Genomic DNA, 72,089 nt, shown 5'->3' with positions numbered 1-72,089 from the left:
CGCTTTATGAGCAGACAGCTGAGCTAATCTGTCTCCCTCTTCCCACCTCTGTCTCCCTCTTTCTTTCTTTCTCCTCAGGTCTTGGCTCGTCACTTCTCTTGGCTCCTTTGGGCCTGTGTTTGTAGTCTAGTTCGCTCTCATGCCTTTCAAACACTGACACTGCTGTTTCTGTTTCCTCAGTACACACAAACACACACACACAAACGCATACATTCACCTAAAAAAATCTCTTATATGTGTCTTTACTACAGTAGCGCTCGTGAAGAGAGGAATCACTGCAGAAGATATCATGTCAGTACTGGTCTCGGGCTTAAACATGGTTCTAGCACTTTAGATGGGGACTTGAACCCAAGTTGCTCTTAAACTACATCTTCATCCACTTTGACATGTGACCTGAATTAATCTTTATTAACAAACGATGTTTGTTCAATGTGTATCGCCCACTGGCTGATGCGGGGGGATGGTATGTTTAGTTTTTGCTCAATGTCAGATACATATACAGAAACGGACGTGGCTTTCTGTCTGCACTTTGCGTTCATTTCATCCGTTTTGGTGCACGTCTTCTGAAAGTTTACGGATATGGACGAAACAGATGAAACGGAGCACTACCACCGGAAATCGTGGGGAGGCACTGTAGCCAATAGTTGAAGAGATACGACCAGACAAGAGGAAGAAATATCAACAACTTTTTGAGGAGAGACTTTGCGAGTTGGTAAGTTACCACATGAGGTTACTTCACCCAGGCACATGGACAAACAGCCACTTTTGCCTCTGAGGTACACTATCACAGCCCACTCCACCATGGATATATTTGTTGTTCTCAGAAACTCTCGACTCTGTGCTGCCCTCTAGCGGATGTATTGCATAATGACCATGTCAATGTAAAGAACGCATGGAAGTATGTATGTGCGCAGTCTTACTTTATTGTGAAACTCTTTTTGTTCTTAAAGGCAGCTTCCATTAGAACCAACCAATAAGTGACTAATACCTAGAACTAAACATAATAAATTCAAGGTGCAGTGTTAAACACATTCAGCTTCATGTAAATTTGAAAAAACACCTAGACGGGTCAGTGTCATAGAGTTTAAGAATGATGTAGGTGGCCTGGTAACTTTGTTTAAACATCTGATGTTTGCTTAAACCATTAACGTGTCTCCATGGCAACACAAAGTGCTTTCCTTGACAGATATTTGCAAAGTCATGAGGCCGGTTATGAGAGGTTTTCTCAGTCTGTATTGCTGCTTCTGTTTATTAGCTGTTGAAAACATTGAGTCATGTCCTATTTTTAGATTATTTGCAACAATAATCAATCTGCATTCAAATGTTGCTGTTAAACCTGAACTTGACTTATTTTTTTTGGCCTCTGGGAAATGATTGCTGATTTCTTGTAGTATTTTGGGACTTTTAAAATAAATACATTCAAACACCTAGTCACTGAATCTGCAGCCCTACACTCAAGACTCGAGTCATTTACAAAGACTGACGTCAAAGCACTAAAACAGCTTTGCTCCAGTACTTTTACCTCATCACTTCCCTTCTTCAATCCCTTTCTTTTCTTTTACACATATCTCATTCTGCATTCTTTCCATCTTCCTCTTGCTTTCAATTATCCTCTACCCTTCATCATCCCCTCTTCCTCATACCACCTTTCCCTGCTCACCCTCCCTCTGTTCTCCGTCTTCCCCTCGTCCTCCTCCTCTGCCTGCCTTCCCTCCTCCTCCTTTTCGCTGTCCTCTTCAGCCGTCCGGCTAAACTTAGAAGTGACAACAGTTGCAGGGTGACACCAAAGGCTAAATAAGACCAGAACAATAGCTTCTCCCCCCTCCTCCTCTCCTACTCTCACCCCCTTATCTGCCCCTTTAATAGACTGCCATTGTTCTCTCCTTCCACTGTTGCTCTTTCAGGGAGTTTGTTAGCTATGCTAATGAAGGCTGGGCTTGTGTGGGTTTAGCGAGTGGGGATTTGATGCTCTTTAACTGGGCACTTTTAGAAAGGAGAAGCCATCATAAGGGTGGACCGGGCAGCTATTTACCACCAGTCAAATGTCACAGGCGCGATGCAGCAGCACTTTCTTCTATTTAGTATCTTGCACATTGAAACTGTCACAACCAGCAAAGAAAGAAGGAATCGTCCAAGATACTGTACCACTGGTCCTCGAATGCACCACGTACTATATGTGTCAGCACGTCAGAGTCCTTGTAGAAAAAAAGAGTCGAGTAAGACAAGATGTGGAGACTACAGTAGAGCAGTCAGTCATCCAATCAGTCAGTAAGTCTGTAAATAGCCTGGCTCCTTTGAGCTTTCCTCTAAGAGGAATTCTCTTTCTCCTTAGTGTATTAATAGTGCCTGTGCATTGTTTCCTACAGCAGCACTACTGCAATCAAAGGAAGTTGGCCTGCCAAGTATACAAATATTTTCCTTTGTCCCTATGTTTAGCAGGCATGTAAGAGTCAGAAGTGTGTTCATGGAGGTGGGTGCACGTGTGTGTGTCTCAGCCAACAAGTATGTGCATGCTCGTGGGCATTATGTCAGGTTGTATGTTTATTTATATGTGTAATCTAATATGTACAGTGATGCATCCTTTAATTGTTTGTGTGTGAGTGTGTCTGAAAGCCACTCGTGACCTGCGTGACCCTGTATCTGAGAGGTCATGTGCTTGGCTGGTTATTGTTGTGTTGGTATGCTGTCTGATGAAATACATGCTAATCTACTTCACATGGGCAAGTGTTGTGTTCACAGGTATGTAGGCAGGTGATGTAGTGTCTGAATCTCTCGCTGCTTTCAGACGTGCACTGAACTTCCAGAGGGGCTGTACGTGAGAACACAAATTTTTGAGTCAGTTGCTCTGGACATTTTCTGGAACTTTTCCTGCCAGGCCTCTAGTATAATGTTTGGAAAATGTCCGAGTGCGCCCATGTGAGAATACCACAGGAAAATGTCAAAGCGAGCAGGTGGGTGTGTTGATGACGTTTCTAACAAGTTAGAGACAAAAAAACAAAAATTGTATTTACAATAAATCTATCAGAATGAAAAAGGTGCCATACACGTTAAAAAGGCTGTAGAAGATGTCAACTTGTAAAATAAATAATAAATAAAGCTTTTGATCAGGGCCGATGCTTGTGTCCATTTGCTCTAAACTGAAACGTGAATTTCCCTGCAGAAATTAAACATCATGTCCTGCCTCCTGCTGCTCTACCCAGATGCCACTGCTTGTATGAATGTTCTGGACATTTTGCTGCTGTTGTGAACGTGTCTGACCTGGACAATCCCCTGCTGCGTTCATATGTGAAAGACAAACTGTAGAGTTGCTCTTGATGTAAAAAGTAACCTTGCATTGTGCAGACAATCCTTTTTTCCACAATTAATTTTTCCATTGAAAACATCACCTCAATGTGTTTTATTAAACAGAGACATCATGAGATTTGTCTGATTGCTTTTTAAATGCTTTTGTAGAAAATTAGTTATTGGAGCGCACCTTTTCAAGTAATTAGCTCAATTAGAATGGAAACCATCACATGTTAATGCTCCCTGGGGCCCTATATTTTCACTGTAATTGATGGTGTCCAGCCAAAATATGATTGCCTGACATTTGAAATGTTACAAGGACTGATTCAGTAGTTTTAGAAATACATCCAAAGCCTTGACCTTTGGTTCAGTCATTACTGCTGTGCTTCAAATTCTCCTAAACGTGGTGAGACCTTGTATACTGTATTCGGAGATCTCTCTCGTGCTTTAACACTCTCTCACACGCACACACACACACACACACACATCGTGAAGCATCGCCGAGTTGAAACATGGTTGCATTGCTATTATACACTCCAGCGTGAACTTGCATACTCCTACATAAAAGCACACAGGTTAGTCATATGTAACTCACACACATGAACACACAGCATACATGTGTGTGTTGCGCCCTCAGGGAAGCAGGTTGCTTGTCTGGTGGCCAAGTGGTAGCGTCGAGGCATCATCGGTCACTTCGAGTCTGCCAGTGACTCACCAAGGGCACAATGGAATTAGTGAGATTCTCTGCAATGTGACAGCTTGCTCTGGCTAAATGGTGTAATAATCTACCCCCTCCTCTCACAAACCTCCAGTAGCACACACACACACACACACACACACACACACACACACACACACACACACACACACACACACACTTGTTCACTCCCCTCCCTTTCACCCACCCCATACCAACTGGCACAGATAACATTGTCTTAAGCTATAAAAAAGATTTTTTTCCCTCCCTCCATTGCGGTAATTATTGAATTAATGCAGATGGAGAGAGACATCTGCATGTTAAAGTGTTGGCCTCTCTCTTATGCACAGCAGATGTTCCCCTGTCATTTACTCAAATTACGCTGCTTAGATACATGGAGGGAAAACGAGAGAGAGCGAGCGAGAGAGAGAAAGTCACTCGCCAAGGCGACATTGTCTTACAGGGATCTCAGTGACAGCCTCCAAATTCAGCATCTGTCCTTCAAGCAAACCCCAACTTTTCTCCCTGGAGGTGTCCCTCAATCGGTTATATCATGATTATCAAATTGTGTTATTATAAAAGCACTTGTACCTTTTCATATGAGGAGAAAATCTAAAGTCCAAACCACATTTAAAAGCATAATATAGAACTAAAATTACTTCCCTGCAGTTGTATGCTAGCCAGTGCAGTCATTCTGACCTTTATCTTTGACTATTGATTGATTGACTGACTGATTTAATCAAATGACATTTGGCTAAAGGCAGACTTGAGATATCAAGTTAAAGAGGCCACTGTGACAATGACCTTTGACCAGCCACATCTAATCAGTTAATAAATGAGTCTAAATGAACATATTTGCCAAATTTGAAAAGATTCTCTTTAGGCACTTTTTCAAAACTTGTTCACACCTTGACCTTTGACCTAATCAGTTCATCAGTGAATCCAGGTGAATGTTTACAGCAAATTTAAATAGTTCCCTGGAGGAGTTACTTAGATACTTGAACACCAAAATCTAGTTCATCTTTTAGTCAAACTGTACATTTTTACCACATTTGAAGAAATTCCCTCAAAGCCTTTTATTGTGTTAATGAGAATGTGACAGATGGAACCTGGACCTGCAAACCTAATGCCCCTGCGACCACTGGCTGACTCCAGGCATTCGAATAAGACCAGCTGAAGAAAAAAATACAATAAAGTAGCACTAATAGATAAATGCTGTTTCAACACAACAATAAGTTGCCACGAATGTACAGAGTAGGTCAATAAATTAATCAATCAAAAGGAAAATAGAAGATTTTTTCATTTGGAATCAAAAGTGGATCAACTTTGGGTCTTTGTGCAGCTTAATGCTGCTTCACTGTGTTTGCTTTGATTTAATAATTAAGATGATACAAGATTATTCATGAGGATAAATCCCTTAAGATGATAAATCTCGTATTCAAGGGGGTCCTTAAAGATGACTTCCACCTAAACATCAAACGGGATATACTAAGTGACTTATTTCCTGCTTTGGCTTATTCTTATATTACAAAGCACTGAATGGGTCAAAGGTCAGCTGTAATCAAATATAGGATTTTGTCCAACAAATAACATTTTAAGTATCCAAATAATTGTACTGTATGATGTCAAAAAAGTCATCTTAATGTAAATATGAACAAGCTGACCTCCAATTGATAGCTTAACCCAGCAGCTGACCTTGTGACCCTTAATGCTAGTGGAGATGTTGCAGAAAAGATAAGACTGAAGGGACAACATCCCATTGAAGATTATCGGTCGATGATTTGAAGCGAGGGCGAGACATGAAAAAAAGTGTGTAGGAGTTTGTCTCTGCAAGTGTGTGTGTTTGTGTCTGTGTGTGTGTGTGTGTGTGTGTGTGTGCCTGATAACCAGGGGACCCTCTCCTTGGGATTACACTCCAGGTTGGTTCGGCCTCATCTCTCCGGATTATGTTGATAAAAACATTCTTGTATTATATTTTCTGTGCTTATTGTATTAATACTCTCAGGCAGTTCCCAGAAAAAGCTCCGTCCCACGCCTGCTTTGAGGTAATCTTCTTCCACTTGAGCTTTTAAAATGTTTTTTGGGGGGGGTTGGCTGTCTTTGTAATACCTATTCTCTCCCACACTTGAGGTTATATTTGCCCTCTTGTCTTTGAGTTCCTCTATGATATCATTTTACACAGTAACTCTACATCTTTACTAAATATGTGGATCTGGGTATAGTGCCTGAGCTTGTTCAGCACGAAGTGATTCAACTAACACTCAACCAAAGGTTTTATTTGGTGTATAGGGCTGAAAACAACAATTTTCTTCATTATTGAAAAATCTGCAGACAAATTTTTCAATTATATGAATCGTTTTTTTCCCTACAATGTTAGGACTTAGTGACAAAAACACATGACAATCACAAGATGACCAGTGAAATGTTTATTTCAGTCTATATCGGTAATTATCACGATAAATGTCACATTATTTCTGGTAGGTTTAAAGAATTTTTGCTCCTGAGTGAAGGTTTTGGTTTTAAACTCTTTTTTTATGATCAGAGAATAACAAATACCTGATAAACAACAAAACAATTTACAAATCTGAGGTAAATCAATTATGTGCTAGATGTTCTCCCTGGGTTTGCAGTGACGATAAGCATTTTATTGATATCTATATTGGACTTATGTTATTGATGACAATTATATTGTAATAATTATTGATATAGTTTTATTACTCTTTCACGATCTTTATTTTATCCAATCCATTCTGTAAAACCCAAAAATGTCACTTTATCATCATTAGACCCAAAAAAAGAACAGGTTGAATATTGCATATTGAATTTCAACTCCTTTTAAACATGCTGTAGAAAACTCACTCCATGCCAAAGTTTAGCTTATCAACATCTCACAAACATTGCAGCATTTAGGAAAACTTAAACTGTGTAAACAATAATCCTAATTTGACCAAAAATGCAATAAAATCTCATACCACCTTTAAAGATCAGTGTTTATTTGGACCAATCTTCTCTCAGTAGTCATCACATTACATATCTTGCTGTGTGATGCATGAAAATAAGGGTGTGAAGGTTGAAAGAGTCGATGTATCAGCCCATCGGCAGAAAATGAATACGCAGCTATTTTGATAATTGATTAATCATTAAAGCTAATTAACGGTGTGAAACGTTTGCTTGTCTTTGATTCTCAGATGTGAGGATTTACTGACTTCTATCTCTTTAAAATCATTGTAAATAAACCGCCTGTTTGGGTTTTTTAGACAAAAATACATTTTGAAGATGTCATTGTGGGCCTTGGGTTATTTTTCACTATTTTCTGAAAATGTATTTGATAAAACAACAACAACACCACCTGACTAATCGATAGTGAATGTAATCTTAGAAGCCGTCCTGGAGGGTTTGTTTTGCAGGTCAGTCTTGGTCATATTTGTCTTTTTTGATAAAGAGGTGATTGTGCTCGCTCTCACACGTCCTGATGCATCTTGTACTCCTTTTTCCAAAGACGCACTCTATGAATCAGCCCATCCACTCACACATTTACTCGCACACACACAAACCTCCCCTGCCTCTCGACTAAACCAGACAATCCAATGGTATCTGTGCAACTTCCGTCTGTTCTCAAACCAAAAGCCTTAAAGCCAACAGATGCTTTTACGTTATCATTGCCAGTTATCACTCTTAGCTCCCTCTGATAAGACTTTACTTTCTGACCCAGATGTTAAGGAGTTCAATTTATCAGATGCACCAGAAGAGCGGACTGGGAGGCAAAGGGATGAGTGAGCATTGAAAATACCCGCAGGCTTGAGAGATGAGATGTAATATGCCTTTTTTTTTTGGCCTAGTGATGTTTCTGAAGCGGCGTTAGTGCAGTAAGGAGCTCAGCGTCTAAAGAGGCTTTGGTATAGGGGGAAAGATGGGCCATATTACAGTGAGGCCAGAAGCCTGCTTGATTAATGGGCCGGGATAATCACCTCATCAAATCACTCTCACTTATTAAATCTTGTTTAATATCGTAATGAGGGCCCTCCTGAGCCGCTTTGGTAAATTCTGCCTCTCTCTCGAGCTCTCAATGGCTCTCGCTTTCCCTCTTATGCCTTTTCCGCTTTAACAGGAAGACCAATGATGCCAAGTCTGTCCTCGTCTGTCTCCCTTCGTCTTGCTGTCTCCTCTGTCCTCTTTCAATTTACTGTCTCTTGCCTTTGCCCCATACCTTAACTTTCAGCAAGAAAGTGAGGGATGTGTTTCTTCTCTATCCTAAACAATCATGGAATTTATGTCTACACAGAGGCTCAAGAGTATACATAATTTCTGGGGGTGGAATTGCAATATCCACAGCCTCAGTCTATTCATTTACTCTCTCTTATTTATGATGGATGATGTGCTAGATTGCATCATCATAAATCACTATGCGTGTGGGTCATGACCTGCTGGAGGAGTGATACCACTTCCCAAGGCTTTGGTACACTGGAGTTTATGGAAACACTTCAGGTGAGGTAATATCTCTCCTGTCTCCTTCTGCATGATTTGTGATCTCTATCTGTAGCACCACAGCATACCCAGTGTTACTTCGGTGTGTGTGTGTGTGTGTGTGTGTGTGTGTGTGTGTGTGTGTGTGTGTGTGTGTGTGGCTTCTGGGATGGGCTTGCATCTCCTTCACTTGACCTTCAGGCTCCTGCACAATGTACCGCAGAAGAAAACAACATGCCATTGCCTTATTTATGGTCCTCCATGTGTCACTCTGTACCATCTTGGTAGCACAGCCGTCGCTGCGTGCTTCTTCCAAGGAAGGAAAAATATTTCTCCTGCCCTCTCTTGCCCTCCGCCTCTCTCTCTCCATTTATCTATTGTGAATTATAGGTGTCTTTCAGCAGCCACCCCCTTCCACCACCCTCATCCCAAAGCTGGACCCAATCCTTTGTCATCTCCAAAGGCAGGCAGGGGACAACTGGCCCAAGGTGACCAGTTCAGGCTTGAGAGGGAGGTTAGCTCTGCATCTTCCCCCTGAGTGCCTCCCATGTTTGCCTTTATTGTTGGGGAGCAGCTGCTGTGTACCTGGACCCCATGAGTGGCGCCTATGTTGGATATCTTGGCAGCCAGGCTCCCTGGGCTTTGGATACCAGAGTGAATCAATTCTTAAAGATGACTGTCTGCATGCCATGTCACATGTACAGGCCCAAAGTGAAGGGCTTAGGGGGCTCTGGAGCTGGAATGCTCTTTGATGGAGGGGCTGGAGAATGAGGAGGGAGGGGAGGAAAGGAAAATACTGGGAGAGGAGATGGTCCTATTGTTGTGCCAAGGAATGCCCTTGACGGAGATAGAGGGCTATTGTTTTTATGCCCATGAACTCTGTTGGACTTAGGGAATTATGGATCATGGGTGTTATGGTGATGAGCATCTTAGCATCTTTACCCTTTTCATAATGCCACAAGAAACATGGCTATGTGTTGTCAGTTCCTCCTTTTTTTGGCCTGTAATTACTTGACGAAAGTTGCTCTAAGATGCGGCACGTGCAAGCAGCTTAGTGTCGAGCAGCCATGTGAACATGTAAAAAGTGGCCAATTATGAGGTGGCTGTTATAGCCCTTCTCTCATGATGCCTGCTGTCATTCTCAACAGCTGAGCAGGACGTTGATGACCTACCTGACTCACAGGCCTAATCTGCCTAATGTCCACTGAGAAACCTGAGAAAGTGAAGATCACAAAGGATGACGAGAACAGATTGGCACGTAAGCTAACCTCAGTCCCTCCCACAACCTTACTCCTTCTTTCTTCTTACAGCCCTCCAGAAAACAATACCCTTCAGACCAGCCCCTCCCTACCCCTCTCTTTACCTTGGAAAAAACAGTTTATTAATAGTTTAGAGCAGGGTGCTTGGGGCAAAGCTGCACAAGAAGGTTAAGGATGAAGGGAGTTAGCAGGCTGGGCTCAGCAGCAGCCGCAGCAGCAGCAGTAGTAGTGTCTTTTTTTGAGAAAGTGCCTCATGGTCGTCCCATGTCCATATCCATTTCATGACAAATGAAATACCATAGGCCCTGGCCAGAAACAATGGCTTGTTTGGCTGGCTAGAGGCAGTGCGGGGTGGTGGTGGTGGTGGTGGAAAGGGGTGGTTAAGACTGGCTCTCAGCCCCTGCAGCTGTCCCGGTTGTCACTCCTTGTCTTAAGGCTCACTCCTGGCTCAACGCTCCAGCCCATGGATCAAGGGGATGCATGTCGGTGCATGTGTGTGTGCGTGTCTGTGCATCCTGAGCCCAGAGAGATACTGCGAGGCGATCCACAGTACTCAGCAGCATCCGAAAAACGGCCCCAGACACAAAATGCAAGTTGAACGGTGTTAAGACCCCTTCTGTATGGAGCAGACCCCAGGCATGAGGTCATCAGCCTTGGTTTAGCAGCCTTTGTCCTACAGCGTGATTGACAGGAGGGGTGGTTATCAAAGACAATCGAGGGATCAGTTGCAGCCATAGATGGCATTCAAGATGTAGCAATTAAAAAGATTTAAGAACCATAATACATGTTTTTAAAAGCCAGAACATGGTGTACATGGAATAAAAGCAAGTCTGATGCCAATGTAAATTACAAACCAATACAAAGCAACATCTCAGCTTGGTAATCGTTTTGCACTGCCACTGTGTGGGCCTCACCTTAATATGAAAAGTAGAGTCTGTGAATCTTTTAATCTGTGTTGATAACAGGTGATGAACTTTAATACACTGCTAATATTCAACGAGTAAGCCTGTGTGCGTGTAGCAAAGGAAAAACACAAATCTCTTCCATCCTCTCTCTCTCTCTCTCCGTCCCTGTGTCTCTCTCTGTCTCTCGCCCTTATGTCTCAGAGATTAGCCCTTGCTCAAACACCTCCTGTTCATCTAAGTAATTAAAACATTAGAATTATGGGATTATAAACTGCTCTCGATTTAATCCAGCACTCGATGCTCCCACCATCTTGCCAAATGGGTCAATAGGAAATATAATGGGCCTCTGTGATTTCTGATTCAGGGATCTGGAAGAGGCAAAGGATGCCAATAATGGCTATTAAAAGAGATGTGTGTTAGAGAGAGAGAGAAAAAAGAGAGAGAGAAAAAAGAGAGAGAGAGATAGATAGAAAGAGAGACAGAGAGCCCAGACCAGCTTTGCCCTGAGTGCCATCTGTCTTGGACCCACTAGACCCAGTTTAGACTGGAAGAAGCCAAACCAGTTCAGTCTCTAGCTCTACCCCCAATGTGAGGTTATGTGCAAACACTCACCCACACACACGTTAACACACAGAGACACACCCCCTATGACCTCTTCTCTCTTGAAGTCAGTATAAAGTGTATTTTTGGGTCAGAACATGAGAGGCCCCTCCAGTTCTTTGATCGTTCTTTGAGAAATTTACCAAGTACAGGCTGCTCTACTCCTGTGTGTGTTTGCATCATAACACCATACATCAGGTAAAGGCTGCTTCCAACTCATGTTTTCTACAAGCCCTCACTCACATTTACTTATAAGTAAATTTCCTTCCACCTCACTTTGCAGCATGTGCTTGGCATAATTGTGTATGTGGGTTTACACACTCTTGGATTTCTTTATTTTGCAGGTATTGCGTGTATGAGGGTTGTCCTCTGCAGCTTGTTTCTGCCTGTGTGTGTTCATTACGGTTTGTGCTCCTTGCAACAAGCGTTCCAAGTTGACACAGTGACAGTTCCTCGCAGTGCAACAGAGGGGCCCTGCCATCCAACAACAGAGGCTTTGTCGCCCTGCTCCTCTTGGCTTGTTATGGACTTCCTTCTCTCTCTCTTTCTCTCGCTTTTGCTCCCTTTTTTTAGTGAGCCCATTTTCTTGTCTGAAGTCTTAATTTGGGGCGCTGGCCAGTGGGGAGAGGGAAGAGAGGCGAGGGGACCAAGGGAGGGAATAACAAGGGGGGGAGAGAGAGGAGAGGAGGTGCAGAGTGGTGATGGCTGCAGATGGACGGCCCTTTGTTCCTCCTTTCCCAGGCTCCTCTCTTGAGCCTCCGAGGCTCCAGTTGCGTTGAAGCCATCCAGAGAGAGAGAGAGAGAGAGAGAGAGGAAGAGAGAGGGAGCTAGGGATGTGTGTGTGTGTGTTTGTGTTTGTGTGTGTGTGTGCGTGGTGGTGGTGGTGGGGGGGTCACAATGATCTGTCCAACTGGAATCTTCTAGTTCCACACAACAAATGCACGTACACACTTCCACACGCATGAGATGTGGGGATGCAAAGAGACAAGGGGGAAGAAAAAGAAAGAGCAACCGATGAATGAATAAAGAAAGAATAAAGAACAAATTGCACAAAAACAATAAGGCCAAAGAAAAGGATGAGGTCGGGATGAGGAAGACATCAAAAACACAGCTCAGTCAGTGGAAGCAGCACATACTGACCACTAGGTGTCCCCATCACTGATGCCAAATGTGGGCAACCCTGAGTAAATCCCAGGCTGTGCCAGAGGCTCTGGAGCATGCAGTGTGCTGCTCCATCCACAATAGATGAAATCCAGTATTTAATTACGAACACATGCAGAATGAATCCATCAATCTGTGCAATGCAGAAATCTGTTTTCATGGTTTTCGATTCAAACTGGAATCGTTTTTTTGGGGAGTAAAGTTTAATTGTAGGTTCAGTTATGAAATAAATGCACTCTTAAGCAAAATAAAAGATGCATAGATGAATACAGAATGCCAGATTGTTTTAGTTTGAAGCCCACGGTCATTTTGGAGGAGTAGGTGTCAAACGGTGCATTGCTCATTTCGGTCATTGGTAGGAGGATTGCACGGAGAAGAAATCGAAATCAGGCCCTGAGTCCTTGTGTTTCTTTGTCACAAAGGTTTCCCAGCATGTGGAGTTACATCAATGCTTGTGTGTGGTGATATTTGCCGAAATATTTATTTTTGTTGTCAGGTCGGCGTGCTGTAAATCCCCCACTGCCAACACGTTGTAAAATACATTTTACCTTTGCAAATGGAAAGAAAGAACTCTTAACACCAAATGGAAAATGTTCTTGAACCTGAGCGTGTGATAACAAGCGACCACGAAGGGAGGAGGGACTTGGTGAGAGACCTTGGGGACCGTGTCAACGTTTTCTGTGCCGGACCAGGGACAAACATTGGGCAAACATTGGGAAAGGCTGGCAGCCTTTGAGATAGTGGGCCGTTGATCTAAGACTGAGGAGCTAAAGTCCACAATCTCCCGTCTGATACAGCAGCCAAGGTCTTGCTGACACACAGAGCCACAGAGCAAACATGGATACCTGAAGACAATGACCTTTGAACCCCAGTGGGAGAGGTGGACAAAAACAGGAAGTGGTGAAAGTGACTCCAGTGACTTCCTCTGTGCAGGCCAAGAATGAATCAGGTGGAATGATGTAAGTACACGGGTCATTGTACATAAAAGTCACACACATACACACACATTGTTCAGGAGTGGAAAGCACAGATGTGGTGTGTGTGTGTGCATGCGTGTGCCTAAGTGTGTGTGTGTGTGATGGAGGAAGCGAGAGAGTGAGTCTTCAGATGTAGCGACAGATGGTATTTGATTACAGAGCAGACGGTCGGTGTTGTACAAAGATGCTGTCTCAGCCCAACCTAAGGAGCTGTAGCCTCCGGTTAAGGCAAGCGAGGGGAGGAAGGCGGAGGACGAGAGGGAAAAGGAACACGGGAGAGAGGAGAAAAAAAAAAAGAATAAAAGCAAGCAAGCAAGAAAGACACAAAAGAAGCAACTCCAAAACTGAGCATCAAAGCAAAAAAGTGAAAAGCAGACAGACAAGAACAAAAGAAAGAGAAGGGAACGGTGCAACGGGCAGGCGTGGTGGAAAACACAACAGAGGTCATGATAACAAAACAGCAAAATGACGCAGAGAGAACACACACAGCCTTTTTTAAAAAGTGTATTTTTCTTTAAAGACTTCTGTACTCATCAGCAAATATAATCCACACTCATGAAGCATAAAAGGTATGTGGGGAAGTGTTAAAAAATATGTAGGGAATCAAAATCTGTTCTAAAAATGATTTTCCGTGGAATTGCAGTCATTTGTGCCTTATTTTCTTTTATAACATTTCACGGCATACACATGCCATACAAAATGTATTATATTAATAATTTTTTTATAAGAATTGGTGATTTGCTTTGGTAATTTTTCAAATAAAAATGCCAAACATTTGCTGGTTTCAGCTTCTCAAAAAAGTTTATAACATTTCATATTTAAAGATCAAATGATTATCTGAGAAAGTAATTAGCAGATTAACTCATAATTATGATTACAGTTACAGCTCTAGAACAAACCTAACATCCAACTTTGTCTTTCCGCTCTTTTCTGAACTTTTCTCAAGGCGTTTATTTACTTGGCTTTTTCTCCAAAATCTTTCATCATGTTCTCAATTTCTAACAATGTTTTTAAATGATTTCTTAAATCAGTTCCAATGTTGTAGGTGGAGGTAATGATTTAACTGTGTGTGTGTGTGTGTGTGTGTGTGTGTGTGTGTGTGTGTGTGTGTGTGTGTGTGTGTGTGTGTGTGTGTGTGTGTGTGTGTGTGTGTGTGTGTGTGTGTGTTCCTGGATATGGCGACCATTGCATTTAGCATGATGAGGGGGCATCTGCAGTTGGCTGTGGAGCCTGAGGAGAAAACGATCCTCGGAAGTTGGCGATCTGTAGCCAAACCATTAATAAAATATCTGTACAAGGGTAATATCATATCGATATATAACGTAAATCTCTTTTCTGTTAATATCTGTCCAACCATTATCCACCGTCCTCACTCACACACACATTTTTTAATAGAAATGAACCACACACAACACCTGTTCTGTTTTTCATTTTTATTTCCATTTTTAATCCATTTTGCACAAGCTTGCATATATACTGCACATACATTCAGTTCATAGAGGGTGAAGGCACGAAAGGCAATTTGACTACTGGTTGTTTTTTGGGCTGGGCCAAAGTAATAGAGGGGGAACAAAATCTCAAGAGAAAATACAAAACTGCTTCAAACTAGTTTCAGCTTTCTAGCCCACCCTCGGCCCCTGTCCAGGAACAAAACACAGCAATCTGTCGTTTTGTCGTTTAAAAAAAAAAACTCCAGTTCCATTTAGCTGCCATGATCTCCATTTAATAATTTCTGTCAATTGAATGTGCACACTAGAGTACAATTTTTCTGACTTCAAATTCAGGTGTCTAAGGATCATAATCTTTTTAAGTTGGTTCTACTTAATGAAATGCAGTACAGCCTTCCCTGTTTGAAAAACAAAAGAAAACAACATCAAATAAATTAGGATAAATTAAACCAATAAATTACACAAAATCTGCAAGACAAAAAGACACCAATAAAAGAAAAAAAGCAGCCATATCGTGAGTTTTATTTTACAACCTGTGTGTAATTATTCAGACTGTATTTCAAACATGGCTGTTCCAGTTGGAATTACTGCACTAAAATCGAATAATAATGTTATACAAAAAGCATCAACAAAACACTATGTACATAACATATTGCTAAGTTATACAAAGGCAGTATGTATCACTGTAAGTCCAAGTTTGGATATTTACAAAAAAAGAGGAGCAATGTAATAATAATAAAAAATTACTACTGAAAGCATAGAGAAACAAAACCCCTTTCAAACAGGTCAGAAAACAAATCAGAGGAAATTATCATGACACACATCCACACACACACACACACCCACACACATACCAAACACACGTTGCCAACGCTTAATGAGAATCATTTACATGTCAGGATGGTACTCCCAGGGGTGGGGGTGGGGCCACAGTGTTGAGAATTGTGTCACTCACTGGTTCACAGGTTCTCATAATCGGTCTTTTCTCTCACACAGACACACGCTCACACAAACACAAGCACAATGCAAAGCGTACAGAAATTCCACAAAGTCCAAACTTTTCCCAACTGTTTGAACCCAGTAAAAAAGGGTATAAATCACATTTTTTCTCCTGTCTGCAGTCTCTCTCTCTTCTTAATTTTTTTTTACACGGTTACTGTACAACATGTGCCCCCTCCATGACACTCGTCTTCTGATGACAATGAGTTCCTGTCCCTCTCCCGGGTCAAATCTAGAGCTACGTTGGTGGCAGTCTGCCCTTGTTTTTGGACATAAGCTGGTCCACAGACTGCCAACGGGAACGCTCTGTGACATCATCATTACCCGACCACTAGCCTAATGCAGCGTTCTGTCAGCAAATATTAAAGAAACGGATGCTGGTGCAACTTCAAGGGCACTGCCGACGGGAAACAGAGCCCCATTAAAGGCATGGCAAGGGGGAAAAAAACTAAACAAAAAAAATGTCTCCTCTGTGGGTTTTAGGAGGAGTGGTTATGAGTTCAGTTGGAGAGAATGGGTCATTTCTTATTTTTTTTCCACCCTCTTTTTTTTAACCACTCTTACCCTTCCCTAGCACTCTGAGTGATAATAGAAAAAACTGTACAGCTATTCTTTGTTTCATCCTGACAGTATTTACAGCATCGACGACAATATTTCATACTCTGAAAATGGATTCCAAGTTTATTTTCTGATCTCAAGAAGACAGCCATTCAGCACAATACAAAAAGGTAAAGAAACCAAAAAGGAAAACTGGTCACAAAACCTGCAAAAAACCTACAACTATTGCTCCTAATCTACCATCAACTCACTTATTCAGAATACAGATTGAAACAAAGCCGTCACAAAAAATATCCTCAAGATTTCTTTTATGAAACAATTGCTAACAGTGCCTTTCAAAGAACTTCCACTACAGTATATATTTTTTTCATAGATTCATATTTTACATTTCTTAAAAAAGGCTATAATGTATATGTATTTAAATAACGATGTCCTAAAAATCAAATGACGCCAGAAAAGGAAAACTTGACAAAAATATTTTTAGCGCGGTATTAAGGTCTTGCTAATCCTTTTTTTGCACATAAGTCTTCATTATCCTGAAGTAATCTTTTTAGGCGCAGGAACTCTTTAACTTCAGGGCGGGGTTGCAGGAAGGGGGAGGATGGGGCGCGATAATAATCTGCGCATCAGATAAAAGTGTCCTTTCCCTTCTCCTTTGTTTGTGGCGCTTTAGAGCCCTTGGCTGGTGCTTTGAGACTCCGAGACATGAAGGGCCGAGCCCATCCTTCAGTGAGAAAAGTGTCCGGCCCGGTCTCTCAGGGCTCCGGATCTTAAGAAGAACACTGTCTGGGGAGGAGGCGGAGAAGGTGCCACATAATGATGGGAGTAGCTCTCTGTCTTTCTCTGCCTCCTTTTGTCAGGTGCTTTGTCTCACTTAGACAAGTCCGCAGGTTAAGCAACCTGCCCCCTTTTGATCTTTTGATCACAGACACACTATAAGCCAACGTTGCCGGCGTGAGATCAACGGTGAGCTCACAAAGTATTCAAGTCCTCTCGTTGCTTCAAACTTACCTCATCAAAAGGCCAGCTAACACTAACTACTTCTTAGAAATCTTAAAAGCCTGAGAGGGTTGATGAAAGTCATAAAACACTAGGTTTACATTGTACAAATCAAGTGGAAAATCTGGGATTAGCATCTCAGGTAAAAGTGAAAGGAATGGTGTTTAACAACCAGGGCACACATTGGCATCAACAGAATCATACTTTGGGTGTTAAAAGCTGCCAGCGTGGGATGGTGGGACAAGAGCTGAGAGTTTCAGGTGTGTATCGCTCTACGTCTTTGTCCGCTCTCTTTGTAGTGATGAGAGCTTCTCCATCTACCCCTGGGGTGAGTGCTTACCTTTGACCTACCATTGTTGTATTGAGAGTAGAGCTAGATAACTCAAAGGCAGGTGAACATGGAGGGAAGGAGCGGTGTGTGTGTGTTGTTTGCTAAATTAATGAACACCTGGGTTTCCATGAATTATCTTCCTTATAGTTATATATTGTTTGAGTAATTCTACTGTAGATTATCACAGTATTCTGATTTATTCAAGTATCAACTGCTATTGCCATTAAAAGCTGGCTGACTTCATCTCACGCATGAGCTAATTACTGAGTTCTTTAAAAAGCAAAACAGTAAGCAGTCAGTATGTTCAGCAATCCTGACCAGAAAACCAGATGAGTATACGATTTAGTTGAGAGCTGAACAGATGGCTTGATGAGTGGCAGCATTGTAGTTATCAAAGCTGGATACCCTACGGAAAAACTTTTGAATTGTGCACCAAATGGTCACGCTTCTTCATACCTCTGTACTTCTGCACCGTTTACTTCATTTGTATCTGCCGCTTAGCTCCCTTTGCAGCTTTGTTCCCAGACTAGTTGTGTGCAGGATAGGCTTGGTGCTATAAAACCCCAGTGCACCACTTCTAGGCAAGTGAACCCTGACCACCAAAAATGAAATAAAAACCAAAGTCCACGTTAGGAATGGACAGACTAAAAGAAGAGTAAGGAGAAGGATGGGAAATGGGGCGCAGAAACATTTCAGAATCTAAACTCTTGTGGAATAAAATTAATAGCAATAATTTATTTTTTTCTGCAGCGGCATCAAAGGACAAACAAATTGTGAAGTGCCAATCTTCAGCAAGCAATGATGACAAATAATAATAATAATAAACAACAATAATAATAATCAAAATAATAATGTACACCCAATAAACACAATGCCCTACTTGCCTGGAAAACACACTTCAAAACATGGTAGAGCTCAGTAGCTATTTAAAAACAGTCCCAAGTCCCACAGACCAGTACAGACCAGTACCTCGAGTCCAGTCTTAATCCAGTAATAAACTCACTAGGCCTTGTTTTTGTGTGAATGTGTGTATGACGGTCCTATGAGGGACGTCCATAGTAGCACAGTCTTTGCGGGGAAAGTTCATGTGGACACCCACTGGATTTTGGAGGAAAAGTGCTGGGTGCCATAATTGAATAAAGTCTTTAAGGAACCCAGCCTATGTTCTTAGTAGTGTAAATGGGAACTCAAGATCTCCTTTCACAGACTGAGGACTTAGTTAGTGTTGATCATATAACAAGCCTAAACGGATTAGGGATCACACAGTCCAGAAAACACCCAGTAAGATTAGAGTCTCTTCAGTTCATCAGAATCTTAAAAAAAACAAAACAAATAATAACCATCATGATAATTATCATATAAGAAGAACAACAACACAATAGCTAGGTCATTTAGGAACTGCCACAGAGGCTCCAGATTGGGAATGCTACTTCATAACTTTCATACATTCAAAAAATAAAAAATAAACTGGAAATCAAATGTAGGGTCAGTGAAAAGGAAATGAAAACAAAAGAGAAAATCATTCTGAAATTCTACGAAATCAGAGAAAATTTAAAAAGCGCAAAGCGTCGAGCGAGGAGGAGGACGAGGAGGGGAAATTTACTCATGTAGAAGCTCTTGGAGACAGTTGGGGGACTTGAAGATCTCGGGGACCTCGCTGTCCAGTTTGCAGATGACCTTGTAGATGGCCTTCTTCCAGGATGGGTCTACGTCTTTGCCCGCCACGATGGCGTTGAAGAACTCTCTCAGTGTGATTTCTGCCACCTCCAGGAAGCGATCAGGGACCTGAACAGACACAAGGAGAATATAAGTGGTTAATCATTTGTTTCATCAATTGACCTTACTATTCCTGAAAATACCATGAACCCTTGAACACCTGACAGAATTCCTTCTCACAGCTCAGTTACATTTTGCAGCCTGCAGTAGTTTCTTTGCATTATCCTCAACACTGTCAACTCCTCAGCTGTAGAAAAGGCTCATATTTTCCACAGTGGATGTAAAACCATAAATCTTTGATATCTTCAGTATCTACTTCCTTAAAAGCCAGTTGAGGCGTCGGCCTGAGAAAAGTCACTTCTTGTGAATTCTCAGGTTTCTCACAACCCACACTTCCCTCCCCGCAACACGGTGAGCATGACATCTTTATGAGTCCCACTGTAAATCTGTGACCAAACGAGAGCGGAGCTGAGCGACGAGCAGTAGAGAGGTGCTGGCGAAAGAGGAAGTACTAAATGCTTTGGGAACGGGGAGACACGCCGCCTCTTTAGAGTCCCTGACAGCAGCACTCACCGACACCATGGAGATGATTAGTCTGGCAAAGATCTGTGACACCTTCCCCCAAGCCAACACTCTGTCACACACACATACGCACACACGCTCATGCAGGCGTGAGCACACACACCAGCGCACACACCTCCTTGTGCCAAGGAGATGACACATCCTGCAGTGTGACAGAGCTCTACATAATGCTCGCTATACACACACACACTAGCTACCCTGGTGTGTTTGGCTGAGTGTCTTTCCTTGATTCAAAGCTCCAGGGCGACGCAGCCTTCAGGGGTCACCTGCTTGGATAATGCTGACTGTCTCCCTGCCCACCTCCCTTGATGCTCACACACAGTCGCACACACACATATACAGCAGCAGCAGCAGCTTGCCCAAATGCCTGACAGTGCGCACTCCATGCCGCTCCTCTCCTCCAGTGTCCTGCAGATACTCATCAGGAGTGTCAGGACACAGCAAGGTTAGTGGCCACTGGTACACACACACACACGCATAGATGGACATGTGCACACACAATCAAACACGCAGACCGGCCTTTTTACACACACTCTTATACACACATGGGACAGCCACCAGCCCCCCCTTGGGGTGATGAATGGAGGCTAAGGTGTGTGTGTGTGTGTGTGTGTGTGTGTGTGTGTGTGTGTGTGTGTGTGTGTGTGTGTGTGTGTGTATCCACTACTCAAGTGAAAAGGTGAGACTTGAATTAGGAGCTTGCACGCTCTGCGTATGTGTGTGTTTGACACAGAGAGAGAGAGAGAAAACACAAGCTAACCCAATTCCCCAAATATTGAATTCCCCTCTGGAGGGAGAAAAGTGGATATAATTCATTGTTTGGGCTCCTGTCGTCTCTGAAATACTGGCACAATGACCCTGGTTTGAGGGCAACTTTGTGTGTACACGTTGTACAGTAAGAGTGCGCGTGGGCATGCGCACGCTTTTCCCAAAAGACCTCGCTAACGGGCCGGTGCAGCACGACACCCTCGGCGTTAGACGCAGGGAGTGCCGCATTACTAAGAATATTCCTGCATGGAATTTCTCCTGACGTTTTGACTATAAAAGGACAGCAAAATGCTGACTGCAAGGAGAAAGCAATGTCAAGGAGAAAAGGGTATTGGTATTTCAGATCCTCTTGACTGAGAGAGTGAGAATGGGAGGGAGGGAGGGAGAGAGGGAGATGGTGAGAGAAGGAGGGGCTGAGAAGAGTCTAAGGAGAGAGAGAGGGGTGAGAGAACAGAGGGAGTTATTCCTGTCCCACCAGCCTTTGTTTTGTGACTACATGTGAGTTGTGTATGTGAGCGAGCTGCCTCCTGATCAGCAGTGAGCCTTAACTGTTTGCAACCCCTCCCATGTCCCTCTCTATCCCCTCTCACTCCCCCCTCTTCATCTCTCTCGCTCTCTAGGGTCAGCTGTTGGGCCTTTGTTCCAGAGGCATTGTGGGGGATTATCCAGTGTGGCCGTTCATTCGCTGGGCTGTCCGGTAAATGGGGCCAATCGCGTGGCTAACAATCCTTCATACATATTTCATAGGGCTTTTTAACAACTTCTCAGCAGAGCCCCAAAATTAAAGGACAGATGTACAAAGAGGGAGGGAGGGAAAGGCATGAAAAAAGAGTAGAGGGATGGAGAGTTTTGTGTGTGTGAGGAATGACGGCTGGAAAAGGCTAAATGAGGGTACTGAGAGTACATCTACACTACGCTGGCAAAATTTGAAAATGCATCTTTTTCTCTTTGGCTTTCAGCTGCGTTTTTCTCACTTGGAGAATATACAATTTCCAGAGTGGGTTAATATTCTCGCTTTATGTTTTAGTTCAGACGAGGAAACTGGAGCCTCTGGAAAATTATGACATTTGCTCGATTATTCATGGCGTGTGACTTTCTGACACCTTTTATATACTTTTATATAGACGGTTGCATAACACCATTTTTGCCTCAGCCTTTATTTATGATTATTTTTGCCATGATCATCAAATTTGATTTGGTCCGGCAGCGTTGCAGGAAATATTGTAGTAATATGTAATCATTTCTAAGCCACAATCAAAATACTCTTGTACGCGTGTTCAGTAAACGCAAATGGAAAAGTATGAAAATAAAAACTTAATCATGATTTTTACTGTATGAGGTGAAGAAGAGTTGAACTCTCTTTTCCTCCTCTATTGTGATTGTTTTGCAGTGTGTAGTTCAGAAGAGGAAGCGAGGACAAGCATGACTGTGGCTGACTTCGTCAATGTCGTACTGTCTGAAAATGAAGTGGTTTTGCTCTGAGAGAAGGTGCGAGAAAGACAGAGAGAATAGAAGTGTGTCTCTGCAGCGGGGAGTACAAAAAAACTCCTGCTTTCGTGAAAAGGGATATTATTGCTGATCTACCCCTGTGTAATACAATATGAAAGGAGGAAGATCGGGAGGGAAAAGGGGAGAAAAGAATTAACAAAGGGGATAAAGCTTGTCTCTTATACACACACACACTCGTACACACACACACTTTTTGCCCTAAACTTGCATCCTGCTGTGTGTTGGGTAAATACCAATCAAGAATAAAGAAAGAGAGGAAGAAAGAGCAAGGGAGCGCTGACAGCAATGAGGCGGTTAATCACTCTCATTCACCGACCCCCCTCCCCGCTCTCCCCCATTCTCTCCACCTCTCTCCATCTCGCTCTCTCGTGACAGGTTGCTTTGAGACAGAAGGATAAGCTCTTTTTCAGAGAGAGGGAATCGGATTTCCTGCTTTTTGATGAGATAATAAAATATGACGGAGGACAATAGGAGCCTGTGGACGGCTTGCTGGGAGCTATTCACTTCAGCAGTGGCCCCTGTCTTAAGACTGCTTAGACAAACGTTTAAAAAAGTAGCCAGAGGCCCAGGCCCTCATATACGGGCTACTGTTACACGCGCACACACACCGACTGTGCGCGTGTGTTTCGGCAATGCCTGAGAAATCTGCTCTCTCCCGGTGACTCAGGGTTGGCTGTTTGTTTGGCCAACATGTTTCTCCCCCTTGCTTTTGGGAACTGTCAGGAGATGTATTGCACCTTCTATTTGCACAGCGTTGGCCAAACAAGACGAGACCCTGGAAGATAAGGCTGTGTGTGTGTGTGTGTGTGTGTGTGTGTGTGTGTGTGTGTGTGTGTGTGTGTGTGTGTGTGTGTGTGTGTGTGTGTGTGTGTGTGTGTGTACGTGAGTAGTATGTGCGCTAGCGAGCTGCAGCCTTGAAGGATGAAATGCAGGGACACATTCGCCCCTGCTGCCAACCAGGTTAATTCCTAACCCCGACTCAGCCTGGGAATAGCAGCTCTTCCCATGGTTTTCGGCCACTGTATTTGTGTGTGAAACGGGCGATTGATAGATTTTTGTAATGTACTACATTCCAGGGTGGGTTATCAATGTCTCTTTGGAGTGAGTGCATCTTCTGCTGACAGTGAAACATACGTTTAAAAACAAGAGGTGAAACTGTGACATCTCAGTGAGTCAAGCCAGAGCTTCCCAAACCTCGAGCACACACAGGAGGACCCTGTGCCTCGCATATCTGCTCTGATCAATAATCTACAAAGGCCTTGATAAGCTCTTGGCCCACACTGTCACTTTAGCCAAACACAACCCATGTCCCCTTTCTTCCTACACCTCGTTGCACTTGTCCCCTAACCCCCTCTGCTACTGATAAGACTGTGCCATGGCCGAAGAGTCCAAACAACTTGGGAAAGATTGAGCAGAGTCGCATGGGGATTCTCGGTTCCTTTTGTTTTTCCTCAAGTGCTCTCTTTTCTCCGTTTTCGCAACAATCTCTCATTTGTGACGTGCGGATCAGTGCTCGCTTCTGCTAGAGACGACTGGGACGGGAAACAGGCCTCAAAGCTGAGCAAACACCAGCCACCCTCACTCCACTGATAGCCTTGAGAACACGGAGCCTTGAGGGATTGCGTATACATGTTTGTGTGTGTTTGTGTGTGTTTGTGTGTGTGTATGTAAGTGTCACATGGGCTCCTCTCAAGGTGCACCTCCTCTGGGGAGTCAAGGACAGGACAGGGTCAAAGACACTGATGAAGTAGCTCCCCTATCCCATCTTCCTCATTCCTCCCTCCACCTTTTCTTGCCTCCTCCTCCCCCACCTTTAGACACACACACACACACACACACACACACACACACACACACACACACACACACACACACACACACTGAGAATTCATATCACATCATGGCCTCTCTTGACATCCCCTCTTGCTCTTTCCCTCTGTTTCTATAAACCTGGGGTCATTGGGGAGGATGTTGACTTCATATCAAGTCAAGCAAACAGCCAAGGAAGCCAGAAATCACTGTTCAAACCTTGTTTGGAGACTAAAAAATTTATTGTATGGTAGATTGAGAGAATGCAATCTAAATTGAGGGGGGTCATGCAGTGCTGTAACCGGGGCCTCCAGGGGTCAGGAAGTCAGCCCGGCTCATAGAGGCCGAGAGAGCAGGAGGCAGAAGGGAAAGAAAGGAGCGAGGGAGTCTGGAAGATAGGAACAGGACATCTGGAGAGGAGGAGAACAGAGGGAGGGAGGGAGAGGAAGAATAGAGGGGTAGGAGGAAGGAGGGTGTGGGTGGGCGGGCGAACAATAAAGGAAGGAGCGCAAGGAGCTGCAGCGAAGGAGGGAGGGAAGATGGATGGGTGGATGGATGGAAGGAAGGAGATGGGATGGAAGGGCAAGTGGGGGAAGAAGATGGCAGGAGAGGAAGGAAGAATATTAAACTGCAGATTGGATGCAAGGAGGCAAAGATTGCATCTGTGTGTGTGTGTGTGTGTGTGCGTGTGCGTTTGGGTGAGTGAGTGAGTGAAGGGGGACAGGCATGACTTATGTTGCGTGGACCTAAATCTGGTTACATAGTCGTCTTATGGGAACAAAAACCAAGACACTATAATTATTTATTTTAAGGTGAAGTTTTTAGGTTAGATTTAGGGTCTCTAGGAAATTAGTCAATGTAAATGGTCAGTATTTATATAGTGCTTTTCTAGTTTTGACGACCACTCAAAGCACTTGTGTGTCCTTTGAAATCATGGACGACCGTGTGTGTGTGTGTGTGTGTGTGTGTGTGTGTGTGTGTGTGTGTGTGTGTGTGTGTGTGTGTGTGTGTGTGTGTGTGTGTGTGTGTGTGTGTGTGTGTGTGTGTGTGTGTGTGTGTGTGTGTGTGTGTGTGTGAGAGTGAATGGGGGAGTTACTTTGACACATCTGCAGCTCTGATGCACGCCCTGGTCATTTTGGCATGAGTCCCTTTGCCACGCTTCATTACTCACTTACACACACACACACACACGCAGGGAGACCAAAATGGTCCAGAAATAATGACATAATCAGCAGCTGTGCCACAGAGCAGGCTGCCCCTCACAAGGTGACCAGGGACGGGAGGAGGAGGAGGAGGATGAGGAGGGAAGAAGGAGGGAGGAGAGGGTAGAAGAAGCGAGGAGGAGGAGGAGGGGGGGGGGTGCTGTTGGAAAATACAGGGACAAGGGAGAATCAAATGTAGTGTGTGAGCGCAGTGAGAGGATGTGTTTGTGTGAGAGCAGGTGAGAAAAGGCGAGAGGGGGGATCATGTAGTTCTTTATGTTTAAGTGATTCCTCGCTACCCCTGGAGCCCCGGGCTTTAAACACAGCTCTGGTCATTTCATCAGCGCACAGAATAAAGTGGCTTATTCTCACATACACACTTGCACATGTGACCACACACACACACACACACACACACACACACACACACACACACACACACACACACACACACGGCGAAGAAAAGACCTGTCAGGCGACGTCAAACGGGGGCCCTCGATGGCCCCCGGCTATTCACTGAGAAGCAGATGATCCCGCTCTCTATTCTTTTCTTTTCCTAACTCTTCTCTCTAAGAGAATTAAAAAGCCATAAGACAAGATGGAAATGACGCTCGTGACACAGCGGAGGTCTGGTGTAATATCTGAAGATTAGTTTGAATCTTTACCTTTGTCAATGAGGTTATGTTTTCATCTGCGCTTGTTTTGTTACCAGCAGGATTACACAAAAACTACTAAACTGATTTCCAGGAAATTTTGTGAAGGGGTGGGGCATGACCCAGGCAAGAACCCGGGGGCAGATCCAGAATTTATCTTTTCACTTTCTTTAACATTACGAGTTTTATACAGTTTTGGTAACCTTATAACTTTTTTGTTGAACTCTCAGTGAAAAATGTATGTTTAGCGGACTAATATTCATGAGTGAGTGCAATTTGGTGCGGATCCAAATAAAAATCCAGATCTAGTGAATTTAAATGTGGTTTCACAAGGGCACTGTTTGGCCTTGGCAGATATATGTACTCGACTAAGTGCCATTCTAGTTTTTTAATAAATGCCACCAGATACCAAGAGACAAACTGGATTTCCAGTCAAAAACACTTTCTCACATTTCTTTAGCGGCATCTTGCAGATTGCAGATATTTACTTTATGGTACGCTGTCAACAGTTTTAATAGGGACTATTTATTTACTAGAAAGTGGTTCCAATGAAAACCGTTGCTAACGTGTTCTGTGGATTGACAGAGAGCCTATTTCTGGATAGATGTTGCATTTTTTATTTTTTTATTTTTTTTCAATGCAGTTTTATAACGGGTAGAATTTTCAAACCAGACGTGATATTTTTAGTTAAAAATGTTTTTTTAAATGTTAGTGCACAAACCTTTCAAACCACTAGCATCAGATATTTATTAAATCTCACAGTCTCAGCTAGTATCTGTGATCAGCAGGTGCAAACACACACACACACACACACACACGGTTGTACCTATACAAGGACAGCAAGTACTCATTATTTTTTGCTGTATATGACAGTATCACGTTCAGCTGTAATGGGCGAGTGATAAATGCACAGGTACAGAAGGGATGGTTGTTGGGATGAGATCTTTTCTCAATGGGAATGAAGGAGAACAGGGGAGATGCTGCAGATTTGAGGGGAAAGAGAAGGGGGTGAGTGTGTGTGTGTGTGTGTGTTGTTGACTTAAACCCACTGGCAAATTGTATCGGTTGTATTTTTGGCAGCTCTGAACCTAAATCTATACGGCATATACAGCTTTTTATCTCTCTCCTTCTATCCTCTACCTCTTTTTGTCTTCAATCGCTCTTCAAAGAGAACCCTAGAGCCTTTCAGAGAACACACCAAACTCCTGGGTGTTTTTCTAAGGTACTCGCGTATGTTTATACATGTTTGAGTCTGTGTCTGCGTCTTGGCCTTTTGCATTCAGTGCAACAGCCGTGACCTTTTCACCTCCAATTCCCTGCGGTCGAACCCCGGTCAAAGACACAGCCCACACCCACGCACACTAACACACCGTGTCCTGCGCTGCGAGAACACCGGGAATAAAGGAGTGCAAGACGCAGAGGGGAAAAGCAGGAGGTGGAGAAGGAGGAGGAGAAAAAAGACATTAGCCTCTCTGGGTGGAGAACAAATGGAGACCCGAGAGGGACATGAAGAGGAGGAACGAGGGAGGGAGGGGGGGAAGGAGAGGTGAAGCACACAATACTATGGGGCATGGCGGTTGGACAGACAGCATCTGCTCACGGCTCTCTGTGGCTCTGGTAATGGATGGAGAGACACTGAGAGAGCAGGAAGGAGGGAGATGAGGAGACAGGGGGATGGAAAGCAGGAAAGAAAAAGGGAGGAGGAAAGGATGGTCGAGGGAAAAGGCAAAGGGAAGAGGAGAGGGACTTGGAGTGGAAAAGTCAAACTTAAGAAAGTTTTCTGTCACTTTTTTTTTGTGGGGGGGGGGTGGCAAACAGAGGACAAGTGTGTGTGTTTGTTGATGGATGTTATCATTTCAATTGGAGGGATGACAGACAGATGGATAGACAAAAGAGGAAGAGGGACACAAGGGGTGATACATCTTTCCAAAAGGAGAAAGAGCAGCTGATAAGGGAGGACACATGATACCTGTGTGTGTGTGTGTGTGTGTGTGTGTGTGTGTGTGTGTGTGTGTGTGTGTGTGTGTGTGTGTGTGTGTGTGTGTGTGTGTGTGTGTGTGTGTGTGTGTGTGTGTGTGTGTGTGTGTGTGTGTGTGTGTGTGTGTGAGGATGTAGGCTTCTCACCGCTTTCGCATTGAGATCATAGGGACTTCCTCTTTTAAATGGCGAGGTGTGTGTTTGCATGCGTGTGTGTGTGTGTCCTCTGTGGGAGGAGTGGTCACTGACAGAGGAAACTTGGCCTCGTCTGTCTTGTGGAAATCTGAGAGTTTCCCAGAGCCATCATAAAACTGCCTCTTTATCGGACCCCACCTCTCTCTCTCCCTCTCGCCCTCGCCGTCTCTCGCCCATTACCAGGTCACACACATTCCTGTCTTATGAAAGATGATGTGTGTTGTCATTGGGGGGGTTCAAAGACTGACAGAGGGGGCTGCGGAGTAGAAAGAAAAGGACACGAGAGCGAGAATTTTCACTTGAGTCCTCACATGAAAGCACTCTTTCGCTCAAAGTCAAGGCTTCGGGAGGCCGGGTGTTTCGGAGGACTTTGATGGTGATGGACAGAGCGAATGAGAAGCGGAGAAGAAAGAGAAGAAGAGAGAGGATCAGGAGGGGGTGCTGAGAAGAGAGGAAAGTAGAGCCAGGGTCTAGGTAATTAACGGCAAGCTCTTTAATTACCGCTGGTGTTCATTGTGCCAGAAGGAATGTGACAATTATGCCATTAAAACTTCCTAATGGGGGGAAAAAGCGAGAGAGGGGGAGAGGAGAGGGAGGGGGGGGTAACGGAAGACATGCAAAAGAGGAGGATGAAAGAATGAAAGGAGAGAGGCAACAGAAGGAAGAGAGAACGACGAGAGAGAGTGAGGGAGGAGGGATATGAAAGGAAAAGGGGAAACAATCGCGACAAAAGAGGAGCTGGGAGGGAGATGGGGAGCGTATTAGGCCAGCACAGTGACAGAGCAGATTAGCATCAAACAAGAAAGGCCACAGACATGTGTGCGTCTCTCTGAGTGTGTGTGTGTGTGTGTGTGTGTTTGTGTGTGTAATCACTGAAACAGAGGACATATTCATTCCAAAGACGCCACCAAGGTGGATGGAACTTTGATGATGCAGAAGCTGGCAAAGGGAAAACTCGGTGTGTGTGTGCTTGCTGAATCTGCGTAGGCTCCTGTTTCAAGTGGTGGTGCAGGTAGGTAGGGGAGGAAGAGGAGGAGGAGGAGGAGGAGGAGGAGGTGGAGGAGAAAAGGGGAGAGATCCACAGAAAAGGGCCTTGGGGGCATCCTGATACACATCCAGTACATTTCCATCTCCACGTTCCCTCTATGACTCACACACACACACACACACACGCACACGCGTGTACGCGCTCACACGTAAGACGGAAAAACATAACAAATGTGTCTATGCACATATATAATACACACAAACACATCATTCCCACACGAACAGCAAACAGCAAAAAAACACACAACCTACGCAGCCGCGCTCGCAAACACATGGTCAAACACACAAATAACACCCACACACACACACAAAAAGCCACACACAAACACGGAGTCTTCGTGCTCACCAAGGCGGTTGGTTTGTCAGGGGGGTTAGAATTTGCATGGCTGGGCAAATTTTCCTTGTGTTAAACTCTAATCAGCTCCTGTATCTCTCAGACACCTGCCCAGCAAAAAAAAAAACCTTAATATGCAAAACACCTTCCCTCCCTCCCCCAATCCTCCTCCTCCTCCTCTGCCGCCCTCGTCCCCCCTCACCGCCGCAGCTCCTCGGCCAACAGAAGACTTATTCACCTGGCCTCCCTCACTCTTTTCCTCCCTGTCTGTCTTCTTGCAAATTTTCACATTTATGTATGCAAATAGGCTGTTCCCCTTAAGCCATTTTTTTTTTACAACAGTAGCTTCCTGGTGCCAGGAGAAGAATGATAGTCTTGTCTGAGGTGTGACAGGAAATGCATGCTCCACAAGAGAAGGCGTTTGTCAGCGGGAAAAGACAGCACTTTATTCTGCAGTTTGGACAGGCATTGCATATCCACAGTGTTGTGTGTAATTTTATGTTTTGGAACTTGTACTGCCATAGTTGTGGATGGTTGTTTAAGTCCTGCAAACCTGTAAGAATATTTTAGATCTACTTTAATCATTCAAAGATTCATGTGAATACTTTTGAACTGTATAAAATCAAGTTTAAATTTTGCCCAAATCATCTGTAACCTACAAACAAGCTACACATGGATATATCTTTAACCTCTAATAATTTAAAGGCTCTAAGTCAAGCTTAAGCTAAATTTAAAGTCCCATGAAAAACATATTATCTTTTCACTTCTCTATGTTTTTGCTGCACTTTGCATAAAGATGTTTGAGCAGAGTTTGATACTTGATGGAAAAGTTTTTCTGTGCTCTAAGAGCATAATTATATGATGTCGCAGTTTGGAGGCCAAACTATAACCTGTACAGTTTACATATGTGTGATGTGGAAGTTGAAATCTGCAGAACACACACGGAGCACGAACTTTCCATTGAAGTAGGAGGCATGTCATGTCTACCCAGATGAAAAGTATTTGTATATTCAGATGTTCAGGGTTTTTTTATTAGTGAAAGAAACAGTATTCTGTTAAAGTTTTTGTGGGAAATAAATATCAGACGCAAATTATTATTCCAAGTAGGATATTTTAAATGTCTTCAAAAATATATTTGGTGGAAATCTTTCAACAATGTCTCCAAAACTATAACGTACAGTAAATATAAGTATTACGTTTCTGAGCTATGTTTTTTTTTTTTTAGGGAAATGATGTTTACTGTATAGTAGATGTCAGGTTATTTACCATAAACAGCATAATTTGATATGAAAACAGAAAACATGCTTTCAGGACCAGGAAAATGAACATACTCAAACAATAACATAATTTGTCTTACATATTCCCCAAAAACCCTCCTAAAACTACCAATACACCAAATTAAAGTTTCTCTTAATGAAAGTTGATGGTGGGCTGTAGGTTGGTGTCGCTCAGCTTGAATTAAAGTTATTTTCCTGTCTGATTTCTGCAGTGGTCATGATATGAGTAACTGAACAGAAGGAACAGTGTCATTTTTCTTTTTTTGTTGGCACTTTGCTCTGATGGACTGGGCTTATTAAGACCTCATATATACAAGTGCTTCTGCCTGCCAGAGTCTCTCAAAGCCTCCCTTAAGAGGGCTGAAGATGGATGTGGGGAAGTGTGTGTGTGTGGGTGTGTGGGTGTGGATGGGTGCACGGAGAGGAGCCCCAGTGGACAAATAACGGACAGAGAGAGATTGACGGAAACTGAGAGAAAGAGAGTGAAGCACTTTAAATGTGAGCGCTTGCAAAACTCCCACTGCTCGCAAGGGCACTTCCCTCCTGCACGTTATCTCTCTTTCAACCCCTCTCTCCTTCTACCCTTCTTTCTCCCCTTTCCATTCCCCCTTGACTCCCTTTCTCCCTTCCTCCCTCCCTCCATCGCTTTCTCCTTTGTCTCCGAGCTCTCACCCCCATCCCCTATCTATCCATCTCCCTCTTCCCCCTCTCCCCCTCTTTCTCTCCCCTTCCTCTCACTAAAACAGTAGGACGCTTAACCTTGATAGCAGTGAGATTTTTCCCCCCTCAAAGTGACACATACACACACACACACACACACACACACACACTGGAGAAGTGCTTTGCCAGCATGCCAGGCCGGTCCAAGGGACGGCTGTACCCTTCGAGGTGAACAGGACACTGGGAAATGCAGCAACAACAAAACACTCGCACACATACACGAACGCACATAGACTCGATCTCTCTCCATCAAATGCACACACACACACACCCACAGGCAGACACACACAAACCCAGATCACTCCAGGTCCTTCTTAACACAAGCCTTTAAAAGGTCTATTGTCAGCTGACATTGAGAGAGCGCTGGCGATCCTGTAACGATACACACACACACACACACACACACACACACACACACACACACACACACACACACACACACACACACGGACATCAAGGTGGCAAAAGGAGAAGTAGGAAAACTAAAACATATGAAAGGTGAAGTTGTCCACTGACAATTTATGATTACAATTATCTGGAAGATAGTCACACGCACATAAACACCTCACCACAGGTGACAGGAAAATGAAGACAGGGAAGTCAAATGTGGTTTCTCAAACACACACACGCACTGAGGGGAAATTAACGGTGAGGAAGACGCAAAACAAGCGAGGTAGCACTAAAGTTTCTTCCTCATTGGACACAAGTTCCTCACATCTCTATATGACTGGAGCCTGTGATGCACACTTTTGAAATTATGTTTTCAGATGCACATAATTATTGTACTTATTTAGAAATCCATAGTTCTTTCAGGGGAAATACTTTGTCACCAAGCTGGAACCTGGCATTAATTTGTAGTTGGTTTTCACTGCAAAGCGACCGTGAGCAGAACGTGGGAGGATGTATAAGAGACTGTCACAGGAAGGCGGTATCAGAGCGGACACAGTGAGAAGGTGTCACACTACCCGTCTGCATCACGAGGCATCGGGTGGAATTCAACGTTTTTTTAAAAAATATATATATATATATATATATATATACGGTCCGTATCAACCCCTCAGCTCCACCTCTCGTTGGGCTCCTTACAATTTGTTCTTCATTCATTCACTGAACCACACTGGTGTATTTTACTTTACCTCGAAGTCGTTGGCCTTGTTGTAGTGCATGTTTAGGGCTCGGAAAAGCTCGCAGTCACGGCTGATGCTCATCTCGTCGGCTCCGGTTACCCCGTCGTTGATGGACTGGCGGGCGAACTTCTCCATCTGGATGTAGTAGAACTCCCTGAAGTTGCTGAACCACTTGATCAGCTGGGAGGTTATGCAGCGGTTAAACTGAAACAAGAGATGATTGGGGGGTGTTAGCAGTCCTTAGGATCTCAGTCTGTGATTTTCATTCTCATTTTATAAAAATCCCTTAAAACTGCGAGACATTTTAAGTCGAAATACACAGGATCTGTACACGCTCTTGTCTAAAATTCTTGAGGCTCTGGATTTGAGCGTGAGGGTAAGAGAAGTGAAATGTGAGCATGACAGCAAGTCATTTCTCATCAGGGAGCTGAGACATGAGGTGATGACTTAAAAGTCTTTGAAGGAACTGAAAGAGAAACATAAAAGAGAAGAATACGAGAGAACACAGAGCGCAGAGCGAGGGGAGATAATAGAGACATTAAGTAAGACAGGGAGCGGGTTGGGGGGAGCAGGAGGGACAGCGTCAGCGGGTGTGTGTGAGACTGTGTGGTTCATCTTCCCTACTGGGAGCAGACCTCCCCCTATCATAACCCTGAGAGTGGAGGGAGAGGTGGAAAGGGGGGAGGCGGGGGCAAGACCACAAACACATAATTGACCAGAAAAACGATTAAGTCATCATCTGAAGCGCCCTGGCCCGCAGGGGGCTCAAACATGTACTTAACCCTGTTCACCAATTACACCCTGATTCTCCTCCCCTCTCGGCACCTCCCCAGCAGGAAGAAAAGAGAAGAAAAAGAGCAAAAGGAGAGAAAAAAAAAAGAAAGAAAGAAAGAAAGCGAGAGCGAAAGACAGAGGCGATAAGTGCTGCGGAGAAGGCTATGGCTATCTGATCTGTGCCGCTCGGCTGGATTCAATAGGCCGAGGTAAACCTATTAAGACTTTCGGCTGGTCCCAGCTCTGGTCTCAGCAGTGAAAACACACTGTCTAAACATCCAAACCACTAGATAAGGACCTCAGGGGCTCAGGATCCCTCCCAGTCCAGTCAACTCAGATTGATCCCCCATAAAAATGTACAAATCACTAGCATTTTCTTCACTTTAGTGACTCCCTGTAATTACATCTTACAAATTCTAAAATCTGGCTTCTGTAAAGTTGATACCCCTAACAATCTCTCTTTGTATACACACACAGACACGCAAACACACACACAGACACACACACACACACTGGCCTTCAGCCCCCTCCTCTGTCTGCTTTTTGTGGTGCTGGAAGAATGGGGGGACAAAACGCAACTAAACGCTGAGCGGACTGCTCGCTGGGGAGGCAGAGTGGTTTTGACATGGAGATTAGGCTCTGGCTATTGTTCGACAGCACACAGACACACACAAACATGCATGCACACTCTTTGCGATCTGGGATGGCAGTCAAACGAGAGAACGCAAGCACATCGCGACGGGAGGGCGAGGCAGCAGAACGAGCAGGCAGGAAAAGTTGGAGAATCAGAATCGGCGAGATAGGCAGACCAAGGTGGGACAGGGGCTGCGTCTTTCTGGAATGATGACATAATGGCAGAGTGGGAAAGAATAAGTCTGCTCGACATTGTTTGGCAGAGGTTTGGGAGGGTGTGTGCAGGGGGGAGAGGCGGGGTAGTATGGTAGCTGTCCTAAAGTGCAGGGTGAGCATAAATGGGGAAGGGAGGGAGGGAGGGGAGGAGAGGAGGACGGGTGCAGGTCAGCGCTGTCGGACAATGGCGTTTTGCTCGTGGGTGGGGGGGTTGAAGAGGGTTGGAACGTGAGCAGTCAGCAAGCTGGGGTCGTGACATCGGAGTGTCAAACAAACAAACTACTGACACAGATACATCGGCTGCACGGGGCTATTCTTAAACACACACAATGTAGCAGACAGTCGCAGGGTGACAGGGCACAAACACAACGTTACACTCAAGTTGTCCGTGTGCTGTAAACCCTTCCTCGTGGGCAAGATCAAGTCTTAGCGGCAGTGTTTCTGAGACATAAGCGAATTGGCGATGATCCATGCAAGCATTTGTGCGTGCATGCATCCGAAGCACATGCGAGACCGAGCGCCACATACTGAGATTAAAGTCAGCGAAAGAGTTACCATCGCTCATGCAGGAGACCTTTGGTGTCAGTGCAGCTGAGTGACGGATAGATTTGTCACTTTGGACCAGGATTACTTTATTATACCGACAGCTCGGGACAAGATGCATTAGAGCCTGTGCATTTGAACTGAACGGCACAAAGCACGCAAAGATACATTTACAGTACATGCAGGTACACTACATTATATCTGCATTTACTGCGCTCGACACACTCAGGGACTCTATTCTGGCAAGTCACCTCCGCAGCTTCCAGCAGTCTCGCTTCATTAAGTTGCTGGTGGGGGACGGAGACCCCCTGATAGCAGCTAAGGACGTGTGTTCAGTGTAAAAGGAGGGAATTGGTTCAAAGAAGCACATCACTGCAGCTCCTTAATCAGAGCTGGCAGGGGTCAGCCAGCACAGACATGATATGCAGCAAGGAAAATGTGTGTGTGTGTGTGTCTGTTTGAGTCGACGCACAGCAGTGTTTAAGGGAGGGGGTGTGTGTGTGTGTGTGTGCCTGGCTGAGGGGCAGATGAGAGTGAGACAACGAGAGCATGTTTCTCACACTCACACTCAAGAGCCTGTGAAAGGTCAGCGCCTCGTGCTAACAGTGCAAGATAGAAAGTGGTGCGCACACACTCACATGCACAGACACACGTTTAGGTCCAGGAAAGGAAAACACTCATGTACCCTTGGTCTGAACTATATTAGTTGCCTGCCAAAAAAAATTCAGGTGCATTGAGTGTCGGAGCCAAACTTCCTCTCACATATATATCAGCGAATTTAGTAAAAATTGATTTTTACAGTTTTGTATTTTGCTCATGATAAAAAAAAAGTTTTCGCTGATAAGGATTTGGATAAAAAAGCATTTGATGCGTCTCAGTGACACGTTGGTCAACAATGGAGCAGAAAGCACACAGATGACCTCAGAATGCTAAACTACATCCAGAACAACCGGAGAGGAGAGCAGAAAGACAGAGAAGCCTGTACGGGCCTCCCTCTCTCTCTCTCTCTCTCTTCCTCTTTCTCTTCTCCCTCTCTCTCGTAAGCCCCTTCACAGTCATCAGGGCTTTCGAACGTTTCCTGTTTTCGCAGGGGTGAATTGTGGGAGATAATCTCTGGCTGCCTATTGGCTGACTGCACACAAAAAGCGGCCCTGGAAAGCAGGCTTTTGTTACTGCGGCGACTCAAAATCCAGCCGCTGGCTTTTCTTTCTCCCCGGCACCGCCGAGGCACACATACCATGCCACACCATCAGCAAAAAAAAGAAAAGAAAAGAGAAGGAATGACATATAGAAAAGGGAAAGCCCTCCTGACCCCCGCTACTCCACACAGCACATGACTGGTACAAATACTGAGGCTGGTCACTATAGAGCCCCAGAGAGATGGACAAAGAATTCAGGCTGTTATATATTATATATATCTCCAATATGTCAAATATCCTATAATTAATATACGACACAACCACACACGGTATCTCTTTACAAAGTCAAGAGCTCTAGCTGACTTTATTAATTTAATTAATTGATTTACTGTATGTATTTAATCTGTTAATTTAATCTGTTATAATTATTCACCCTTCATCATAACAATATCTGCAATAATAATGAGACGTCTCAAAGCTGGTGGGATGATACTCTATAGGCGGCCATGATCAGCGCCAACAATAGTATTATGACACATCTGTCACAACATTTCAGAAACACCAAAAGTCAAAAAATAAGTCACAGTCATCTTGAAAGGGGCTTAATCAAGGGGAAAAACCGCTCCAGCATCACCCGGTTGTTAGGGCAACCCACTTCCCACGTTCATTAGGTCCTTGACAGTCAAGACCTGATTAGTCGGGACCTGATTAGCCTTCAAGACTTTTGTCTGAGGACAGCCACTCGCTAAGAGGCCGCGCAGGCGGGATCTAATTAGATAGTCAGTCTCATTCCCATACATGTCTACTAACTTACAGCTTGAGTCCATTGTTCTCCACTGAAAACAAAAACAAACCAATGTGACTCATAATCCCCTTAACTAGCTTGACCTTGTTTAAGTATCTGATGAGGCCATTCATGAAGAGGCCTCCTCCTTGGGAATGGTTAGTTGGTCAACGCCTTTTAATAGTCATTGTTGCTGCAATTTTTCAAGACTAAAAAAAGTTGACTCAGTGGTATGTTGTGATGGTGAAGAGTTTGTAATGAATCACCGTTTACAGGTGCCTTCCTGCTTTGCTAACATGTGCCCGTTTTCACCCCAACCAATGAAATGCTCAGAAATCCACGTGAGCGGTGAGTCATGGTTGGTGGTGATGGCATCCAAGAGGGGGCAGCTGGGAGAAAAGGGAACCTTTATCTTCTGATTTGAATAAGATGGCCTGGATCTGTCACAGTGTTTACCCCTCCGTATGGTCCGAGAGGGGCACACACAAAACAACCGCAACACGAACAACCTCGACCGCAAACACTACAACGGTCGTTGTGCTGTTGTTGTTTTTTTCTGTACAGCGTACATGTTGTGCTTTGTTTTCCAAATTTCCTTCATTAAACTCCCAGTGGAGCCAACGCTCATCCTTGCCATGTTCCCTAAACCGCCTCTTTCTCCTCTCCCCTCCCTCTATCAAATCATCCTCCCTACACCTGCTCAGATAACCACTCCTCCGTCTCTAGGCTCCATCCTCCTTTCTGCCCTCCCCACCCCTCCATTACTCATCCTGGGCTTTATCTTTAGAATTATCTCCAGCTCCCTCATGTAAACCCATAGTTTTTGTTTTTGTTTAACATAAAACCATAATTTAATTAGGGGAAGGTCATTATTTTATAAAGACACGGTTCATGACAGCTGAAACTGGAAAATCACAATTGCCTAATCAAACTTCCTTTTTTTTAAAAAACTGCTTCCACAGTTGTACAAGGAAAAAATCAGGCAAAAGACAGAAAAGAAAAAAAGTGTTATGAGAAACACTTTTTTTTTAAGAAAATAAAAATATAACAAATCTGTGTGAAAATGGCAAAAACAAGTCCCAGTACAGTCTATGTAAAGTATAATAGAGATAGATTGGGGAAACTTTTTGGCAAAGTTTTTAAAGTAAAAGAAAATGAAGTGCAAGATTGTGTTTGGACTCACCTTGACATCAGAGAAGAACATCTTGAGCATATTAGAGCTCGGGTAGCGGGTGTAGAAAAACATGAGCTTGGCCTTCTTCAGGTGATTGGGGGAGAGACCCTCCTGGATCTGCAAATAGCTGCTGTTAAGGACCTTAACCATTGTTTGGAGGGAAAACAACTTATGGTAGATGAAGCAAATGTAGCTACTCATATTCTCAAAAATACAATAATGTACTTGGTAATAATTGGCAGTATTCTTGGCAAAAAAATGATCATTTGGATAAGGGGTAAACAAATTTTCTTTTAGGCATGAATGCAGGGTTGCTTGAGGGGGGGTTGTTGCTGAAGACGGTGCACCAAAGCAAAACCATTTGCTTGAAATTAGCATCGTCCGTATCAGGTATGAGAGCGTCACGGTAAATAAAGTGCTGGCCAGCAGTACAGCCGATTCTTTTACATAAGGAGGCTCATTTCACAGTCAAAGTAAGCAAACGCCTTTGCCTACACCCTGCGCTAACCTCCACCCAAAAAAAGGAAGAAGAAAAAAGGAGACATTTGCATATCACAGACAAAGACAGCAGTTAACGCCAGTGACGGGCAAGAAGGCCTAATGGCTTGGCGACAGCACATGCCAAGCCTGAATATGACTGTCTGATGTTGGCTTCATATCAGTGACCAAAAACAAGGTCTAGGAGATATGTCTCAAACACTGGCCCAAGCAACATTTAGAAAAAAAACAACCCTCACACTCGCACAGGCCTTATTCAAATACATGTCAGAGGCCATGTCCACCTAATGGATCCCCTGGATTGAACAGCACAGAGGATGGAGATGGACTAGTGGGGGCACCTTGAGGGAAAGTGTGGTTCCAACCTTCAATTACATCCCCCTCCTCCTCCCTCTGCTCCACCCCTACCCCCCAGCCCCTTTTGCCGTTGCCAACCCCTTGGAGGAGCAAAAGAAGGAGGAGGAGAAGGAGAAGAGGGGCTCAGAGGCTTTGGACTCAGCCAGTGATGGGGGGGACTGAAACACATCTGCGCCACCGAACGGCCCAAGCCATTTCCATGGTGAATTAACGGCCGTATAATGCATCTGATAATATCAATCTGGAGGATAAGACATTGAAAAGGGAACAGGGAGTGGGGGTGGGCCGCACGTTAAAACCTCAGGCTGTTTCAACAAGGGTTTTCATCAAGCAGAGGCAAGACAGGGCTTTAAATTACACAGAAGATGCAGCCCCAAGTTTTCATGAAGACTATTTACACTTCAGTGGACAAAATACATTGCTCGACATTATTTATGATCTACAGGGGTGGCTGTGATCGTTAAAATCAGTCAAGTGTCCAGATGTAGCTGTAACTATAGAGTGGGAAGAAGGCATCAGCTGCTAGATTGGATTGCCCTTGGCCTCAGGGTTACACAGCAAAGCCAGCAAATGCTGAACCACGCTGGGTTGGCTCCTTAAAGACCCTGTCTACTTTGTCTGATTCAGTGGAAGAGAGGGAGGGAGAGAGAGTTAGTTGTATACGCAGCGAGGGTCTTGTGGGGGGAAACCCTGGCAGACTGGTGTTACTCTGTCAGGCCTGGCCAAAAGAGCAGCACTTCACTCTCCACACCATACCATCTGCTCCAAGTGGAGGGGATACAATGGCTCCTCAGACAGAGAGAGAGAGGGAGAGACACAGAAAAAAAGAGAGCTCTTTTTCAGTATGGCGAGGTGGGATTTGTTTGCTGTAAAAGCTGTGCACTTACACTCAGATTAATTTTGCTTTTCCAATAAGGATTAACATTGCTTTCCTCTTATCGTCGAAATTAAAATTTATTTTTGAAAAGAAAGACGACAAGGTTTTACCTCTCCAGCCATAAACGCAATATCACCTCCCTTCAGACGACAATTAAGAAGCTTCATATCTCCTGATGAGGCATTTTCATCTCCAATTCACTCACAGCTTGCAAATGTAATTGTGATTGGACTTAGGGGTGGCGTGCGAGGCTATTATTTTGTCATGATGGCGCACTCATACCAGCTGGCCCACTGTTTGCCTGCCACATCTGACAAGACATCATCATTCTCGCAACACTTCCCCAAAGCCCAAAGTCATGAGAGGAAAATAGCTGCTCCACTTCCTAATTCCAGGTGTAAGGACAAGAAAATTTGGAGTCGGACTGAGAACAAATGAGGAAATTGATAGCAGCCATCTGCTCCACAACGCATCTGAGAGCTGGTGAACTTGAACACTCCGCGCAAAATGTCTGACAAGCTGTCTCTTACTTCAGAGGCTCGGAAAAACAATATAAACTGCAATAATATCAAAAAGAGAAACCGGGAGAGTTCAAATACGATTAACGTGATTCATAAACTTACTATTTACAAGAACAAATAAAAAAAACTCTGGGAATCAAAAATAAAAGATGAAAAAAACACATGTTGGCATGTTGTTCTGCCCATTCTTTCCATATAGGGGTGTACATCTGTTAATGCCCTGAAATTATACATTTTACAATGAAAGCCACGGCATCTGGCATATGTGGTTATTGTTTGATTGTTTTTTTTTACTTTCTCCCAGTCGCTGTGTGTCTCTCTCTCCCTTTTCTCTTTTCATCCCTCCATCGGGAGCCCATAGAAGCAAAGGATTATGGATCTCTGGAAAGCGTTCACCCTTGGGTCAGAAGACAAGACAAGGCGAGGTAATGAAAGATAAACAGCTCGCTGCAAACACCTGTTAACGTCCGCTTCAAAGAAAAGACGGGGAGGAGGGGGGTTTGCAGGGAGGGAAAACAAAAAAAGAAGTATTTGGCTGCCAAGCAACAGCCGAAGGGCCCCCCGGGCTGTTGACAGATCTTTATGAAATGAAAAAAAGAGAAAAGAAACGACAATGATTGTGGGCTTTTTACAACAGCGATAGATGATAAGAGGAACACAAGAGAAAACACAAGCAATCATAAATATACATCTTTACTGAGTCCTCAGGCGAACCTCCTGTGACATGCACAAACAAAAAGACCCACACATGAAAAGGCCTTGGCACCCAGGTGCACACAACAGCAAAAACAAGGGATACAAAAAGTATATATCTCTTAACTAAAAGGCCCACAACAGGTAAGAAGCTATAGGATTTATTTCTTAAGAATGTAATGACTGTTCATGACTTTAAGACAAAACTCTCTAAGGATAACCGGTGTGACACGTATCAAACTTTCATAAGGGTTTAGGGGGCTTGAATACTTACTGACTAAGTAGGTATGGGGAAGCAGAGAAGGGAATGAATGTATCTGTTTAAGCTATTAGTCCTGAGTCCCCAGGGGATTCAATATGAGCCTCCCATAGGGGATAGCCTCTTTATCCTCAGGGCATGATTGGGGCACACTGGGGTTAAACTATAAGGGAGGCTATATAACACCATTGTGAGCCAAGTTTCAGGATGCTATCTGCTCTTTCAGGCCATTTTTTTAATAAAAGGAATTGGGGCAGTAAATGTCATGGGGACCTAATCTTCGTGAGTAAGTGATATGTGACAAGAGAGCTTTTAAAGCACTCAGGTTTGAAGATGGAAGGAAAGGCTGTAGGGTGTTGTGAGAAGGAAGAGGTATGAGTATAAAAATAAATACAACATTGCAGTACAATGGAGAAGAGAACAGCAGTGGGAGGTAAAGTGATTCATCAACAATTTCTCTGTTTCTTAGGCTACTTTCAAACAGGCCCAAAAAGATTTGATTTTTAACTCTTTGTGGTTCAGATGCGATGTTTTCCACCTGTGTCTGCAGGGAATTACCACCTGAAGATTTTTCCTGGCTTACTCAGACACAAGCTGTACTGAATTGAACTGCGTAGGGTTAAAACATCTGTCACACACATTCGCTCATTATTGCCTGTGAGCCCCCTCAAAACACACGTTCTCTCACACAAACATGCACACCCCAGCATCACCACCATCTTTTTAAAAGGATACATTGCTGCCTGAGTAAGGTGAGATGTCAGACATGTCCTGCAGATCACCGCATTCAGACTTGATGAGGGACAGGGAAAGACCCTCTGCTGTGCTTCCAGGGTGCGCTGGTGAACAAGAGCGATGGTGGTGCCCCATGTGGTGACCATGTGATGCCATCTTGGTCCTCAGACTGGTGGTCTCTCGGGACAGGTCCATCGAGTCTGGAGAGGAACGGTCCTTGCCTGTGTAGCCACCTGTGGGTGCACCAAGGGGACTCTGGAAAGGGTAGCCCATGAGAGGCAGTGGAAAGGGGTGTCTAAAAGATGGGGGACTGAAGCCCATGGAGGCAGAAAGCGAGGAAGGGTGAAGGGCGGGGTGGTGGTGACCGCCATGGGCACCCACAGCTGAAGACTGGTGGTGGTGGTGGTGGTGGTGATCACTGGGTGTCTTCCTCACCACTAAGGGCAGTGCCTCGGTTTGGTCATTGGTGGGGCCTGGCAGCCCAGGCATGCTGGCAAAGGAGTCTAGTGGATTGGGAATTATAACATCACCAAAGCAATGCAGCCTCTGGTTGGCGGTGTGGAAATTGGGGTTGTCTCCATTAACAGTGGTGGGAAATCTTTCTGGAGGTATGGAAAGTGGGGGGAAGGCCTGCTGGGGTGTAGGACGAGGAGGTTTGGCAAACACCTTAACCACTGTGTCCACTACCTGGGTCATGGCTGAATTGAGTTCCTGCTTCAGTGTTTCGGCCAGCTGTTTACCTTCAGCATGCATCGAGGAGCCTTGACCGCCCTGTCCTTTGCTCCGGCTGAGCCCCTCTCTTCTTTGCTTCTCTCCGTCAGCCAGCAGGGCCTGCTGCTGAAGTAATGCCCGTGCCCTGTCCAGGAAATGGCCTGGGTCCAGGTCAGACATCTCATTGTCAGAGCGCAAGTCATCTCCAACCCGGTCATCACCGCCAGTGTCAGACCTGCCTGGGCTGTCCTCAGACATGTTTCCTATGTCATTGTGGAGATCATTATGGAGGTCGGTGTGTTCTGAGTCGTCAGTTGAGTCATAGATCTGAAAGAACTTCTCCTGCAGCTGGCGTAGCTGTTTCTGCATGTCCTCCAGCTGCAGCTTCAGTTGCCGTCGCTCCTCCTGCTTCTGTTCCTTCCTCTGGCAGACCAGCTGGGTGAAGCTCTGCTGTTGCTGCTGAGGCAGACGCTGCTTACGCTTGTTCTCTCTGCTGCTACTACTACTGCTGCACACCTCTCCTCCCCGTGGACTGCTGGGGGCCTGTTGCTGAGACTGAGGAGGTGGGCAGTCTAGCTCCATCTCCCGCTCTCCATCCATCTCATGGTCACGTTCATGACGGGAAGCAGCAGGTACCACCACACTGGGTGAATGGCTCATACCACGTATAATGTTCTCTACGCGGGCTCGCTTGGCACGCAGGTGTTCATCATTGAGACGTTCGATGTCAAAGGTGGCCAGGCCAGGAGGACGGCCAAATGGTGACAAGCACTCTTGAGGGGTGCTGTCCTGGGAAGAGTTACTGCAGGCATCCTCCTGGGGAGCATCTGAACTTGCATTGGAGAGCCCTGATCCAGGGAAGCCTGATTCCCCTCTATCACCCCTGTCTCCTCTTTCACCCCTCTCGGGTCCTCCTCCATTTTTAGCCATGTTATTCTTGAGAAGCTGAGAGATAATGGTGGTGCCAGGGAAGGGCATCATGGCGTCCTCATATGAGTTGGCCCTCTTCAGTAGCTTTCGGAGTACATTGGACTTGGACTCATTGTCGTTTGCTGAAATCACGCCAGGCCCACCATGTGGCTGCACTACAGAGCACTCCATGGAGTCGGTGTCTGATCCGTGGTGAGAGTGGGAGCTCAGAGAGTTCATGGCACAGAAAATGGCTGCTTTGGCGCGGGCAATGTTATCAGTGGTTGCTGTTGTGGCTGCCGCTGTGGAGGAGGTTGTGCTGCCCACGGTCCTCTTAACACCAATGTCCACACGTCTTCGCTTCGTCTGTCTGTTCAGGAGGGAGTCGCTGTCATGGTCCGGCATCACGGGCTGCTGCTATTGGGCCATATCCCACAAACCCAGTCCACTTGGATCAAAGCCTCTGAGTACCTGTGGGCAAAAATCACAGATGCATGACTCACAACAGTGAGAAATATTTTCAGAAACAAAGTCACTCACTCACTCAGGCAGTGTCCTCCACCATTTCCAAATTCTAAAATAATCCACATTAAACTGAAAAGCCTTGTTTTCAGTAGTTCATAGTTTTTGATGGACTGAAACAATCAAAACCTATCAACCTCGAGACAATTTCTATTGCTGACGTTACAGACACAAAGCGAAGAGTTTTGTCTCAAGCCACTAGGAAATATGGGGACATCCATGAATATATTTAGGCAGTAAGGACCAATGACAGAGGGGTAAAGGGAACAGGCGATTTGGGGTCAGAATTAGGCCTTGGCTCTACATTCCAGGGCAAAGTCCTACATTTTATCCTGTCCCCTGTTACACGCCGTGCGACACTGAACCAGTTCCCACGGAACACAAAGCTGCATAAAATTATGATAATTACTTAAGTACTTGTCCCCATTTCCATGTTTGTGCAGTGTGGGCCACCATAGAAGCTATTAACTCTCAAAATAAAATAAATAATATTTTAAAGAATAGGGTTAAGATAATCTTCCAAAATTATATTGTATACAAGGGTAGGCAATGTATACGTCATTAGATACCCTTCACAAAATTCTGCCCTGTTTTGTCCGTTCGACAAAATATTCTCGTTTCAAACCAGGTTTTCACGTTGTGTCATTTAAAAAAACAAGTCATGTGTTCACATCGATCAATATGGCCATCATATCTTAAGCAATGCCGAGACTGACACATAAAAGAAACACAAAATGAGCCTATTGATTTTGTTGCCAGCGTGAGCTCACTTCTGTGTTTTTTGTTTGTCTTTTCATCTGGCAAGGGCAGTTAATTCCGCTCAAACGAATCGGTCGCAAGGGTCAACTCTGGCAAGGAGCAACTTAAAGCGCTCCGACAAAACCCCTAATGCCCCTCTGAAAGCAAAACGTTTTGTCACTACAGGCCTGCATCAATAATGCTTCGTAAGCAGCGGTGGCAGTGTCTCCTAGTCAGAGCCATATCAGATGCAACGATTTTAAAAAACGGTTTAATCTGTATATCTCTCTTTTAGAAAAAATAAATATATTTTTGGTTGGTAAATTTATAAATTTGACAATGTTGGCAACATAAAGGTGGTAAAACTGTTGCACATTTAAAAACATGTTTTACACTCCTCAAGAAAACACCAACCCTAGAAAAAGGCTCAGTCAAAATAACAAAATATAAAAAAAGAAATTCAACAAAAAGCTTTACCTAAATTTTACATACTCAAATGTTGCTCTTATTAAAATGTTATCTTTAGATAAAGTAAGACAAAGTAGCTATAAGAATAAATTCAGATTATTGTTAAATCTTAATTCAAAAATCATTCAAACATTCTATAAACTCAACTTCAGGTAAGTGGAAGCAAATTAAAATATTGTGAGACTTTAGATAATTTTCTTCAAGTAATTATTTGTTTGCTCTAACTAAAACAAATTGTATCATCCTCACATTATAACTGTTTGTGATTTGTATTATTTTGATAGATCAGAAGGCTTCTTTCTTGTCACTTTAATCCTCACCAGACACAATACACACAGGCGCGTACACACACACACAACTCTGCTGTTGGCTTTGTTAAAAAACTGTGCAGTGTGGTGCACAACACACAGTGGCGTGGAGTGGTGGATTTTTAACTCTGGAAATTAGACAATTAAAAACTATCCTAAATTATGTGTTGTAGAAATTGGTTGAATTAAATGTTCCCCCACTTAAAAACCCTCCTCTAATGAAGTAACACCAAGATTCTAGAAAAAAGAAACCTTTGATAAATGGGCTTTGGCCCAAGTCCTGACAGCCATATCCAGCAGTTCAGACAAGAGGTGATACATCTCCAAGTCGGAAAAAAAACCTTGACTTGATTGCCTCAGGATCTTAACAATGAGCTTGAAATAGTCACCAGCACCTGTCTTTTCCGAGCGCGCACCTGTCTGCCATTGCCCATGCACACACACACACACACACACACACACACACACACACACACACACACACACACACACACACACACACACACACACACACACACACACACACACACACACACACACACACACACAAACACTCTCTCCCTCTCTCCCTAAAAAACCTTTCAATTATCCGAAGCAGCTATAATGATCACTGTCTTTCCACACTCTTAATTTGTACACCCTTTTTCAAACACCCAACCAAACATTCAGCTGATATGAGAGAAAAAGTAAAATACGAATCATAATATTAACTTTAAACTTGGCCGGAATTGAAATAATAAACAGCTGCTGTAACTTTGTGATGTTTAGACTGAAAGTCCAACATTTCCTCAGTAAGATGGTAAAACTTTGACTGTGCATTTGGTTGCCAGTGGACAGACTGAGGCACCAAATCCTACAGGGACAGATTTGCGTAAACTTAAAAACCATTCTTTCATCACAGCTGTCCCAGACACCAAATTCACAAAACAGGAGAGAGGTGACCAGCTCCGTTACTGGCTGGATTACACGCAAATGAAACGACATTTATGGAGCAATAAAAAAAAAGAGATGTAACCCATTCGACGATGAGATGATTTCCAGCACCCAAAACAAAAGAGTAATACAAGTAATGTAATGAGGTTTCTCGCTTTCCCAAAACTTACTTCGCAAAGTTGTAACAATCAACTTGATCCCCGCGTTGATGAGGAAGGCTGGGCTACACCGTCCGCAAACCACCCTCGGAAAAACGCACAGGCTGCTGCACGCAACTCTCACCGTGCACACACGAGGACAAGGGGAACGGAACAGCGCGAATAATGTCGTATCGGTGCAGATGTGATTAGTTGCTGATCAACCCGAATAATTTCCCCCCATTTACTGATTTGTTTGGTGGTGTTTTTTTTTAGTTTTCCGCCCACCGTGCGCAGAGCAGGCGAGGCACGAACCAGGACAAGAGAGGGAGGTATCCGAGGACAAGGTTACTTACCCTTTAGATGAAGAGGGGGACAACCTGAACTCCTGCTGCGGACAAAAAGAAGAGGAGAAGCTCGGCTGGTCGCCGGGTGCCGGAGTATAACAAGGTCTCGGAGAAGAAGGAGGAGCGCGGATAAAGTCGGCGACGCGAGCGAAACAAGGAGCAAAACGGGGGAAAATACAGATGATGAAAAGAGCTCTTGCGCGTCGGTGTCTCCCTCGATCCTGTGCTGTGACTGAAAGAGTGAGAGACATAGAGAGAGTGCGAGAGAGAGAGAGGCAGAGCGCGTCTGTGCGAGTGTGTGCGTCTCCGAGGCGCACTGGATGCAGAGGACTGGATGCTGGAGCGCTCCTCCGCCACTAAGATTCACTTTAAGACGCGGCTGAAGGAAACAGGAAGACGTGCGCGTCATGAGCGCCGTGATGTAACCGTCGCAACCTACCAATAAGAGGCGTCCGTCCGGGTCCAGAGAACAGCGCACTGAACTTGACCAGAGGATGGGGACTTAAGAGAGAGAGAGGGGGAGAGAGAGAGGGGGAGAGAAAAAAGGAAATACCACTTTTACTAATCTGTTTCTTCTCAAATCAACCGACTGTGGGAGTAAGGATCGTTACGCACTTTGACATTACACTAATCCGCAATAAAACACATAGACTACACATTATTATCGGCGTTTATTCTTACTCATGTGTTAATTGAATAAGGATTGAGGTTTTGAATTAAGTGCCGGGAAATAAGATAAAATAAGAATAAGCTGTTAAGAAATTTCATTAAAATAACTTTAAAACTGTTTGCAAACCATTGAGATTTGCTCCCTTTTGTAGATTTGTTCATTGCGTTTGAGAGGAAATAGGAACACGACTTTTTGACGAGTGTGTTATTGAATTAATTGTTAAATCTGACAAATTTTGCACCGCAAATTTTTCGTGGCAGTGAAACTACAATTTAAAAATCAAATTTATTCTGTGTTAATGCACGTTTCGATTCTGTTTATGGGAGTGAATTAAAATGTATTAACATCAATTCGAGCCCAGTACTTTTTAACGATTAGCAACTTTGTAATTTGATCCTGTTATATGTCTAAATTCGGAAGCATTACGCACTCGTATTTTGAACATCATCAGGCTTATATGAATTTATTTCTGCAAAGACAACTGCAGCACATTTAGACTCGGGTTTCACAAAGGGACGGACAGTAGTTAGGTCACTTGGGTATTGGGGGGAGTTCAAAGTGGCATGTAGAGATATTTTACGGGCACGAGTTGTCTCATTGGTCGCAGCAAAAGTCTGATTTGTGAAACAAGCAGGCTCCCAGATTTGCTTTGGAATTCCGATTATCCGGAGAAGCCAATATCTGAGGGGAGAACTAAACGTCTCTTTGTGAAATGCCGAGTTTCATCATGAAAACGTCTGTCACTGGGATCTGCAACCTGCTGCCACTGACATGTCCCCGTGCGTAAAGACTGCACCGTCACCAGAACTGATCATTGAGGGAAACGGACAGAAAAATGAGCACAGAAATTCAATTTCAACGTTTAAAAGTCACACATTTTCCGGGGAATTATTATATTTTTCTCTATTCTTTGGAAAGTTTCCCACCTGTAACGCCGAGCCCTGCGGAGTCTGACATCTGATCCATAAACCTTGTGATTTATGAAACGATGACGGCTGCTCGCTCTCATTCCTCCTGCGTCCTGACAAATTAGATGCTTGTAATTACTCTGCTGTTTTAAACATTTTAACCTTCGACCTTTACAACAGGTGCTTACACAAATTATTAAGTAATTTTATCAGCAAATAATTGTTTTTTGTGCGACTAAAATTAATCTTTACGCACGGAGATTTTATTTGTTTAAACGGATGCAACCATATTTCTGGATAATCGAGGTCACGTCTGTATTTCGACTCATCCGTCCCTGCAGTAAAAGACAGCGCACGCCTGGGATTAAGGACATGCACGTAGATTTATTTAATAAAACATTTATTCATTATATTAGTAGTGTTATTATTTATTATTATATTATCGGCGAATCTAGTTATTCGTGTGAGTCACTTGGATGGAACCAGTTAACAAAAATCTTTACACTGTAAATATTAGGTTGATGTGCCTCTGCCCCTTTTCCCTCCCACTTTTTCACTTTGGATTCATTTGTTTCGAGCAGAATCTTCTTTTTTTTAATCCTCTACGCAAACAGGATCCTAAAGCACTTAGCGAGGAATCTTATTTTCCATATGCCACTCTGTCAGGTGCCAAAAGGGAAAAGGCGAGTCTCTTTTCCATGTCGCAAGCAAGTATGTTTTTTTTAGGACGAACGAATTGCAACGAAGTCAGCAAAGTTTAATGTCTAGAGTGTCTTTTCCAAAGCAGGTGCCCCGGCCCCTCGCTCCCCGCACTGGCCTGTGGCTGATTTGGCCTCGGCTCCCCTGGGTGCCGCCGATGCGCGCACGCAGGCTGGAAAAACAGGCCGGGACATTAAAGAAACGCGTGTTTGGAAAAGGAAGACTCGGATGAGGCGCAGGGGAAACGTGCTGGTTAACACCGGCTGCTCTTATCGCGGCCCATTCCAGGTGGATCAACGCGTGTTTTATTCATTTCTAAACTCACTTTCCCTCCCCCCCACCCCACCACCTCTCTTCTGGGTCGAGTGCGACACACCTCGATGCCCAAGACTGATAATGTGCGCTGGCACTGCGCACTGATGGCTGAATTTACTGACATATTTATTAGAGTTGGGCCCAAATGCAGGAGGGAGGCGGTGAAAACAATATTTTTCCCAGAGGTGCTGTAAAGGTGCTTTTTTAAAAACCACAGTCCGACCACAAGTATCAGTGCGCACACGTGGTGACGGTATGCTGGGATGGAGACACGCCAGTGGTCTATTTTTTCTCAATGTTTATCAACACATCATCGTTTCTAATTATTATTATTGTCATTATTATTATTATTATTATTATTATTATTATTATTATTGTTGTTTTTTATTACCTCTTATTCTTGTCTGAAGGGAAATCAGCAAACACAACCCAGCTGAGTTTTGCTGGATTTAAGTTGCCGATTGAAAGAATGAATATGATCTCTTAAGCAGCAGCAGTTATAGAAATGGCCTTAATCAGATAATGACTTAATGAGCTCCTACAACAGCTCCACTTTTATTTCACAGAAACTGCTTTTTAGAAAAATGAGAGGAAGAGGGAGAGAGAGGGAGTGTGTGTGTGCGAGAGAGAGAGAGAGAGAGAGAGAGAGAGCAAGAGAGCTATTTGCAAAAACACAAGCAGAGAGATGGTTGTGCTAAAAGCTGTTTTGTTCCGGAGAGGTCTCCAGGTCTCTGAATAAAAAGGTTTAGGAGACAGGACTGAGGAGAGGAGAGGAGTGGAGGATACAGGATTTGTCCAAGTGTAATAAGTGAGTAGGCGTCTGACTCTCACCTCCTCCAAGTCCTTGTTGGGCCCTCTGTGCAGGACTTGATGTATTCAGCCTCCGTCATTACAAAGATGAGGATGCTGCAGGAAAACATGCACTTGTTTCTGTTGTCAAGGAAAAACTCATTTCCAAATAAGGAGTCAGTGCGACCTGAACATGATTTAAGAAAACATCACTTAGGCGATGTAGTAAAATAACAGCAATTTTCAGTAGTGATTATTAGTGATATTACGTCTGTTGGCACAGTGTTGCCTCCGATGACCCACAAATGTTTTTTTCCCTGCTACAAGCAGTGGTGATTATGGCTGTGTGTGTGTGTGTGTGTGTGTGTGTGTGTGTGTGTGTGTGTGTGTGTGTGTGTGTGTGTGTGTGTGTGTGTGTGTGTGTGTGTGTGTGTGTGTGTGTGTGTGTGTGTGTGTGTGTGTGTGTGTGAGAGAAGTTAGTTCTATGTGGCCTGTTTTAGCCATTCAACGAGACAACAACACTACACAAACACACCCTCAAATTCAAATATGCTTTATTTGCATGAATGGGCAATGGCCATTGTTGCAGAAGCAAATGACACAACACAAAGACGATGTAACAGTGAAATAAGGACTAAGCAAATTAAATATCAATAATAATATGTGAAATGAAAGATATGTTGCCATATATATATATAATGATAATTTGAATAATATCATATATATACTCTTTCAACACCATATCTACAGTACTTGTCCACACACACACACACACACTCAAGTCGGAGTGATAAATTGCAGTATTCCAACATCTTTGTAGATATTATCAGACCATGTTTTCAGAATTAAGATAAAAAAAACTTGTTTGCTCGAACATTATAACCCCCCTCCCTCCGCATGTTTGGCCTATGTAGAGGTAATAGGCAATTAAAAGAATGCTGCTCACTGATGCTGATGGGAATATGGCCGCAGCTAAAACTCATTAAAATCACATAGCCTATATTCTAAACGTCATAATTAGTCATAGCCGTGTGTAAAATCCTCGAAATTATTGACTTATTTGATATTTCTTTGACGCAAAATAATTTCCACAAAGTCTGAGCTAATTGGACGTGTCTTACGAACAACCTTGAAAGTGTGCGAATGTTTGAAATCAGTGCGTATGACAAGAGTTAGGCTAAAGTCAACAGGAATGAAGGGCGTGCGCACACACATACGCATGCACACAGACACACACACACACACACACACAGAGCGCCTTGGAGGTGCTTGGGTGGACAGACATGCTGGGAAATCGCCTGGAACTGTATTAAGCCTGACGTCCTTAAAACAAACAATGGCACCATGAAATAAGGGCTTATGTGCTCAAAGTCAAAGAGCCCCCTCAGCAACTCTCCCTGTTTATCTCTCCCTCTGTCTGACACACACACACAGACACACCATTTCTTGGGGGTTACACACTCAGGCGGCTCTATTGGTTGGGGACCTACTTTGCTCCTATGAACTCTCACCTGTCAACATGGAGCAAAGGACTTTACTTGGTAAACACGAAAGGACTTTAGCTGTTTACTTCTGGCGGTGACTTAGCCCCTTTTATTCACTGCGAGGCTGCGGTCACAGCTGGTTCTCTCTGTGCATCTCAAGGCAGAGGTTAGATCCACGCCAAGCCACGTGCAATAATGTGGCGATTTTAAAAAAGTCCGCTTACAGAATGCATATTTTCTGGAATATGACTTGAGTTATTTTCAGGGACTACGTGACCTGTTGATTGGCTGCATTCGGCATGCATCCAAGTTGGCTTGATTCAATCCAACTGACTTATTGGTTCATTTTCTGCTCTATACCGCCCCACTGAGTTTTGTGATGGCTGCTTGAGGGGAATCAGGAGTAATAGTTATAAAAGAAAAGATTGTTATTTAATTTAATTGCTTATTGATTCTTCCATTGAATGGATGTCTTAAGTACATTTTCCTTTGATGTATTTATTTTGTGTTCATAAACAAGAAGTAATAAATTTGCTTATATATATATACAAAGAAGTATTGCACATAATATCATGCACTGGTCTCTGTGCCTTTTCAGGTTTCCATAGCCATTATCCTCTGCTGCAGCGATACTGTTTTTAAAAAAAAGAAAAAAAGGGCTGTGGCAGATAAGCGGCGGTCTGTTTTCGCTCCTCTGATCAGCTGTAATTATATTTGTTGGCGTGGAGGTAAGTGGTCCTCCCCGGGGGGCGTATTGTACTCGACTCTCCCCGTGTCATAAAATAAAATTACAAGGAAAGGAGAAGATATCCTACAATAACAGAGGCGAGTCGTAAAATCAAAGAGTAGCTAAATTAAATCTGAAGGAAAAAAAAACCTCACGGAAAACACATTAGTGCTGTGATGGACGGGGGCAGGGGGCTTCAAATAAAACGCAGGTTAATGACTTTTTAATAGCTTCGACGACTGTATGGTTGGTTAACGCGCACACACACTCACACTCTCTCTCTCTCACACACACACACACACACAAATCTTTCTCTAGCTGACTGGGGCAATTCAGAGCAATTAGTGATCAGTTACCTGTGCTCCAGCCTTTCTGCACTTCCCTAACTACTATAAAGAGCGGCGTCGTGGTATGAAGTGAAACGTACGGGGCTTAAGTAGCTTTAAAGTGGCGCTCTCACCACACACAGTCTCCAGTTATAAGTTTAGCTCTCTCCAACAGTTCGCTCTCTTGTTACAGCGGCAAACATTCACACGTCTCGTACCTGTTGGCACCCTCTTGTCAGCTTTATGTATCTGCGAAACCTTTGACCCTGCAGTGTGGACGTCGGGCCTGGCACCCAGAGGGCCCTGTGGCCTTTCGCTGGGGACCTCTCTTGACCTCTCACCGACCTTTCATACGAGAAGCGATTCGGGCTGCCTCATGGGAGGTCAGGACGAGGGTAACGCTGTTGTAATGGGCTTGTAAACACAAACAGATAGAGGAGAGTGATGTCTTTTGTTACTTGTTGATTGAAAATAAATTAGAATACAATTTTATTTCTATAGCCCCTGTCTCAACAAGGTTATAAAGAGCTCTACGAAATACGTGGGAGGGAAACGACACAGAACAGGATAATATTAAAAACCAACAACATCTGCGTAAACCAGTTACATTCAGGCATTAAAAGGCTTTTTCCTATAAAATATGTTTTAATCAATGATGTAGAAACAGTTTAAGAGCTTGCAAGTATAATCGTGTGGTCTTGCTGGCAAAAGCCCGGTCCCCATAGGTTACCAGCCATGATTTAGGATTAACTAGTAAGTGTTGGTTAAAAGATCTTCGATTACAGCTTGGAGTTAGTAGCTCCGTAACATAACTGAGGACCAGACTGTGCTGAGCTTTAAAAGTTATCAAAAGAATCTAAAAATTCTTATAAAAACCAACTCTGTTAAACTGAGGCCCAGTACATGTATATGTACTGTACATAGTTATCTCCATTTTATCCTTTTTCCCTATAAACCCAATGATTTATTTATAGAATATTGTACAGAATCAACTCCCAAACATTAGGAAAACTTGTTGAAATGAAATCTACATCACCCAGCGACATTATTAAAGTGAACAATTTATATATAATGCTATACAATGCTGAAAGGGACCCTTCTGCATAATAAGAACTTTTATTTTTGATACTTAAAACAAAAAATCTTTCACTGCAAATAAATATATACCATAAAGTGTTTTCAATAAAACTTTTAATACTTACATTTCAGTACTTAAAATCCGAGACTTATTTCTAATTGAGAATTTCTTTGCAGTTTTTTTCCACCACTTTGTTTTTGATTTTGAAATTAGTTCCTCTCCCCAAGTGTTTTTCATTACTCTATTATTGCACACTCTCTGTGAGATCCAATCATTCTCATATATACAGTGTAATGTATGTGTGTGGCTTGTAATTAATCAGAGGAGCTTGGCCATCTCTCCTCTGTTGGTCCATGCATGAACATGCTCCAACCACAGGTTAAAAACCAGCAGCCAAGTGCACAGGGGAACAAACACACATAAACATCCATAGAAGTTCTGCACACGTACTATTCTTAAACGTTAATGCAAACGCACTCACACACACACACACACACGCTCCGAGCATTTTCAAAGACTTCCCTGTGGACAGAGGTGTCTGCCAGCGCTGCTATAAATCACGTTGAGTCTGGTGCTGAGGGCAAAGCACACCTTGTCCACGTCGCCCCCACTCCTGGGCTGAATAAACCATAACATCCTGCCTCTCGTGCTGCCCGACGCCCTCCGAGCATGACCCCAGAGAACACCCCCCCACCCCCCCACGCCACCATGCCACAATCCCCCCCTCCTCCCTTCCTCCAGCTCATCTCTCGCTCCATCCTTGCCATTGTTCCTCCTCCTCCTCTTCGGTCGAACTTATCTATCTTTGGGAATTTCAGCTGCCGCGGTGCACATGGCTGGGCAGGGCTCCGCTTGTTTGGAACAACACACAACTCCCCCCCCCCCTCCCTCCTCCTCTCTATCTTCTTTTAAAACTTTTTTCCCCGTATTCCAATGACTTCCTGCTCGGAGAGTGGGATGAGAGAAAGAAAAAAGGGGGGGTGGGGGGAGAACAGCAAAACAGCAGGAAGCAAGCGTTTAGCAAGAGGATGCCGACACCCTCATTCTGTCGTGTGCCGGCTTGGTTCAGGTGCTCTGAGCCAACCAGCTTCCTACGCTCCATTTACCTCAGGGTGTGCCGCATTTGGCTGCAAAAAGGTGCACCTTTCCCTCATGACCCCCTCTGGAGGAAGTATAATGTTTCTGGAAAGAAAGGGAGATGATTTTACATCCCCGGCCAGAGGAGCCAAGTGCGCAGGCCTCATAATAGAGCACTGAACCCCCCCACCACCACCCAACAGAGACATAAAAGCGAACAAAGAATAAAGAATGCGTGAAGCGTTGTGTTATCTGCTGATTATTTCCCTTGATTTTTAGTGCTGCAGAGGGAGAAACTGAGCAAACAAGCCACACAGCGGTTGGTTCTTGGCATTCCACAGGAGGTCTTACTGTAGACAAAACCAGACAAAACCCACTTTGGAAAAGGAAAGCTCTGCTGTATGTTGTTTGGCATGCAACCACACAAATGATTACTTCCCCTAAAATGTAATTTCTAAGTAAAAGGTTCAGAATTGCCAATAAATTCACTGATATGCAACAGTGTGTTTTAATTTGAAAAGGAGACACCTGTTTTAGATGTTGGAATTCAGATTTTTGGGAATAAACCTGCTCCTTTACTACAAAACAAACACGTACATAAATGCATGAGCTCACACGTGTAAGTGTTTCCATGCACACACACGCACACACATACACACACACACAGACAAGACCAAATATCTCCCTAACCCCTTTCATATGCCCGGGTACATCCACCAGAACGCCAGAGGAGCCTTGAAAGGACAAGAATAGCGAGGCATGTGCCTATTTGTGGCATCATTGTCACGGAGATAAAAGATCTCACCGTTACGCTCACACACGCACACAATCCCACACACGCTCACATACACATGCATGAGCAATCATGCACTACAATCATTACCATAACGTACAGTTCAAGGGAAATATTTACAGATCCACACTGGTTAGGGCCGTGAGGAACAAGCTTTAAAAAACGCAAACATCCACCCATGCACAGATACTCTTTCTCTCTCTTTCTGCTACACACACACGCACACACTCTCGCACACGCACATTGTGCAGGCATTAGACAGACTTACAGACGCACTGTGCAGTTCCTAGAAGAGACAGTAGAGTAATCTCCTCTTTATACAACCATAAGCAGCTTCGCTCAAGCAGATGCATGAAGTGTGTGCACAGTATGAACGTGTGTGTGTGTGTGTACGTGGGTATGTCGCACCACAGCTCCATGCTTTTACCATGGGTTAACCTGACTATAAATGAGCAGCAGTGGCACCTGTGCCGGTACAGATCCAGTGTTAGGACAGAGGAGTCCTATAATAGGTGTCTTTTGTTCTGTTGGTATGAGGCTCTACGATTAACCTTCAAACGGGGTCATGTTTGCAGTGTTCATTGCAAGAGTCCATTTGAACTCCCTCTTCTTGTCCTGTTCATGACCGTAGATCTCCCTTGAAACTTTCTCAATGTGTGCTGATGTTTTCAGAAATGGCGGAGGCCACCAAAGTAAAATTTTTCATTGGTTGCTAAATTAATATTTTGGACTCAGTCATATAGAGTTTGTTTTTGTATTTTTACAATATGTCTGAGGAAAACGTTTCTGTTTCAAATAACCATCTTTTCTCTTCAGCATTATGAATTTCCTGTATTATGTTACCAGCCTGCTAAATCGTTAGCCTCCATAGCTCCTATAGACATAGACATTGTTTGTGTTGCCTAGCAGACGTGTTCTCACAACTTAACTACTTCCCACATCGTAACTCATTTGAAAAGCATCAGTCAGACGAATCTAGACTTTCTCGATAGCAAACTGAAATGTTGTCATTCAGACGAGAACAAAGTGGAACCATTTAATTTTAGGGCTTGTGCAAAAAAATTTGGTAATTGTAGAGTTAAATATGATAGAAGGATGACAGATGACTTTTATTTCTTGGTTAACTTAAGTTTACTGCTTGGAAAATCTACACAGGTTCTGTCATTTTATTTTATTAAGAGAACGGCTGCAGAAGGAGTCACAGCTGCTTGTAATCCTGAGATGAGTGATTGGTTATTGATTAGTTATTGATTAGTTATTACCTCCACCAAGGAGGTTATGTTTTCATTGGGGTTAGTTTGTCTGTCTGTTAGCAGGATTATGCAAAAACTACTGAACAGATTTCTTGAAACTTGATGGAAGAGTGGTGTATGGACCAAGGATGTACCCATTAAGTTTTGTAGCAGATTAGATAAAGGGGCAGATCCAGGATTTTATTTTCCTAACTTTCGTTTTACATTTTCTAACTTTCGAAGATGGGGCGTTTTATTCACATTTTTGTGGATTTCGCAAGAAATAATGGCATGGGTGGAGTGCTAATATCTATGAATGTGAAATTTGCTGAGCAGCTGGATAATAATCTGAATGTATCTGATCTCTATACATACAGGAATACATGGCGATAAAGTGGCCTTCGGTTATCCTGGTTAATTATCCTGTTTGTTTGATGGTTTGTTCACCCTGACTAACTTCCCTCACATAAATACACAAACAAACACCACGCGCACACACACACACACACACACACACACACACACACACACACACACACACACACACACTCTGCTGTTTTTCTGTGTCTTTAGCTAAGCCAGAGGACAAGTGATGCCCGGGGCCGTTCCTGCTCCTCCTGGCCTTTTCCTTGCAGGAATCTCTTCTTCCTGTACGGAAGTTTATCGTGGTCAGCCTGCCTGTCACTGACGCCTCCCAGAGGGAAGTGACAGCAGCTTTATTCACCCGCTGACCCGTAAAGAGGACAGAGGAAGAAAAAAAAAACAGACAAGTGTGTGTGTATGTGTGTGTAACCTGACTAAGGACTTCTTTTCCCTCCAGTAAGGAGACACTATGAATCTTGTGCATTCAGCACAACCTTTGAACACGTGTGTGCGTGTCATGTGTATTTGCGTCCAGTGTAATGTCCTTAAACTGACCCCAAGCCAAAATGAATGCATCTTCCGTTCCTCTTTTCAACCCTTTTTGAGTCGAGATAGAAAGAAAACACAACAAATCCCTATCTCAGCCAGGAGATGAACTTTTATCTGAGCCGAACAACAAACAGATCAGTTGTTTGGTTCTTATTTCGATGATGTCCACCTGTTCCCATGATCCATCTCCAACTTTGTCTGTCGTCAGTCTTTTCTCCATCCCATCACACCCAGGAGACCCAGGCTCTGGCCTCGTCTTGACCCAGTTCAGGGCTTACATTCTGGGCTTTCTGATCCGTCCACTCTCCCCTCTCGCTGTGTGGGGGTTCAACCGAGAGTCCTGAGATTATCGCATGGTCACTTAAGAGGGAATGAGAGCGAGCGAAGTGCTGTCCACTTAGCTGAAGATTATCCTTTAAAAGGAAGGGATGGCTGTGGAGATGGAGGAGAGAAGGAGAAAAAAAAAGTATGTGCTTAAGAGATGAATAGAGGGGGTGGATGGAGGGAGAGATTGCGAGGAGAGAGAGATGGAGAGAGGGCAAATGAATCATATGGAGATAAAGTGTGTGTGGGAGAGGGTTAACAAAAAAGCGAGGAGAGAAATACGGCATCGAGGGAAAGATCTAAATGAAAAGCTGAGATGGAGGTGAGGCGACAGAGCGAGAGGGAGGCAGAGATGGAGAGATAAAGAGAGGAGGAAGCAGGAAGGATGAGGACAAGAGCGGGATTAAGCCGTAAAAACAGTGAATGTGAAGTGTTCACTACCAAAACTGAAGACCCTTTTCCAGAGCTTTTTTAGGTTACTGTGGTGAATAACATATATATTATAAGATCTATATTTCTGCAAGTGGAAATGGTATTTATATAGCGCTTTTCTAGTCTTTATGACCACTCAAAGCGCTTTACAGTACAGTTTTAGATTCACCCATTCACACACACATTCATACAGTGCATCTATGTGCAGCACTTTTCTCTATGAGAGGGAGCAATTCAGAGTTCAGTATCTTGCCCAAAGAAACTTTGGCATTCTGAATCTGATTTATAGAGTTATTACCTACAGAAAGAATAGAGGATTGTTTATTCTTCATTTTAATTTAATTTCAAGTTTGTGGTTAATAGTATCTACCTGAGATATTTTAAGGTTTGTCATTAACAGCATAATTAAGAATAATCGTGTCATCAGTTTGAAGAACTACTGCAGCAACCGGCTTGTTTGTAAACAGTCCAAACTGTGCACATTGGGTTCATTCATTGACTTTGACAGTAGTAAGTTCCCTTGTTGCTTGATCTTAACTTCAAGTCGGTTATATCATAATTTTAAAGACAAAAATAATGTGAGCAATGGCTAAAGACAAATATATCAAATAAATTGACAAATGAACTTTATATCAGACTGGTTAGAAGACGACATTGTTCAACTACTGCTACTGCTTCGTAGTGTGATGCCAACAATACACATTGAAACCATCCGAATTGGAACCATGGAAAAATGTACCCCGGTCGGAAATACTAAAAGCCGCAATATCGCTGATGTGAAAGCTCACATTGACAGAATCTAGGTTGTGAAAATATAAAATGCACAAGACAATGCATCAAGTGTGCAAAAGCCTTCAGAGATGGATGAAAATTTTAAAGTTAAAAAACAACCATAAAGTCTCGCAGTAGGTTTCTGGTCGACCATGTGCTGGTGCAGCAGCCTCAGTGCACTTTGCCAGATCACCATTCTTTCATAACTTATTCCCTCACTTTTTGTTTTGATTATGGTGCAGGAGAGCAAGGTCTAATCTCCCATGGGTGCTCAATTGGGTTGAGAGTTGACTGCCAAGGTCACAGCATGTGATTTACATCATTTTCATACTATCAAACCGCTCTGACCCCCTCGTGCACTGTGGACGGTGGCCTTGTCATTCTGTTTCGCTTCTCATTTTTCAGGTTTTTCCCTCTAATTTGTCGACCATCTGTATTTGCAAAACTTTGGCAGTGAGTTAAAATGCTCCTCCAGAATTTTACCTTTACAGACCTTGTTGTCCAGTTTTCTTCATCCACCACTTGATCTGTTTTGTTTTCTTGTTTCTTATGGTTTCTTCTTCTAAAGTCAATGTCTGATGTGTCGTATGAGATATTATATGTAGAACTTGCGGGATCACCTTTCAACACAACTCTAATCATTGTCTACCTGTATGTTATGTCATTCTGTGCATCTTTAGTGTAAGTCATTCAAAATTATAATCTTTTTGCTCTGTTGTTTGTTTCCAGTTTTACCTGGTGACTGGTTCAACGTATCGTTTTCTTCACCTAGTGATGGGGCAGGAAATCCTGGCTTTTGGTATGTAAGAAAAACTCCTATCAACCTCAACATGCAGTATTCAAACTGCAACCGTTCATGAATTTATGTGTAAGGGAATGAACTGGGAGAATGTGTGTGTTTTCTTGGGGTTGGGGGGTGACTGAGCGATAAAGAGAAAGATCATTCCCCATCATTTGATTGGATCAGTGGCTCTGCCTGTGTCCAAGTGTTGTATTCCCCTGGTGGACAGAAGTGTGCACGCCCACTGATAAACACACACACACACACACACACACACACACACACACACACACACACACACACACACACAAACACACACATAGTGGACACTGTCTAAATTTCCCCTGACAAAGTGAAGAGAAAATCTCCTTATGCTCTTGCTGTAAATTCTCTCTCTCTCTCTCTCTCTCTCTCTCTCTCTCTCTCTCTCTCTCTCTCCCTCTCCCTCTCTCTCTGTCTCGCTCCATGTCTCCCTCTCCGAGCAGAGGACAGTCTCGCTGGAGGAAGTGGAAGGGCTTCAAGGATGATAGAGAGGGAGGGGTGGGGGCAGAGGGAGGGCGCTCCCCATGTTAATCTCCTCATTTTCATTTCTCTTACCATGTGGGATTAGAATGATTTTATTTAAAGTGTCAGCTTGAGCCACCGGATTGAGAAATCTGGATTTCATAGGGATTATTATTACAGATAAAAAATGCATACACACACACATACACACACACACACATACACACAGATTTTTCTCCTCTCCGTCACTCACTAATGACCTGCTTGACCAACAAATGGTATTTATCCTTAAATTCAGTGCAGGGGAGACAAAGAGACATTCTGATACACTGAAAACTCAGGCGCAGGAAGTATGTTTGTGTATGTGTGTTTGTGTTGGATCTTTTCTATTTTGTGATGTATCAATTCCAAGGTTCCTCTCTAATGTGCGTTCAGGGTCACATTGTAGACGCATGATCCCTCCTTTTATTTTTATTTTTACGTTCATCAGGACATCATGCAATCTCCTGTCACCCTTGGCCAGGCCAAGTGAAATGAGGTGAACACACTCTAACCAAAGCTTCCCTGTTCTGTGTGCGAGATTTAACATCTAATCTACATTAGGATAAGGCTTTCACCACTCAGGAAAAAAAAAAAGAAGAATAAAAAACACCATCACCTTTTCATCCTAGGGCCAAGCCTTTTATTCCTCCTCTTCTCATTACATTAAAGGATGAGGGAGGCCGTACAGTGGCTGAGCGGTATTTAAAGACACCATCCCCTTCATCTGTTTAATTTCTCTTTATTTAAGAGACTCCCTCCTCCCGTCAGCGCTCCCTCGCTCTGTTTAATTTCTCTTTATCTAAAGACTCCCTCCCTTAATCTGACTGATTGATCTTTGTCTCACTGCAAATGACGTGGAGAGAGTTGGTTGCAGCAAGGTGCCTAATCCGACCTCTGTGACGGGGACGCTGTGTCTGAGCAGGAGCGACTTTGACTTTGCAGGACTAAGCTCTCAAAGAATATCAACGGTTTCACATGGCGCAGTCTGCTGACAAGACTTTTACAAAACTTTTAGAAAATATTAATGTTTAACTCTATTAATTTATCCTCTAAGGATTTATTCTTAGCTTTGTACTCTTTACGTTGCAGAGCAGTGGAGGGTAAACCTGTGCACCTCTGTCCTCTCCAATTAAACAGGTCAGTATATTACAGGATCATTTCACCAGAAAAAGTTTGAATGGTAACAATATGAATTGTTAAATGTCGTTAGGCTTTGTCTACTTGAATTTACTGAAAGAGAAATATTTGAAAATGAGATAATAAGGAAAGTGTAAGAAGTGATTAATAACATTTACACCCCTGATGTCAGTGAGAACAACTCCATAGTGTTTCTCCCTAATGTGAATGAGCTCATGATTTTAAAGTGCATGCGTCCAGACAAGTAGTGAGAGTGTATCCCCATGAATAAACACACATGTTCATCACACACACACACGTAAACACACATTTTAAGGGCAAGGTCTTGGGAAGTAGGTTAAGCAGGCCGGGATCACCTCTCGCTGGTCTCTCCCAGCTTAGAAGCACTGAGAGACTCGGGACAGGAGGGAGGGATGGGTGACGGAGGTGGAGAGAGAGAGAGAGAGAGGATAGGAGGGTGAGGGGGTGAGTGTGGTGGGAGGAGAGGGGTGATGGAGAAATCTTCCAGAGGACATCTGTCACAGTGAGCAACTTGTGAGCTGCTTTTTTCCAGCCGGCTCTGTGACCCACAGATTCTCTTGCATGACTGACCAAGAACTAAAAGAGTTTTAGAGGGGGTCTTAGCCCCTGCTCATGGCCCGGGAGACCCCATACAGACACGGCTAAATAAAGTCTCTATCATGTAGAGCGGACAATACGGGATAATACTGAATAACACGGAATCCCCTCCGTTTAAGGGACAATTATCTGCAGATTTCTAGGCCGTACAAGTAGGAATCTTTAATTCATGAAAAAATCACACAATGACAGGAAATGACAGAGCCTCTCTGCTCTTTCCTGCCACAGATCATTTTTATTGAAACGCCGTATGACACGTCTGTTGCTGTTTTGTGACCATGTGTCCATATCTGAGGATGTCGTTGGTGCTGAATAGAGAGCTGCACATTGCAAAAGTGCACGCATGAGAACATTTCTCCCCCTCTCGCAGGTGTTTAAGCTGTACAGTAAACAATAACGCTTTACGCTCCTAAATGCCCACACGCACACACACACATGCAAACACAAAAGGTTCATTGTGTGTTGCTGTGTGTCCGCTAACCCATCCTTTTTAATCTGGGATTATGGTATTCCCATCGTGATGGCAAGAGAGGAAACAATGCTTTATTTCATGGGAGGAAATGTGCAATAATGATGTTAACACCTCAATCTGCCTTATTTAACTCTCTCACACTCTCTCTCTCTCCGACGCGTCGCACACACACACACACACACACACAGTTCCTCTTTCACTAAGCACACACACAAATCTAAATCTCTTTAGGAATGAAATCCAATCTGAATTTGATAAATCATATTCCAAATTTTGAATGACAAAATATTTCTATGTGTGTGAGAAAGAGAGAGCGAGAGAGAGAGAGAGAGAGAGAGTGCCTGTGAGCCCCATTGTGAGCGTACACTATACTGTATAGCTGCTCCCATGGGGTGTAATCCGACACTAAAATGTCCATTAACACACTATCAAAGCTATTCTTCTCCGTTGTGTCACACTTCCATGAGCCATTTGTGGCTTTAGTGCTTCTGCTACTCAGCCTCTTTAATGTAGTTCACAGTTCGTAGTAACAGGATGCCGTCTTTATGGATAAGGAGTTTTTCAAATCCTTTGCCCTGAAGCCAAAACACAGACGGAGTGTATGAGTTTAGATTTGGTGAAAATATTCCTCTTGTCCCAGAGCAGATTATTATGTTTAAGCAAAGTCAGATTTTCGTAAAGAAGCTGTTTGGATTTGGAGATGAGGGTCGGTGGTGGATCATACCATAGATGTGCTTGTGTGTGAGAGGTAACGGCGTGCTGGTCTGTGAATAAGACCTCTGATGATGGCTGTGTTTTTATTGTGAGGCCCCAGGTGCTGCCAGTGTCACACATGGACACTCATGGCACCGGTGTCCTGGCACACACACCGACCAACCAGAGAAGGGCCAAGACGCGGTGTGTGTGTGTATGTGTGTGTGTATGTTTATCTGCATGCAGGATACAAGGCTAAAACATGTCCTGGTGTGTGTGTGTGTGTGTGTGTGTGTGTGTGTGTGTGTGTGTGTGTGTGTGTGTGTGTGTGTGTGTGTGTGTGTGGTGTGTGTGTGTGTGTGTGTGTGTGTGTGAGTGTGAGACTTTTCTGCCTGAGAGTGTTGGTGGGGAATGCAGATGAGTACGATGATAATACCACCATGCTAATGCTAATCTATCTCTTTATATTACACATATAATCTTTGTCCTATGTCGTATTCTCCAGCAGGGCTTTTATATGGGGCTTGATTAGGTCATGCAATGCATGTATTGGATTTTAAAACAAGTAAATGATTTATAGCACCAGAAAAATAGATTTCAACAACATCACTATGTAAAGAAATAACACCAGAGCTTTTTAAAGCCTCATACAATTACTTTTCATTGTTGGTCTCTAACCATTTACGTTAGTACATTTTAATTTCAGACGCATTTAATTACGGTAATCGCGGAGTCGTGAGTGGACGTGCACATGCATGTATATATGTATGTGTGTTTGCACATATGTATGCATGCAGGCGTGTGTGTCTGTGTGTGTGTGTGTGTTTGCGCACCAGCTGTCTGATCAGTAATCAGTTAGCAGTGGGCTAATGCAGCCTCCTTAACCCAGGGGCCTCATAAGACCGCCTCTGGCCCAGCCCCTCTCTCTGCCAGGGACAAATCCATTACCCAAAACAAGGACATCAAATGTCAACAAACAAACACACACACACACTCGCACACACACACTTGCTCCAAAGCGTATTTGATTGATGCCATGAAAGGAAAATGTCTCTATGAAATGCTGAAGAAAACACAGTGACAATAAATATCGACACACCTCTTTGTGATTAGCTTTTATTTTAATGCCAGTCGCCAGAGAAAAGCTGTCTGATGTTATCTACTGTATCTTTACAGTGTGGATGATTGATTTTATTCAGGGACAATCTTCGAGCGCTTAAATGACCTCTTAATTTTTAGGAATACAGAAAAAAAACTTCGAGGCAGTTTTTTCATACAAGGGATGCAGCCTTTAAAGGAAAGGGAAACCTCGCCAAAGGGACCCTGGGCATTTTGTCAAGGCCTCTGTGACCAAACCACCGTTCTACAAAGGCTTACATAAATAGCAGATAAACTGCACTGAAAACAGCCCCTCAGAAGTGCTACAAAGACTGGTGACTCCCCAAGGGCCCGATGGTAAGCAGCAAGCGTTTACATATCAGTGGCCCTTGTAGCATGTACAGTGATCTGGCAGGTAGCGGAGCTTTGATGCTCCGTCACCCAGCAGGTCGAGTGCATCGATCCCCAGGGTGATGCTGCTTTCTGGGCTCTCCTGCCCGGGTGACAGGGCCCCCTCCACGGAAAAAACCTCCCTGGTGCCCGTACCCAGCAGATGGCCTCAAAGAGGGACCAGAGACACGGGGCCAACATCCAGCTCTCAAACAGAGGAGCAGAGGAGCAAATGGCCTGTTAATATTTCATACAGATACTCTCACTCATCTCCGAGCGAGGAAACGGACAGGACTGAGAGTGCAGCGTGAGTGTGGGTGAAGGGACGAGTGTGTAGGTGGGTTTCTGGGAGAAATCAAAGACGTTTTGATGAAATATGTATAGTTTTCCCACTCAGAGGTGCTGCACAGTTCGACTCCTTGTGCATAGTAATCAGTAATCACACATGTTTATCAAAGGTGAGAATTTGGCCCAAAGATCCAGGAAGAAATGCAGAAATAGATGAACAGAATTGCAAATACTGCTTTTTAATAAGAATAAAACCGTCCCTCCTCTTCACCAATGCACACGCACACATCTCCCCAATTATGCTCAGAACCAGATCCTTCCTTAAGCCTCTGCTGTATCTTGCGAGCGTAACCTGCGCGCTAATAGCCCATAACCCCTGTACAGATCAGTGGAGGTTATGCTGTTTGCTGGTCGGTAATTGCCCTCTTCATCAGTACTCTGTCTGCGCGAGCAGCAACGCAGCCAGCCCCGAGGTCTTCCTGATGTCATTAATGTGTGATTAGGGCCGGTGGGGAGCAGCAGTTAGGAGGTTAAAAAGCCCCTGACAGCCCTCATCATCGGCGAGGAAACCCTGAGACTGATGCAGGGGCCGTGCAGATGGGCGAGAGCGAGCGGCTGCCAAACTCCTAACTTGTTATTCCTCCTCACTTCCAAAAATCCTGCCACGCCAATAAATGGCCCCGACATTGCATGCACATGTACAGCCGCGCTCACGCAGGTACTAATAAATCGAGAAACATACAAACAGCTTTTTATTGTTAAAATCTCATCAACCTTTCTTGATTGATGAAGAAATAATATTATCAGAGCGAGAGCAACTATTTGGAGAAGGACTGGGAAAGCTGCCAAAATGTTCATCACACTTTAATTCATTCAATTCCACAAAGTTTTGTCGTTCTTTTAAACTTAATGACACTGATTGGACTTGAAATGACGAGCCGGTCTTGGGGGATAGAAACCTGACAAGTTAAACTTGACACAAGCAATCTAAACTACAAGCAAAAGTGTCTGCCTAAGTGCTCAATCATGTCAGGGTTTTTAGGATTCCTTTAAGTTGTCATCTTTAATACATGAGACGATTTCCTGCCTGACTGTGCAACAAAGTCATTAGACTGGGAGGAAAGATGAAATATAAATCAAGCGTCCCTCTCTGCCCCCTCCCCAGTGAACAGGTGGCTGAGTTGAATGAGAGGGTGCGCTAACTTGGCTGTCACCGTGTTTTCCAACAGAACCGCTGCCTTCTAAAGCCAAACCACCGTGAATTATACATCTATGGCAGTAATTCTCTCAGAGGAGAGCGAGAGAGAGAAAGTGAGAAGGGGGGGGGGGCTAAGAGAGTTAGAGAGATTAATGGTTGAAGCGGTTGTTTTTGACGCAGCGATCCTTGGCTCCTCTTCCTGCCCGCCGCTTATTGGCTTTTCAGAGCACATTTATTTATTTCGTTAACAAGAGAGAGCAGCCACGTTGCTGTCACTTTTTTGGCTCGCTCGGTGCCACAGCAGACTTGTCATCTCCTACACCGTGGCGTGCGCCTTTGAACCCTGCCACGAACTACAGAGTGAGAATATTAATAGTGCAACAAACAAGACTTTAAAAATAGCAGGGTTCTGTCAGGGGCCAAATGTCGCTGACACTTTTTGTCTGGCAGACTGACCGGCAGGACAAATAAAAAAAGAAAAAAGGTGTTGAGGGGAAAATGCATTTTGTCATGTTTTATGACATATTTTCAAGGACTTCAGAAGTTAGCGATCAAAAGTCATTATCTCATGAAAGCTTCTAAACTCACCTTGTATTACGTGTGTAAAATCAATATGACTCATATAGCCGATTCAAGATGATGATTAGATCTTTTATTTTTTTCTTCTACAAAAAGTTAGAGTACAAGCGTTGTTAGAAGGGTTTCCACCAGCCGCCTGCGGGCAACTTTTAATTGCGGAGGTTGTCTCAGGTCATCAATAAGACACAACAGCTATTACAGGAAACAATTCATCCAGCACAGCAGAGAGTACGGACGGATTTTAATGTCAGGGAAAATGAATTATTACTCTGAACTACTTCATTTAACCAGAATATTTTTCATACTTTCACTTTTAAAGTTACTTAAAAGCACGGCACTGTGTGTTACTGATAAAATTTGAATGTGCCTGGTGACTCAAGTCTCCTTCACATCACAAACCTGAAAAGAAAAATACCTTCAAGGGTTCAACTTCAAAATTTGCTCTGCAATAACAAAGATCTGAATGAAAATTTCAGCGAATGGGATTTGGAATAATTTGATTTTAGTTCAAGAGTTCCTCAAGTTAAAGTTGAGACAGCGAGTAGCGTGAAGTCACCAAAAATTCAGAATCTGATATGAATCGTCAACTCATCGACTAATCTTTATTCAGCGTCCCGAGGGAGTCCTCACAAAGGGCCGCTACCGGCTTAGCCAATAAAGTTATTCAAGTCAGTTTCAGCATGTTCCAGCATAATCTGTCCGGGAGGTCGTGACCTCCACATCCCCTACCTGTGGAATAAAGAGGACCTCAGGCCGGGATGACAGGAGAAGTCTTCCAAGGAGTTCATGTTACCACATGTCATAATAACAAGAAGCTACTGTTCCCCCACCAGGCTCCTTCCCCCTTTGTCTTGGAGGGGCTCTGGACAGGGGCAGACAGGACGCGCTGGCAGAGCTGAAACTGAATATTATCATTGGGGGGAATCTTGTTTCATGTTACTGAGCGGCTATAGGCCAGCTAGCAGGGTGCACTGTCACTTCACCTGACAGGAAGAGTTCACTTTCAAACACTGAGAGTTTTCACAAGCGCCTAATCAAATTAATCTACACTTTCCAGTTTCCTTCCTTTGACCTTTTTACAGTCTTATTTATACGCTACACACCTTCACAGACTCTCGCCGTACACTCACACACAAGTGTTGACCGCTTAACTCCCCCCGCTCACCCTCCACGGCGATTGAGAGGTCAATATCTCACTTTACAGCCAGCTACACTTTCCTCTGTCACTCACAGCTCCCAGTCCATTCAAACAGCAGGTTAGCCCGACAAAGGAGACCGCAGGGGAGCTGCCCGAGCCTTCCGCTTACACACACAAACACACACTCGGGCTTGCATGCACACAGACACACACACATAACGCGGACAGTGCGAGCTGCGGCGCTGCTCGTAGCTTGACGGGTGCTTTGTGCTTATCCGTCAGCCAGCCCCTGGGTCCTGAAGATACCTTCAGTCAGCGAGCGCGGCTCCCTGAAAGGAGGGATTCACACAGCTCTGAAATATTGATGCCAGGAGGGCACCTGGAGCACGCCGACCTTTTGACCTCTACTTTACATTCTTAGAGTGGAAGAGGAGGAGGAAGAGGCGGAGGCCCGGGAATGGCAGGTGTGGCCAGGTAAAAAAGCCAGTAAACTTTTGAGGGCATTTGTTTGCACAGATCCTCCAATGAGTATAATAGATATGACAGCCACTATGTAGGACTTACGTTTTGAAGAAAAGTTTATACTTGAATTTTTAGAATTACCTTCGTTTGAGTGAAAAATCTCAAACACTCTCACCAGAGGACAGACAGCATAGTGTTAGCCTTTCGACTCTAGGACAGAGACATGGAGTGATGAGAGAGAAAGATGGAGAGGGAGGGAGCGAGGAACGGGTCGGAAGTTTGACATTCCTGTGGGCGATGTGTGTCTCGTCAGTGAACGCGCTTGGATTCTTTTAACGGGAGTCGATACCCCCTTCCGCTTCCCAAGCACTCACTGTGAGCTGAGCCGGGGTAATGCCATTGAACGGGGACAATGGGTCCTCTTAAAAGGCTGCTTTTAACAGGGCGTGCGCACGTGGATATCAATACAGGCGATAGTTTTCCATGTAAGAAGATCAAAAGCAGAGATGCCGGCTGAAATCTCAGCGAAGAAACAGACAGATAAATAAATGGAATGACCACAGGGAGTTTGTTTTAAAGAGAGAAAAGTGTCGCTTTTTTTTGCTGTTGTACGACATACAATCGTTTACTTTCTGTCCCCCTCTGTTTTTTCCCCTTTTCCCTCTGTCCTCCCTCTCTCTTTTGCTCAGACACACATGCTCCAGCGTAAGCTCTTCAAGTTTAAAGCATGCGTTTCAAAGGCGCTTGGGTGCCTGTATCACTGCTTTAGACAAAAGGGCCAGCTCTTAGGAGATAGAGGGGACATCTGAGGCAGAGCGAGGGGGGGAGACAGAGGCAGAGAGAATGAAAGAGAAAGCAGGAGGTGGGAGAGCAGGGTTAGAGAGACAGAGGGTGAGAGGGGGGAGACAGAGGGAAGGAGAGAGCGAGAGAGACAAGGGAAGAAGAGAAGGAGGGGACGCGATTGCACGCTTTCAACTGCCTTTTGTGGGCCTCTCTGCAGATGTCACCAGCTGTTCCCTTGCACGGAGGGTTCCAGAGCGTGGAACATCGCCTCCGGCCCCGTCCTCGGCCACCTTTCAAGTGTCAATCAGACAGGAGGGGTTGTGTTGAGGGGGGGTGGGTTGACTGAGGGATGGAAGACCGGTTGAGGGAGGCAGGAGACAGGGGGGAGTTCAGTGGAAGGGAGGCAAAGGGGGCCAACAGACTGGGCTTCGGTCACTGTCCTGAGAACAGTGCCAGCGATTTGCCATTGATTTAGCCCACCCCCTCCCTCTCCCATGCACAACCCGCTCAATAACAGAGAGAGGATGGAGCCAGCCGTGTGCGGTGTGCAGACAAAAGAGGCCCGTGGGCAAGGTTAGCTGGAGATCACACGGCTGCTAGGCTACTGCTTCCACAGCACTACCGTTAGCCATAGTGTTAGTGATTACTAATAGCCCATGCCCCCGACTCCCCTCCCCACCAGCGCTCCTTGGTCCAACACATGCAGAACCGTGAGGGTGACCTACGATTAGATGTGCATGTTGCAGCGCGGGAGGAGGGGGCACGGCGGCGGCGGGAGCAAGGAAAAAGTTGTCATTGCAAGTGGACGGGCAAACATAAAAGAGGCTGACATATGGCGTGATTGACACTGAGACAAACAGTGTCTAACGAAGAAGAGAAGGTGTGCTTAACACCGCTTAACCTTGGAGCGTCTAGTCGGCTGACATAACTCCAAGACACTTTTATTGACAACATCAATATCTACTGTACACGGCTGTGTGTATAACCTTCTGATCCGGCCGCGGATGATGGGGCTTCAACCTGCAGCGCCGAGCCTTTTAATCACCCGGACAGGGTCAGCCGTAGAAACCCACAGACAGGAACCCAAACAATTCTCCCACAGTTTATATTGGCGGACAAGTCTGTGTTGAAAAATGGTGCCGCTGTCACATTGATGTGATATAATTCAAAGCTTGAAAAAACACTCTGATTCCCCGGGTTTTATTGACAGCTCAGAGGGAGAGTCGCAGACCCTCGATGCATCTTATCGGGCAGTTTAAGTAGGTCTATTATACACAATGTTGCTGCTGCCCCACTGATAACCTCTGTGCCGAGGCTATGGAACAAAGGCCTTTGAAGAGGAGAGGAACCGGTGGATTGAATGTGATTTATGTCTTCTAAAAACAAGATGGCCGAGCAGAGGTCCCAGACCATGGCTGACCTTACTGTTTCATCTTTTCATATGTGTGTGTGTGGGTGTGTGTGTGTTTGTGGGGTCCAGGTATTACTCATCTTGTGGGGACCTGAATCTGTTTACGCAGTTAGGTTAAGTTTAGGGTTAGGGTTAGGCAAGTATTAACAATAGTTATGTTAAGTCTCCAGGAAACAAATGTGTGTCTTTGTGTGTTTGTGTGTTGGTTCACAAAAACATGCACTTGTTACAAGAACATAAAGAAGTAAAACATATCTTAGATTTGTCCTGAAGATGGTGTCAAACAATTTACATATAAAACATATTCCTTAAACTTATGCCACCACGTAAAAAGATCCTATCTATTATGAAAAGAAAGAAATCCTAAGATCTGATGCATTGTTTGTATTTACAGACTCCAGACTGAACGTCTAGACCAGAGAGATGCAGTGTGAATGAGAGGAAACTGTTTGTATATAAAGAAAACTGCTTATATTTAGTTGTATGTCGTGCATTTAATGTAAGTTCAATGACGTGTGCTAATCTTAAGGAACAGCCTTTCATATGATATCACCGTGGGAAGTACCTTTAAAAGTTAATGTGTCATGTAATTTCCTTTTAGCGGCAAATGTACTGCTGATGTCGTCAAAACAGAATGACACAGTTTCAGCAGGGTTAACAGAAGCGTAAAAAATGGACGTCATTCTTTAGTTATCGTCATGAATCTAACTCCTTGTGGTTTTATATAAATTGATTCTAAAGATGTTTCCTGACTTGTGCACGAGAGATGACCCCTCTTCACACTGTCGTCACACAACAAAAGGAGGCCAAATCGCTCCTGCCTGTCAGACATGTAGCAAAACACAACTTCAGTCGAGGGGCCATCACTTTTTCCAAGGGGTAATATCCTCAGGCATTAATCACCCCAGTCATAAATCAAAAGAGCGTGACCACCCCTCCACTCCGACACCCCGCTGCATCCCTCCTTGACTTCCCATCCCGCCCCCACCTCCCCTTTCCCCTCCGCTGCAGTGCCTGTACTCCGCTAGACTCCACAGTTTAGAAAAAGTTGAAAAATCATAAATCAAAAGAACGACCTCCGCT

General features: G+C 44.1%; 1 protein-coding gene and 1 long non-coding RNA gene across 5 annotated transcripts in view; one reads left to right on the top strand and one right to left on the bottom strand.

The window, feature by feature from the left end:
• Window positions 1-2,900, top strand: part of LOC118099689 — an 8,068-nt gene extending 5,168 nt beyond the window's left edge. For both annotated transcript variants that reach the window (XR_004694339.2, XR_004694338.2), the window contains exon 3: window positions 79-2,900. This is a non-coding gene — a long non-coding RNA (uncharacterized LOC118099689). The remainder of the gene's footprint in view (window positions 1-78) is intronic.
• An 11,866-nt stretch (window positions 2,901-14,766) lies between these two features.
• Window positions 14,767-47,370, bottom strand: LOC118099687 (prospero homeobox protein 1). Of its 3 annotated transcripts, none has more exons than XM_035144392.2 (5): window positions 46,885-47,370; window positions 41,803-43,893; window positions 37,872-37,979; window positions 32,609-32,803; window positions 14,767-19,468 (listed from the first exon to the last, which is right to left on the bottom strand). In XM_035144392.2, the coding sequence occupies exons 2-5, from the start codon at window positions 43,825-43,827 to the stop codon at window positions 19,283-19,285; spliced, it is 2,514 nt and encodes an 837-aa protein (XP_035000283.1). In that variant the 5' UTR covers window positions 43,828-43,893; window positions 46,885-47,370; the 3' UTR covers window positions 14,767-19,282. The 3 variants fall into 3 exon arrangements, with proteins under 3 accessions (XP_035000283.1, XP_035000285.1, XP_035000284.1); XM_035144394.2 differs by having other exon boundaries at window positions 47,315-47,345; XM_035144393.2 differs by lacking the exon at window positions 46,885-47,370 and adding an exon at window positions 46,562-46,716.
• Window positions 47,371-72,089: the final 24,719 nt, after the last annotated feature.

Source organism: Hippoglossus stenolepis, chromosome 20, assembly GCF_022539355.2.
Source record: "Hippoglossus stenolepis isolate QCI-W04-F060 chromosome 20, HSTE1.2, whole genome shotgun sequence".
NCBI classification, from domain to species: domain Eukaryota; kingdom Metazoa; phylum Chordata; class Actinopteri; order Pleuronectiformes; family Pleuronectidae; genus Hippoglossus; species Hippoglossus stenolepis.
The sequence above is the reverse complement of the archived record's forward strand: the minus strand, read 5'-3'. Positions and strand labels throughout refer to the sequence as shown.

Coding starts and splice junctions, on each gene's coding strand:
- LOC118099687 (XM_035144392.2), bottom strand. CDS start 43,827: ATGCCGGACCATGACAGCGACTCCCTCCTGAACAGACAGACGAAGCGA. Junction 37,980..41,802: donor CACCTTACTCAGGCAGCAAT/GTATCCTTTTAA, acceptor AGCTATTTGCAG/ATCCAGGAGGGTCTCTCCCC. Junction 32,804..37,871: donor TGTTCTTCTCTGATGTCAAG/GTGAGTCCAAAC, acceptor CTCTTGTTTCAG/TTTAACCGCTGCATAACCTC.